The 51,982-nt window shown below is 37.7% G+C and overlaps 1 protein-coding gene across 1 annotated transcript; it reads left to right on the plus strand.

Moving 5' to 3' along the window:
- The first annotated feature begins 15,603 nt into the window (after nt 1-15,603).
- On the plus strand, nt 15,604-40,136 carry PKNOX1 (PBX/knotted 1 homeobox 1). The gene is made up of 10 exons (XM_010078272.1): nt 15,604-15,654; nt 18,334-18,461; nt 19,596-19,767; nt 30,891-31,061; nt 31,774-31,873; nt 32,918-33,015; nt 35,434-35,562; nt 36,566-36,642; nt 38,314-38,486; nt 39,432-40,136. The coding sequence occupies exons 1-10, from the start codon at nt 15,604-15,606 to the stop codon at nt 39,641-39,643; spliced, it is 1,311 nt and encodes a 436-aa protein (XP_010076574.1). The 3' UTR covers nt 39,644-40,136.
- Nucleotides 40,137-51,982: the final 11,846 nt, after the last annotated feature.

Here is a 51,982-nt window from a genome sequence, read left to right on the forward strand (position 1 = left end):
AATTTTTGATGTGACCTCATTGTCTCTTGGCTCGGTTACGAGTAGAGGATTCTTGACACCTAGACTGAGGCTTCCTGAGCGTTTACACAGCCGCAATTAGGAGTTGAAACTTGACATTGCCCAGAGGCCCTGCTTATGATGTGTGTAAACAATAATAAATCAAGTGCTGGTTTTATCCTGAAATATTGCTTCAGTTAGCCACATGTCCTGGGTCTCTGTGGAGTAGTCGATAGCTTTCCCTCGTTCCCACAACATGAGCTGTATGGGCAAGGGTTCATCAGTTAAGAATACAAGTAGTTAACATGTCTGTCTAGTACTTCTCTGCATAGCTTGTCACTGTCTTTTTTATTATTTCTCAAATAGTTTCTGTTCTAAATGGGAACATAAAATGTAATTTTAGAGAGACAATAACAGTTTTGGTTTTTTTTTAAATCCGCTGCTGCAGTTTGTGACCCCTTTTTGTCAGTTACATTTAAGTAAGTGACTAGGATGGTTTTGGGAGGGAGAATGAGACTCCAGATCTGGCTATCAGTTATGATAGCCTTATAAGTGAATTTTTATGCCATGCAATGAGTTACTCCTTTCTTGTTTTCTTTTTATTTTGGTCACATAGAGTTAAGAGCTGTCCAGGCAAGATTCATTTTTGTCCTGGCCCCTATGTGGAATATGATGTGTGCATTCCATTAAACATCACAGGAGAAGGAAGAATGGACAATATGTTCTGGTCTGTGGATGCTGGAAAACAGTTGAGCCAGCATCCTATGGAGGGTAGCAGGAGGGTGTAGATAATTTTCAGTGTATGCTAAATGTCTCATCTAATTTTTTTTTTAAATGGCTAAATAATTTTTTCTTAAGTCTTTATAAAAACGTGTGTATAATTCATAATCCCATTTGTAATCTTGTTCTAGAGCATACTCTGCAGAAAGTTTTGCCAGGGTAGATTGTTTGATTAGAGGAATTGTAGCAACTACAGCTTAAGAAATTTATGCACCTCACTATTCTCCGTACTGTGAATACACCTACAGGTTGTTCCCTTTCCTCTATGGGATATAAACTGTTTATGGTCTGCCTGTGCTGTGGGGTTACATCCCTTTAGTTATATGTGTGTAGTTAAAGTGATACAGCTTCTGCAGCTGGGTAAGCGCTGAAGTCTTGTTTAAGAAGTAGTCCTGGTTAGTCCCTGTTATCTCTTTTATGGATTATACTGAATAGGGAAACAAATTGTTGTGATTGTATCAGAAATCCTTCTAGGTATTTACAGACCTTGTCATTGCTAGAGTATCAAGCAACAGCAAATGCATTTTGAGTGCATTTTCTACATAGCTCTGTGAAATAAAATTGCAGAATTATTGTTTTCTGAGTCTGTGTGTAGCCATATATAGTCATTACGTTTAAGTTTTCCAGAACTCATGAGGAAAAAAAACGAAAGCATTTCACATTTATTCAGTCTGAAGAAACAGTTTCATGCTTCTTGGTATGACATTGTTCTTAATCTATCCAAAATAAGTAACAGATCTTTTTTTTTTTCATGTATATTCTGTCTTCAGTTTATTTTATGAAGTGTGTAGTGCATTTTTACTGTTGGCTGTTACTGCTTTATGTATTTTTTTGTCATCTTATGATTAAAGTATCTGCACGAAAACTTCAGTGCAGGGTTTCACTGTTTTCTTAACTTAAGCTTTGGTTAAGTGGTGAAAGGCATAGCTCCATTTACCTCATTTGCAGGGTAAGGATAGGTAGTGTATAGAGGCTATTGCACTGCACTGAGCCTTTGAAGACTGATACTGTTAATTCTCGTTGATCTCCTGAGTGATTTTGGGGCATGCATTTTTTTTTATCTGTGGCTTTATATCCTCTACATAAACTGAATACTAACACCTGTCTCATATCTGAATTGAGTCTTATTACCGTGTAGTTAAAGTGCTTTGCTGGACTGGAATTTGTCTTGTTACCATTTGCTATGTGCTAATAGGAAAACTGAAGAATTCTTCAAATTTTGTACATGTTGTTACGGTTGGTTAGAGTTTTACTTTGTAGTTGGAAATTTCACTTTGGCATGTAAAATGTTAGTCTAATACCACCTAATGTACAGCCTTTCTTTGTACTCTTTCATAATCTAGATATAATTTCAAAGATTCAGATTATCTTTTGAATATAAAAATAACATTTTAAAACTTGCAGTCTTCCATTAATGCAACTGAAAGGAGTTCAGAATGAGTGAAATATGTTTATTCTAAATATGCCAGTCTTGTAAAATGGATGTCTTCTAGAAGCTGTACTTTCTTTTTTCAGGATTCTGCTTTCCAGCTGTATTTTTCTCCTACCTTTCCCTGTACTGTAAATGCAGTGCTGTAATAAAGTCATAATAGTTCTGGTTGCTACCACAGCAAGTTTAGAAGTGTTTAGGAGCCATTCAGTTTCTTGGAAAAGAGTAACGCTTCTGCTGTTTTTAAGCGCTGAACTAACAGCCAAAGCTGAATGATCCATAGAACCACTACTGTGATAGTGGAACTGCTTGTTCTAATGGCTCTGTTAATGTCCTGAATGAACAGAGCTGTAGTCCAAGTTGTATTTGAGAATACTGGTCTGAGAGCCAAATGTTACCTCTGCAAAACTGGCACACATGTGAAAGCTCACAATAAAGCAAATTAATATTTTTATTTTGGTGTAACTAAGACTGAGTTATTGTGTGAAATTTAAAATTCCATAAATGTTACTTCTCTCTTGCAGCAGCTGGTTGCTTCAGTCTCACATATTGAAAGAGTTTGTAGGTTTACAAATTATAAGTCTCGGGAGGGTGGAGGGGGGCATATTTTGCCACAGCTCAGTGCTGTACAAAACATAAAAGAACCAACTGCTCTTCCAAGCAAGAGGATTCCAAGAGAAAGGAAAAAGGCTGCTGATAGAGTTCTTTCCTTTGCTTGCTTGCTGCCAGATGTTACCAAAGTATTTTACACGGACTATTACAGCTCTCCCTAAAGTAATTGAATGCTAAAGTATTTGTGTTTGTTAGCAGGTTCTTCACTTTGTTCAATAAGATGGTTTCATGTTGTAACTGTAGAACACGAGTATCATCAAATGGAACTAAGAGTGAGGTAGAAAATCAAATGACAACACCAAGAATCTGGAAATACCAGTCTTTGTTGTTAATGGAGCACTGGCATACTTTCATTAAGTTGGTAAAGGACAGTAACTTGTTTCTGCTGCCAGCAGCGTGGGGATTCCAAGTCATGTATATTACTGAAGGACAAAAAGGAAGTTGGTATTAGAAGTGAAATAAAACTTAAGTCTGCTTGTTGTCACATGCTTGCTTATCATCCTTCATGTGAACATGCATTTTTGTTTTTAATGTAGCAACTACTCCAGGCCATGATGCTCTTACTTCTTTCTACATATGTGTATAAAAGAGCTATTTGCTGTTAACAGGAAGGACATTTAAGTACTTAGATAAAAGGTGTTTTTTTGAAAATGGGAGCTAACTGACGGTGATAATCGTGTACTGTCCCTTAGCCTCCTATACCTATGAGTGTGTAACTGTCATCTTCTGCAGCTTTCAGTAAACTCAGGCAAAAAAAGTAAAATATGGTAGCTTACCGTTAGTGTACTAAAGAGGGATTTTTTTTTTTTTAAACCACCAAATTCCAATTTATATCTTATTTGTGAGCTTTTTGGAATTGCCTGTGTTTTTTCTTGAGGACAGAGGAAGCTAGGAAATGTGGCTATACTTCCTATCCTGCTTAGCTTTTTTCAAATTACATAGCAAGCAAAACAAAGGGAAAAGGATATTGTAATACTTACTACTGAAAAAATAAAGTCGAAGTCTTTTATATTCAAAGGAAGTGGAGGTGATTATAAAGCAGAAATTGGCGCTTTATATGTGTACAACATGCATAGACAATAGGGGAACAAAAAGTGTGTGTGGTATGTTTTATAACTAAAGAACTTCCAGGTCAGTTTATGATCACTTAATTTATATGTGTTCTAGCCCATTTGTGTGTGTTCTAGGCCATGATAGTAGCGATGTCAGGAGTGAGATTACCTGGTTATTTTTTTATTTTGAGGTGGTGTTTTAAGTAGTTTATATCTTAGTCATACTGAAATTTGCCATGATGAATCTGTTTGAGCAGGGTTGTTCCAGACACTTTAAGCTAAAATGACTCAGCCTTTTGAAAATGACTTCAAGAGAAAGTAAATATGTTCATTTAAGGGGGAGCAGGGGGGACAGGATGGGATGGGACAGGAATCCTTGTTTGCCCTACTTAAAAGCACATCAACCCTTGAGTTCTGGAATTTAGCATTGCAGAGGAGAGATGGGAAGAGAGCGTAAACATCCACATGGAGCGTATGGCTGTTCCTCGAGAAGCTTCAACGAATCATAAGCTCTTGAAAACTGGTTCATGCATGTTACTCAGCAAATGTTTAGTAACTAAACTATCTGAATATTCCATGTAACACAAACATCTTCCTGTCTGTTGGTCCTTGCATGTCAACTGACTGCAGTCATCATCTGGACCAGGTAGTTAAGCATGATGCATCCCACAGCAGTAGGTGATGGGTAAGTTTAATGCTAAATAGTCTTTATCTGTGCTTCTCCCTCAAGCCCAGAATATTTAGGAAGTAGTCATACCCATGGAGGGATGAAGATTGGTGTTCAGGGAGAGGTGGGGAATAGAGAAGGAAGCTTGGTGGAAATGCAGTAGGCCCAGGAACCTGAAAAGGTTGGTGCTAGCAAAATTGCAAATGGTCAGAAGTGGAGGGAACAAGAGAGGACAAGAGGTGAAAGAAAAGACAAGCTGTATGTTGCTGCGGAAGGAGCCATGGGGAAGGGTGGTACAAGGCTGAAGAGCACAAAGAACATGGATGGGAAAGTAAGGGAGCATGAAGAGCCTTGGCAGCAGGAGCAGAAGAGGCTAGGACACAGCACATCTTCCTTGCAAAAACTAGTTTAACTGATTCCTTCTGGTTCAACATTATCAAAGAGTTGTGGACAAAGTGGAGCAGAATTTTTATTTAATCACTGTTTTGAAAAGAAAACAACAGTTCATTTTAGGGCCTAAACTTAATAGCAGAATGAAGTTGTCCATGTTTGACCAAATGTTAGAGTCAAAAGAGGGAAGAAGTAAAAAGAAGTAAAAGTTACTGACCGATGGGAACCAGATTTGACAAGAGTTGCAGGACCAGGATGTTGTGTCACTTCAGTTTATTCAGATAGACAAAGTTGATGCCTGGATCATTGACAGGCTCGTTATTTCTGAAATCATGAAGGACATAAAAATTATATAACTGACAGTGGAACATCTTAATTTTGATGAAGTGTTTAAATGCCAAAAATGTGTAGAGGGGTTTTTCTTATGCATTCAACATCTTGGGTCCATTTTAAATGCATTTATTGGTTAGATAACACTCTTCATCCTTTAACTGTCCATCAGTAGCATTAGGAATTCAGCCTTTCATAGAAAGAGTCATTAGAAACTTTTATGGTTTTATAATAAAAATGTTGGAAAACTTATGTATGCTTACATAAACTGCTTGCTGACATTGTAAAGTATTCAACAGCAATAAAGGCATAGTGAGATTGGTGGTTATTCGGTGTCTTTTTTATGGAACTGTGAAGTATAAACACATAACAGGATAAATTTCAGTCATAGTTTATTGAGTACTGATACAAATCATTATTAAAATAGGATTTCCTGTTGCTTTGGTTTAATTAACCTGGGAAGGTATGATAGAACTACTGTCTCCAGAAGTAGAGATTCACTAAACGCTTGTGTGGATATTCCAAAGGCTTCAATGGCAAAGGAATAGAATTGTGTCTAGCACATATCCAAACCTGTTGTTCACCCGTGTGGGGAGTGCTGGGGAAATGTGGAGGGGGGGGTTCTGCCTTCCCCCCCCCCCCGATGTAATTGTGTTTGAAAAAGTAATTAAATATCATTAAGTAGGAAAGTTGTACCAGAATCAGTTCCAGCTGTGGAGCTGCTGATACACATCTTCTGGTATGTAAGTAAGGGGTTTTTGGTTGTCTTTCTAATGCAGTCCTATTACCACGATACCAGCAAGGCAGATACTGTAGTATCTTCTTGATTTTTGGGTCTAAAATGTTACAGTGATAACACATTGGGTAAATGCTGAGTGGGAGAAAATACTTCTCTGTCCTGTGGCAAGTAGATATGTGTGAGGAATCATGATGTGAATGCTAGGATTCACAGCAAGAACCGTAAAAAGTCCTTCAGTTTGCAGTGTTAAGAATATAGAAAAAAAATGTAAAGGAATCTTCACCTACTGTGTGAATATTGGGGATGACTGAGGGAGTGAGGGGAAGTATTTTAGCTCCCTCATACCCTAATCCCTCAAGAGTCTTAGAGCAATTAAAGAAGGGAGATTTCCTTTCCACCAGATTTTGTTTCCTTTTACCAAAATTTCTGTTTAGTGCCCTTAACTGCTTACTGTTGCTTTATGAAACTAGTAAAGCAAGGTCAAATTACAGTGTGAAATGGGTAGGAGAAACTGAGATGCTACAGGATGTTTCTTGGATTTGAGAATCTTAGAAGAATGAGGCTTTCATTTTGCAGAAGGTAGGAAAGCAACCTGAGCATTTCCTTCTGCAATGCCAAGAGATACCTGGAGGTAGGATACCTAGCATACTGGGATGACATTTTATGACTAGACTGGACAGGATTTTTCATCTTTCTCTTCCTTGTTGTTAGGGAGCGCTATGGTAAACTGGCGATTACATGAACTGTGAATGTGAACCATGATTATGCATGCTTCCCAAGAAATATGCTGGTTTAAACATGAAGGATGTATGCAGAATTAAGGAGCTGAAGTTCTTCAAAAGACCCAGATGCTATTAATTCTGCTTGTGGTGTGTGTGAAATTTATGGTATCTTATGCATCTTAACATCCATTTTATCAGTTACTGCGTACGCAATTTTAGCTTGTGAAGCAGGACATTTTTTGTAGTACTTTTTTTCATATTTGGTACCTGCAAATAGCAGAATTTCCAGAATTCATTTAAAATACCGAAAGCGGAGTTTGTAGAGAGAGTGAATCGATAAAGGAACACAAATCTTTTCGTGAGATAGTCTGTTGTTTGTCATGCAGTGTGACATTGTGTGGTGGTGCTTGGAAGATAGTCTGTGGTAAAAATACTTTGTATGGCTGGTTAAGTTCTGAAATGGGATAATATGAAAGCAGGATGCTATGAAAGATTAATGGGACAACAAAGCAGTATATATAATGTTGGAGAGGTCTTGCTGAATAAAGTCGGTGTTACATAGTACATATGTTCAGAATCACAGAATGCTAGAGATTGGAAGGGACCTCGAAAGATCACCTAGTCCAATCCCCCTGCCGGAGCAGGAACACCTAGATCAGATCACACAGGAACGCATCCAGGCGGGCTTTGAATGTCTCCAGAGAAGGAGACTCCACAACCTCTCTGGGCAGCCTGTTCCAGTGCTCTGTCACCCTCACCGTGAAGAAGTTTTTTCTCATACTCAAGTGGAACCTCCTATGTTCCAGCTTGAACCCACTGCTCCTTGTCCTATCACTAGATGTCACAGAGAAGAGCCTGGCTCCATCCTCCTGACACTCACCCTTTACATATTTATAAACATTGATTAGGTCACCCCTCAGTCTCCTCTTTTCCAGGCTAAAGAGACCCAGCTCCCTCAGCCTTTCCTCATGAGGGAGATGCTCCATTCCCTTCATCATCTTTGTGGCTCTGCGCTAGACTCAGAAAAAAAAAAAAAATCCTACAGGCCAAGAAAGATTGATGATAGCTTGTAGTGCTACCTATATATCTGAAGAAATTTAAGTTTAATGGTCGATTTTAATTTATTTTTAACTTTCATTTTCTTAAAGTATATTATGCATTCAGTATTTTTAATGTAATCTCGTATTCATCAAGTTTAATATATAAATAACTTTATTGCACCACCAAGCAATAAAAGGAAAAAAGTGATACAAAGTAAATCTCATTTTACTGTAGCAAAAATTGGTTTTGTGGCTTCTTAGGGCTTGTCTCCCAGGGAAATTGACAGCATAGCTGTTGTGTTAATAACTGTTTAGCTCTATCTGCATAGTACAGCTCCCTGAGGATGGTATTATATTCCTGAACAAAAACATAATCTTTCTAAAAGTATAATCTAAATAATGACTATATTTTGTAAGTACATAAGATAGAGGAAGTTAAAGCCACCTTGCAGCTGAATGAGGAGGACTCATTGAGCAGTTTTAATAAACTTGTGTGCATCAACTTCATGTTGATTTGTTTGTCTTAATTTTACTGAATGTCACTTTATAGGCAGGTTGATGGAGATAGATAACCACTGCAGCCAAGGTAGAATGAATCCCTGATGACACATTGTCATATACATACTCTATGTATTACTTCATTGTTATTACTACGATTTGAATCTATAAAAAGATAAATGTATCTTGATCTTCATGTCTGCTAGTATTTGTATATGTGAATGTATGCACAGGTCTTTGTTTCTTACTAGCTGACATGCAAAATGAGAGAATAACTGAACAGAGGGTTCTTCTATGCTTGAATGAACATATTTTACATTGTAGTAAAAACTTCAATCATGGTAACACTTTTTACATGAGAAAGCAAGTTGCCCTTGGTTTTTATTTCATAGTTAAGTATCTTCTTTATTATGATAACATGACTTTAAAGCTTTTCTGCAACAGGAGTAAAAGGAAAAAAACCAACTGTTTGGCAGTAACAACTCCAGGTTTAGGCTGCACAGTGCCTTGGTGTTGTCTCCATCCTTTAACAGGTGTATCTGCTCCCTGTTCTTTCCCTCACTGAGATGTGAGAGGACATAACGTGCAAGCTCAGACCTCTCTTGTTGTCTTGTCTGATATGTTTTAGGGTAGACTCTAGTCTTAACTGCTCTCAGGTATCTCTTGGAAGAAGGCAATATGACTGCAATGTCCTGTGGCTCTTTCTCAGCCAGACCTTTTCCTCTGCAGCATCTTTTACCTGGGACTGCATTTCTTCTCCTGGGCCTGCTACCTCTTTCTTTCTGCCCTCAGTATCTCATACACTGTCTAGAAACTTGCCTGTTTCCAGAGTTTCAGTGGAAGGCTTTGCAGGCAACATTGCTTTGCATGTTCTTCTTCATACATGAAATATTTTTGAGTGACCAGTTGTGGCAGCAGTGGTGCAATCGGTTCTTTACTGCAGTTGTTTCTGAATGAAGGGAGCAGCTTCTTCAGATTTGCTGTGGTGAAGTAGTCCTTCTTTATGTCTGAGCAGAGACAAGGAATAGATAGTCCCAAATTACCTGGCAGTGACCTACATTCAGAAGATGCATGAGTAGTGAGAAGTCTTCTGTTGGAAAATAGCCTAGTAAGTTGAGGAGGGTGAATATGAGTACCCAAATTATAGAAGATAAATAGTATGCAAAGAAGGAGGTAAGAGGATACGCTGTCTTCTCAGAATGGAATTAAGAAGTTACAAAAATGAGAGAAGCCCATTCTTTGGGGACATAGGTCTTTGGCAGGATAAAAGAAAGCGGTAAGAACTTGAATGTGTCATCTACCCCTTGAGGCTTCAAGACCAGGTATATCAGTTTGGATGAAAACTTCTTCTAGCTCAGTATTTAATTTCTAATAAATGACTGAAGTTTATACTGCCGTGTAACTCCTCAGAGTATCTTCTCTGTTCTTTCAGAGCTAGGTTTCATGAACCAGAGATGGCATCTATGTTTAGTGGCTCTTAGCATTTTGGTTTTCTGTGAACTAGTCTGAAAAACATTAATTCTACACTAGACGTGGATAAATTTTGGGTCTCAAATCATCTCACTTTCAAAAGTGTTGGAGTTGCTTCCATTCCAGCTGATCCCAGCTGGCAAAACTGGGAACACAGGAACTTTGTCTACCTGAGAAACAGAGAGAAGCTGACTCAAGATCTCTCTTGTGTTTTAGCCATCATAAAATTTCAGATAGCCTTTGTACAGTGTTAGCGTCTAGAACTTTGAGATAGTTTTGCGGTCTTTCTTTAATGCTTTTCAGCAGTAGTGTTTTCTAAATACATGTTCACAGTCTTTGCTCCTTTACTTTCACAATCATTACTACTCTTTAAAAGTGCCTTTAATATATAGAATCATAGAATGGCTAGGGTTGGAAAGGACCGTAAAGATCATCAAGTTCCAACCCCCCTCAAACAGATTCTCTTAAATTAAATATAATTAAAGTAATTTTAAGTGGTAATTTTTGGAAACCTTTTTAAAATTGCTGAATAGTCCTGTAGCAGAACTTGTCTTCACAGGACAGGTGATCCTAACAATGGCTTGTGCCCCTTCCTATAGTCTGTTAGTTTTTATCATGTAGATTACTTGATCATAGCCATCATTAGAATACGTTCCATGGTCAAATCAAAGCATGACTATGAAAGAGGTTTGATTTTAAAAAGTCTTTGACCTTTCTTGGTTTCATGCTTAATATTTACATGGAAGGACTTTATTTCAAACACTGATGAGTTGTTCCTATTTGCATTTTGTAGTTTTATTTTTGGGATGTGTCTTGTTTAGTCAAAGCAGACAGACACCAAGCCAGAGAGTAAAATATAAAGGTTGAAGAGCAAGCAAGTTATCAGTGCAAATGTAGCCTTTTGTTACAGGTGTCAGCAAAGACAAATTACTAAAAAAGTACAATTACAAAGACAATTACTAAAAAAGCAAAAAAAAAATTGCAAAACATGCAAAAAACCCCCTGTCAGTTTATTTAAACTTGTGAGGGAACCACAAAATAAACCAAAACATTTTCTTTAATCATGTTGTCTCAGAAAGCATGTTCTATGTTGTTGTCTCCTTCTGAGTATTTCTCTGTTGGTTTTTAGGTTTCTGTCCTCCACATTGCACATCAGTGGGATCACTGCTGGACAAAGATAAAGTCATCTTCAACCTATTGAATGAAAGTGGTGAGCGGCTTTCTCATGGCCGATATTTTATCTCCTTTAGAAAGCAGTGTGTCGCGAAAGCAAGTGTCATTATGTATTTTGATGGAAAGCGAAGCCAGTTCTAGATGCTTTTCATGTGTCAAACAGGCTTGCTGTTTTGATTTTTGTTCCTTTTTAACTTTGTACGTTAGTGTAAGGATATATGTTATAGAGTAAGTGCCAGGTCTAAAGTTAAATAAGAATGAACAAATAGCCATGCTGACTCTGCCAATCTTGCATTTCTTTCTGAAGGACTTCAAAGGAACATGTATAGGGGAAAATTAGAAGGAGCGATTACTCGTTAACAAGTCGGTTGGGTAGTTTCTTCACAACCCTAAGACAGTTAGTGGTTGGGTTATACCCTGAAGCATAACTATTTATATCTCTTACAAACATCTGTTGTAGCTTGTATATGTTAAAAATGATATTACTGAACTCCAACAGCTTACTTTCACCTTATGTTAACATTACTGGGTGGTCCCTTTGCTCCTAATTGTGAAGGAGTTAAGTAGAGCAAGTGAAGAGTGATGTATGTTAAGTGACCACTTTGTGTACATCTTTCAGCTCACATTTAATCTCTTCTCCTGAACACTCCTTAACTTGCACAAAGTCTCCATGTTTCTAATTATGATTATCCCTCTTAATTTAGCTTTCTTTCTACTCTACATTTTACCTTCTTATTTTTATTTAAGGCTTGAATTTTTTTCCTTTCACTTTGTTTTGCAGAATGGTTTTGCAAATTCTCTTTCACCACAGTTATCGATGGAGTTTCTGATTGCAGTTTTATGCATCAGCCTCCAGTTTACATGACTGTAAACATTTCCTTGGGTTTTCCTCACACTTTATTTTCAAAATAGATAGAATGAGAGTTAATTCTGTTCTGCATGAAGCAGACTGGCTGACTCTCTTAGCCTCAGGTTATTTTTGTTATTTGTAACTCTTTGAATATAACACAAATGCAGTTTTCCTTCTACTCTCATTTTCTTTAACAAATAATAACTGGCAGTTTTAAAGCTAAGTTGTCCAGAAGTCATGTGCTCTTAGGCTCACTTCAGATACCTTAGGCCATATAGTATTGGTTATAACTATGCTGGTTAAAGATGGTCCTGCTGTGAGTTGATAATTGCCACACATGAGCCAGAAATTACCACACTAATAGGTCAGCGAAGAGCAGGGGTTGTATGAGTGCACAGCAATGTGCTTCAAAGTCAGCTGGTTTACATCATACCCACCTTTAACAGCGGGTTGAACTAGCCTAGCTGACTTTATGTAAAAAGGATCAGAAATCATTCACGTGTTCTGTGAGCTCAGTCGTAGAGCTGTGGAAGTAATTAGCTCTGGCAGGGTGGCAGTGATAAACATCTGGGAGCGATACCAGCTTCGTCTAGTAACGTTTGCAGAATGAACATCTGCTTAGGCTGTGTATCTGCTAACTAGAACTGGATGCTGTCCTAAATTAGGTTATAAAAGCCAAATGTGTAAATACCTTTTCAGTTATTTTTCTTAAAGTTTAACATAGTTTGTTTCTTACCACTACTGGATAATGAGGAGATGTTTCTTGTAAGTGAACTAAGGTAACTCCTCAGTTAATTGCCTTAATTTAAGTGTGTGATTAGCTCAATTTGTTCTTCTTGATTTGCAGTAGTTGTCTTCACTAAATCTCATCAGTTGCTGTCTTGCCTAATAGCCTAATCTTCTTCTACTGTAATTATAAATCAGAGGGGAAGCTCTTACAGGGGAAAAAAGGGTATAGCCACATAGAATTCTTTCCAGCCATTCCTCTGGGAGAAAATAGGGCAAAAGGCCTTCTTGATGAAATAATCTATGGATCTAGCTCAAAGCTGTGCACTTCTTTCTTCCTTTGTGTGGCTTGAGGGATTTACAGATGTGGAATGTCTTTTCCTTATGGAAGTCTGGAAGGAAGGGTTGGTCCAGCTTGTCTGATTCTCCAGAACTTCTTGCCATGTCCTCTTGTCTTTACCAGTTTACATGTGTTATCTTTGTTGCTTCCCTCTCCATATTGTTCTTTGTGTCACTACTATGATCTCACATCCTTGCTAACTCTAAGACATTCTTCCTCTTTTACTTTTCCCTCTTATTTCCTCATTTATGACTAAGAACTTCATCTTTCTCCCACAGCCAAATGATTTATGTAACAGCATATTGTGAATAACTTCTTCAGCTTCTGAAACAATCACTAAATAGTGTTTGCTCTTTCTTTATTGATCTGTTCAACTGTTCTGTTTTTATTTGGAGGGTAGTCTGGTCTGTGTTTTGGATATCACAGTCAGAAATTAAACGTGTGCCTTTTGAGAAGGAAGAAAATCAGCATTTTGTATGTGTCCATTCACTCTATAAATAGAGTTGCCCTGGTTGTAAGTACCATTTTTGAAGGAAAACAAATGTTTAAACGTAAGGCAAATGCTTACAGGGCTGATGTTTTAGCATGTGTCCCCTTAAAGTATTTTGAAAGTTTTCTCACTTTGCTATTGTGGAAAATGCTGATTTAAGTTTAACACTAAAGGATTCATAACTGTAAATAAATTTTTTAAAATCTGAAGTACTTCTATCAGTGAGCGTATTTATGTTCCCTTTTTTTTTTATTTTGGTGGAGAAATCAGTAGTCTTTTTGGAGGCTCAAATAAAGAGATACTGATGTTCCGTGAAGACAGATAGGCAAACTGGAACCAGAAAATACTTTCATCAAAGCTATTAGAAAAACTTTAAATGCAGTCTTTACTCTTTTCCTCTGTAAATTGTATTCTTATGAAAAGCATACTTTGTATAGGCATTCCCAAACTGTAGCCTATCTTTTAGCTGGTATTCTACGAACTACCTAAGACGATATTTGCATGTTGTCTACAGACAGAAATTTGTTCAGCTCTGCAAGCAAATGACCCAATGCCAGAACCAAGATCTGCTCTGTCCACTCTTATTTGTGGTTCCCAAGATGCCTTTGTGTGCGTAAAATGGCATAGACTCCCAAAGAATAGCAGTTTTCATTTAAGCATGAGTGAGTGAAAGTCAAGTAACCTAGGTTGAAAAGGAAGTCATGCTTGTGTCATCCTGGTGAACTTCTCTGGTCTCTAAAGCAGTTAAAAAAAAATAAAAGAAATTACAGTAATGCTTAGGAATTGCACTTTTAATAGATCTTGATGCAAAGTAAAGTTTGAGGTTTATCCTGAGGAGTTAGGTTTGTCTCTGTGCCTGAAACTGTTAAGTAAACAAAGAAAGGAATCTTGACATTTGTCCTGTGTTTCTTAAACAAAACATTTACTTGAGACTGTTATAATCTGTAGGGGAAAATATCCAGAAATGTAAAAATTGTTCTTCAAAGTGGTCATATACTGTAGTAGTATGCAATGGTGAAGGAAAGATGTAAAAATAGTTGAAAAATTTGTTGTGATTGAACACATTACCAAAAAAGTTTTTGTTTCAAATCTTAAACTGGTGAAAATTCTAGTGCTTAGTTCTTTGATACTGACAGAAGTGGAAGAGAACAGATAATCTGGGATTAATACCTGGATGTAATCTTTTTCAAGACATGAGCTCTGTCTTTTTAAATATGAATATTTCTTATAGTAGCTAAGCACTGGACTCATGTCAGGGAAAACTGAGTTCTCTGGTAATATTTAATGGTAATAGCTTAATGAATTGTGTGATTTCAGTTGTAATGGCTGTTAATCTGACAAGAAAATGAAATGTAGTTAGTAATTTGAAGGACAAAGTATCTGATGGTGGTGCTATGCTAAATATATATATATATTTTTTTTAATTACTGAATGGCTACCTTTAAAAAAATGTTTAACTCATCTGGGCACAAAATTTCAACTAAGGCTTAGAGGGAGTAACATACGTAAATTTACTTGTGTTATAAATCCTATTAAAACTATTATTTCCCAAAGTATCATATGTCTGTGAAAATGAGACTTCTGAATTCCTAGGTCACTTTTGAAACTATAAAATCACATAGGCCCAATTGTTTAAAAGCTGTTAGATATTATTCTGTTCTTTTTTGAGCCTTGCATGACTTGAATGGTAGATTCCTGATGTCAGAAGTGATTTGAGACTTTTGTTTCTTAGAATAATTTCAGGCCCTAGCTTTAGAATATGGGATTCATACTCATAGGTCAATAGGGTGTTCCTTTTACGTTTAGTTCATTGGTTGTAGACTATTATTGTTTCAGTTACAATAATGCTCAGTGTGGTGTTAGCCTTTTCAAAACACAGAAGCATAAGTCTTTGCTCGTTTCTAGATTTTATGTATTACCTTAAAATAAGTTAGTTAAGTAGTGCAAAAATAAATGCTAAAGTTTGCTTCAGGTTTGTGAATGTAGAAGAATCACAGACTCTTATTAAAAATCTTACATTAAAATATAAAATGATACAATGAACTTTTTGCTGGTGAAACCTGTTACATTTGTCAGCTTTTTTTTTTTTTTTTTTTTTTTTTGACAAAATGCACATAACAATCATTGTCAATAAACTTGCTGGTTTTTTGGGCAGAGGTGTGCGTTAATCCTTATCTTTTTTCATCTTTTAGAACTGGATTCTAAGTGGTCACTTTTGTAACTGACTTTTTTTTTTTTTTTCCAAAGGATATTTGTTTATACTTACGATGATATGACATAATTAACATTTTATTAACCATGATGGCAACACAGACATTAAGTATAGACAACTATCAAGATGGACAACAGGTAGGTGTGTTTGTCTTTCTTTGTGAACTAAATACAGTTAGCAAGAGAAAAAAGGTAGTGACTTTTCCCTTAATGCCTGCTTTGGCATTGTTTAAGTTTCTGTTTGTGTTTGTAAAACAAGATCTTTAAAGTGATAAGATGCTATTCTTTAATACTTGGATTAAAGGTTTAGCTAATCTTTGCATGACTTTGCTTAACTTCTGCAAGAATGCTTAGATAGGGGGGTTTCTTCAGAATCTGCTCTTGATGATTTGTGTGCTTCCTAATTTTATGAAATCAAATGGACATCCTTAATATTTTGTGTCTGTGGTATTTTGGTGTTCTTATGTGTCTGCAGTTACAATAGATAGATGACATTTACGCAGTCATAGACTTGTTGGTCTTGAGCAAGTGAAGGATAAATTTATCTAGAATTACATGGTACTTTGACTACACTTAAGTTGATGCAATATGCAATATGCTGTTGAAAACTGGTAAAATACTTAAATTTCATGAGTTAGATTAGAATTGCGAGTTAGCTGGTTAATGGGCTTCCAGTATCTTGTTTGTGTTAGCAAGCAACTAGAATAATGAAACAGATATATCTGGTCATTATGTTTCTTTTTTGTACAAGGGGCTGTATATTGCAACGATTTGCATTGCTAAATTAAAATACTGTTAACTGAAGACAAGTCATGCTGGTGGCCTGTGCTCTGAAGACCCATTTTTACATTAGTATGTGTCAGCCCTAGGCACTAAATACAAGTACTTCTGTCAGCAGATGGCAACAGTGGTGAACAGTCAGAAGAAAAACAGCAACTTTTCCCATCTCTTATAAAAAAAGATGTTTATCTGAATGCAGTTTGGGATTATTGATTTTTATTGTTGTTTGCTGCTTCTATTGAAATTCTGATTTCTCCCTCTCCTCTGACCTATCTTATATCTTTTACTTTATTCCCCTAGCAAATACATGCCATACTGTGACTAGTTGATGAAAGTAATACACGTTTTTGTAAATAATGGATTGGGAAAGAGCATTTTTTTTTTCTATTTGTTTTGTATTTTAAGCTCTCAGTGACCAAGATAGGTAATGTAGGTGCCTGCTGCTTTTGTAGTTTGGAAATGGCCCACAGAAAATAGCTTGCAGTTTTAAGTGAGCTATTGCCTCCCTGTAGTGAGATAGAGCCCTAACTGAACATACTCTCTCCCTTCAAACTCTGCAGATGTGTGGCTCAACATTTATAATCACTTGTATGAGTCATCCCCTTTTATTTTGCTCCACATTCTTGTCATTAGCCAAGAAATGAGTCCATTAGTTGCTGCTTTTTTTTTTTCTTCAAGCACTCCAGCTTAAAAACCATCTATGCTCGCTGAGGAAGCTTTTTGCAAGACAAGCTGCTGTTGTGTAGGATACACTGACATTTTCTCGGTTTCTGATTTTGTTAGGCTTGGCCCCAATAGGTAATAAAGCACAAACATTTCAGTTCTCCCAGACTTCTTGTTGGGAATGGTATAAATTCATTTTGCTTAAGTTGTGTGGAGACAGACTAAATGCTACCTGAGTCGGGTTCTCTAATAGTTTCCGGAGGCCAGCTCTCCTCTCAGAGGTTTCCTGTGAGTGATGTGATACCTACTTCTCATGAGAAAAGAGGGCAGAGGATTGCATGCTGTAGACTTCCTTTCTGCAGGTGTCGATTCTGTCTGCCTGGTGATATCTAGACTAGAACAGTATCTGTCCTCTACTTGAGCTAGAACTTGTTAGGGTTAAAGTAGAAAAATAAAAATAAAAAAAAAAAGATTGCAGTGATTTCTTGTCTTTGTACAGATGTTCCCAGTGCTCAAAGGGGAGAAAACCAAGGAGTTTGGACTGGGGAGTGGGAACTATGACTTTCAGAGGTCAGGTTCCTTTAAGACCTTTTAGTCTGAAAGATACTTAGCTGGAGGTGATGGGAAAACTGCATGCAACACCTTCAAAGCACCTCAAAGGCATTACCAGCCACCTAGTGCAGTTTAGGAGATGCTGAGTAGAAGCTGTGGCTCTGTTTTTCCAGTGGTGGCAGATTGTGTAACTGTGTTAAATGGATTTGTAGGAGCAGGTAATACTGTTTTCTCAAGTAACTTGATATTCCTAAAATAATTAGTTTCTACAATATGTAAGTTTGAGTGGTAAAGGTCAGGGGAGGTTATGCTCCTGATAATTGAAAGGTTGGAGAAAGACAGAATATTTCAGTTCTTTGTAAGAAAATGTGCATTTTAATGGACAAGAAAAACTTTAGGACCTCTTTTCTTCAGTATCTTGATATAACATACAGTAAGAAATAAGAAAACTTTCCTTTCTGTTGTTTTCATCTTAAAGGCTTTCTATGCAGACATCCCGATACATTTTTTTGGTGCAATGTACTCTGGCACATTCCAAAAATAGTGACTAAAGAGACAAAATCCTTTAACATTTTATTAGTGTCTGTCATTCCCATTTTAAAGCCAAATGCTGAAACTTGAAGTGACCTTTACACTATCCATCAAAAAGTGTCAAGGATTAAAAGAGGGGGTTTGTTACTGCTTTAGCCTTTTGTGTAACTGCCAAGTCATACCAACCTTCTGGCAATTTAGTAGCCCTTTGCATTGCTATTTCCTTAGAAAACAGTACACTTATTTTATGCCAAGCATACAGATTTACTTATAACTTACTCTTTTCTACAGATGCAAGTAGTAACAGAGTTAAAAACCGAACAAGATCCCAACTGCTCTGAAACTGAGGCAGAAGGGGTGAGTCCTGCCCCTGTAGAATCTCAAACTCCAATGGATGCAGACAAGCAGGCCATTTACAGGTAGTAATAGACTCTGTTCTGTCTTTTGAAGGGTAAAGAGTAGAGGATTTTTTTTTTATTAAGTAGCTTAAAATCAGATGATCTCTTGGCTAACTATCGCAGTAGTTTGCAGGAAGGAATGAGATTAAATTAGCTTCACTGTCAGTCTTCAGCCAAGAAAAAAAACTTCCCTTTATTGTGGGATTCTTCAATTTCAGCATAGTTTTAAAGGATATTCTAAAGGTGGCTGCCTTTAAAGCACAAGTTAAATTTAGCAAGCTACTCAGGCTGTTGAACTATGGTCAGTGTTTGCTATTCTGTAGTTTTTACCTTTAATGTGAGATTTTATTTTTATTGTAATCAGATTGATCTTTCCTCCCTTTTCTTTAGGGATTAGTGATCTGTTGCCCAGTAATTAGCTCAAACTGGATTAAATGTTAATGTATAAACACACTAATTTGAGATTTTCCAGTGTTAAGTGCTGTGCTAAGCAGTATGCTCAGTTTTGCTGAGGTTAAGTGTTCTTTCACCTTAAGTGTTTTATAAAGATGTGATTATTACCAGTTTGCAGGTGGAAAAAAAAAAAGACCAAAAACCTGAAGCAGAAAGATGCATTAACTCATTTACAGGCTTGTGCTAACAAAATAATGTTCTGCTCTGAGCATGATTTCATAGGAGGCCTCTACAGCCTGGGTACTATTCTCAGTTATGTAAAGGTATTTGTGATGTATAAATAAGGCCTACACTGAAGAATAAATGGAATTTTATCAGATTTTATTTCATAATTTGAATCTGCATTCATCCTATTTGTAAATCCTAACCCTTATTTCTAATTATATTAATGTATCTCTTGCCACTCAATTACAGTGAATTAAATAGTATTATAACCTTTTAGTTTGTGATTGTTCTCTTATTTAAATATACATATTTTACTGCTTTACTTACCTCTAGAGTGTGTGGTAAATCAAAATGAAAAAAACCAAAACTTTCATTGTCTTTTCTATAGCCAGTGGTGTTATACACCGTCTCTTCCAAGACTTGTCTTTCTGTTTCTTACATAAGTGACTATTACCTTACATGAGCTAGATGTCTTACTTTTCAGTGGTGTACATATAAGTGAAAATACTTATTCACGTATTTTAACTTTCACTCTAGGCACCCGCTTTTTCCCTTGTTAGCACTATTATTTGAAAAATGTGAACAATCTACACAAGGCTCAGAAGGCACAACTTCTGCTAGTTTTGATGTAGATATTGAAAATTTTGTAAGGAAGCAGGAGAAAGAAGGAAAACCCTTTTTCTGTGAAGATCCAGAAACCGATAATTTGGTGAGTTTAAGATGTTTCTTTTATTTCTGAAACATTCATCACATTTGCGTCTTCTTCCTAATTTCTGTTCTCAACTTGTGCTTGTAGTTTCTCCTCATGTTTTTCTTCTTACAAGATATTCTTCTTTATGTTAACACTGAGAAACATTTTTTTAAAATTTCTTCTGACCCCTTTTTTCCCTGTAGACTAACATTGGGCCCTTCACAGTTGTTTCCCATTCTAAACTGGCTGAGGCCAATATCTTAGAGACAAACAGAAACATATGCTCGCCATAGCCAGGTTGACTCTGCAAATCAGTTTTAGATTGTCAAGTGTATAACATACATTTATCAAAAACATGTGATCGATGTAACTTTTTCTGGGTCTTTTTGTTGTGTTTTGTTGTTTGTTTGTTTGTTTTTAATCAGGGTTCATCTAGTTGATGTGGGAAAAGACCTGTTATAAGATGAACTTGGAAACTCTTTAGCATGTTCAAATCTTTTCTTGCATGCTACTTTCTCCTTTAGACTTTCTGAAAGTCCGTCCTGTGATGAAACTGTGGTTTTCCCAGTCCCTTAGTCTCCCTCTTGAATCACATCTCCAGAGAGCATCTCTCTTGGCATGCTACTTTCTAAACTGTTTACCTGCCTTCATGTCTTCAGAGTCATGTTGCAACTAGATTTTCTCATATTTAGGAGTGTTAGAATTATAGGGGTCAAGTGTTTTGTTTAATTTTTGAAAACCTGTTCCTGTAAGGGAACTGTGTAATAAAACAAGTCTTCATCCTTGAGTCTACCATATAGGAGAAAAGGCTACTTAAATTATTGAAGTTCACAAACAAAACTAAATTGATGGGAGGTTGTAAACAACAGAAATGGTAATGTTTTAAAGTTGATATCTAGAAAGATTTATGTGGGCAAATAAAGTTCTGTGTGGGAGACTAAGGTAGTGTACCCGGAGAAAACTCTTAAACAACACCAAGACATAAACAAGAAAAAAATCTGAGATGCAGTGAAGAGCATGTTAGGAGGGGCACAAAAAGGGGTCAATTTTGGCTGCTTTTGCAAGCAGCCTAAATAGTCATTTTTTATAACTTGATTTCCTTCCAAGCATGTTATGACCAATCATTAATGTACTTAAGTTTAAATTATGTATGAAAAATAAAGCTATAGGTGTGTCTATGTATAATTAGACCAGTGTGAGGCTAAAGAAGACAGCAGGCAGTATATTCTAGAGTGAGACAAGATTTTACAGCTCTAGCTAAAGAGGGATAAAAAGTTACCTTCTCAGCTACTTGTTACATGCTTTTAACTGAAGGTTACAGTGCCCAGGACTTAAATATCTTAATATATTGTATCAATTATCTTAGTCTATATAAATATAAAAATCATCTTAGATTAAATTTTCTTCTAAGATGGATCAAGTTAACATAATTCACTTTGCACTAGTCCACCTGCAAGAGTGCTTTCAAAAAGTTCTTTTAGGGCTTTGGCTGTGGAGCTGTTTGTCTTGCAGAAGCTTTTATTTTCAGTTTGGAAACTTTTGGAGGCTCAAATAAGGTTTTTAGTTTTGGGTTGTCTTCTAACACAGTGCCTTTCAGAATGATGGGAAAGCTGCTAAAGGAGGATACATAGTATGATACATAATGATACTCACACTATTAGTGTCAAGATTCTCAGTTTATTAATGGAGAACTGAAGAACAGGTGTTCGCCTCTTTGACCAAAGTTACAAATAGAACAGAATTGAACCCCCAGAATCTCAATATCGTAGTCATTAGATCTTTGTGGGCAAATTTTGATGCAGCTTACCTGAAAAATATTTATTGATACAGTGACTTATTTTTCAAAGTAGAAAGAAGCATTGACATACTTACTAAAACAGTTCCATGAACAAACCCTGTAGCAGAATGACTCTTGTCACTATAGGAATTAAAAATAGAATATGAAAGAAGAAAAAGAAAGGCAAGGGGAAATAAAAGAGAATTCTCTTCTATAGTTACTGCCCTAGTGTGAGCATGGGTGTTTTTTAATTATTTGTTTAGTTTGAAATCTGAGTGGTATAATACTACATTTTGTCTTACATTTGTAAACAGAAGTATGTACTTCAGAATGGTTATAATGAGATGGTCTGTCTGTGAAGAGTATGGCTGTTCCATTGGGGTGCAGAAATCCTTGTAGATTGAGGGCCATTGATACCATCATTTTAGATCTTTCTTGAACAGGAAAGCGCTCCGGCATATTTGAGAGGGGAAGGAGAAAGTGTATTGTCAGGATAGAAGGAGATAAGTACTTTAAAGAGCCATTAGTTTCTGAGGAAGACTAAATCCAGGCTAAAAACTGCAGTTCATCATGGATGCTAATTTGCATATCTACCAAATTTGGCAGGGCCTGTGGTTGTTAAAGAATGACTTGCACACAGAGTTCCTCAAATAACATACCAGTTTCAGGATCTTGTGGTTTGACTTGGGTATCTAGAAAGTTGACTACTAGGAATGCTTATAATTTTGGAATTGCTTCTTTCTTTATCCCTTTCACTCTGTATTATGTTTGGATTTTTGTTACTGCCATCAGTGACACCTCTGGAGTGCTGCTTGCACATCTGCTGTGAAGTTGAAGACAGCCATAAAATTTTCCATGGCTCTTTCTTCAAAGACTTTTTTGAATCTACTTGCCTCCGATACGTTACTCAAAAATGAGAGTTAGTTCTGTTCTGCATGAAGCAGGTCTGCTGTCTTGCTAAGCCTCAGGTTATTTTCTTCATTTGAAACTCTCTGAATTAAACACAAATATACTGTTTTCCCTTATGTCCCAATTTATTTTCAGAAGCACATCTGAAATCTAATAGTTGGAATGAGTAGTTCTGGCTCAGTGAATGAGGAAAGAGCAATGAATGTGGTTAAAATCTTAATTTTAGTAAAGCTGTTGACTTCGTCTCTTATAATGCTTTCATAGACAAACTGATAGAATATGGTCTAGATAAATGAGTGGTGAGATGAACTGAAAACTGGGTGAACTGCTAGGCTCGAAAGATTGCAGTCAGCAGCCTGAAGTCCAGTTGAAGGCTAGTCATAAGTGGTGTACTCCAGAGACTGATACTGGAACCAATACTGTTAAACATCTTCATTGATGACCTGGGTGATGGGACAGAGTGTGCCCTCTGCAAGTTTGCAGATGTTGCAAAACTGGGAGGAGTGGCTGATGGCCAGGTGGCTGTGCCACCATTCAGAAGTACTTTGTCACTTTTGGAGAAATAGGCAAATGGGAATCTCATGGAGTTTAACAAAGGGAAATGCCGAGTCCTGTACCTAGGGAGGAATAACCCCATGCACTGGTACCCTGTGGGGGCCAAACAGCTGAAAAGCAGCTTTATGGAAAAGGACTTGACAGCAATGCATCCTTGCAGCAAATAAATTCAGTATACTTGGTCTGCGTTAGGAAGAGCATTGTCAATGGGTCCAGGGACGTGATCCTTTCTCCCTGTTTGGCACTGGTGGGACATGTCAGGAGTGCTGGGTACAGTTCTGGGCTCCCCACTGCTAGACATAAACATACTGGAGTGAGTCCAGCAAAGGACCAAAAAGGTGATTAGGGGACTGAAGCACCTCTCATATGAAAAGAGGCTTGGCTAGCTGGTACTGTTTAGCCTGAAGCACTGAAGGCTTGGGGGGATATTATCAGTGTATCTAAATACCTAATGGGGGAAAAAAGTAGACAGACTGTCTGACTCTTTTCAGTGGTGCCCAGTGAAAGGGCAAGATGAAATGTAAATAAATTGAAACACAGGAAGTTCCATTGAAACATAAGAAAAACATTTTTACTGTAAGGGTGATTGAATACTGGAGCAGGTTGTCCAGAGGTTGTGGAGTCTCCGTCAGGGCATATGGCCCTGAGCAACCTGCCCAAGTTGACCTTGCTTTGAACAGGGAGGAGGTTGGATTTAAAAAATCTCCAGAGGTCCCTTCCAACCTCCACTATTCTGTGGCTTCTGTGAGCCTTCAAAGATTGGTTTCAGAAAGATCCTGCATGCCTTGGCCTGCTTCACGTGCTTTTGGTTGTAAACAAACGTTCTCTCAGATCTAGCTTACTGTGGTTGTAGATGGGCCTGCTGTGTTCAAGTAGTCCTTTCTGCCGATTGACTTGTCTGTGATTTTAGTGGTGACAAAGTCTCTTGGCTTAGGTTTGAGATGGATGAGGAAGTTATTTGTTTATGTCTTGTATTCCATGGCTGCTGAGGTCAGTACTATCTTAAACTGGAACGACATTGCAAAATCAAAAGTCTTTGGCGTTGAACTCCTGTTCTGTAGTCATATTGTTAGCTGTGACTTTCTATTACTAGATACCAGATGAAATCTGAGTGTGACTTGTACACTGCCTGTCCTGAAGGCTAGGGCCTCTCAACAGCTGACATTCTGACAGGCTGTTCATTTTGTCAGAGGCAATGAGTAGTAGAGCAGAAGAGTCTTGTCAAGTTGTGAAAAAACTAGTATGGTTTCCAGTCTCTTCTTCAGTTTGGAATATTGGTGCTTGCACAGAGAGGGCTGTAGCTAGGCAGTTTTTTCTTCCCTGTGTCACATAAATATCTTTATATAGATTAAAAAATCTCTCTTCCGTAGACGGGGATTCTAATACTGTGCACCTTTGTTATATCTTCTGTTCTTGCTGTCCCTCCCTTTTTAACTCCAGTGTTAAATCAGCCATTCCCTTGAAATGAGAAGCTAGTGAAGACTGATAATTAGAAGGAGCCAGAAGGGTGGAGCAAGTGAGCCAGACAACTGCTTGATTTCCACAGTGCTCTTATGTGACCCCAGCAGAGCTGAACAAATAAGGTGTAAAAGCTTGCTCAGTAGCAATCATTCAACTTGAAGCCAGAGCTAAACTGAGATGAATTGAACATTATAGTACTATAAAGAATGAAACTCAAGTCCTATCTGAAAAGAGTTGCAGACCTGTCTACAGAAAGGAAATTGGCCACTAATTCAGCTGTTTTAGTTTTTTTTTCCTTTTACTTCTTTTGGAAGTGGCATGTAGAACTCAAATACACTGCACAGTTTTTGTGACGGAGCTTAAACTAATGGCTCCAAAACAGCAGAATATCATTTTGGGCTCCATACTGCCAATAGGCTACTTGACTAGATAACAGAAATTGTGAAGGGTCACAGACACTGGCCTCTTACAATCCTGACAGTGTTTCACATTGTACAATAAGAATATTTTAAAGGAAATGTTTGGTTTTCACCCAGAGGACTACAGAATGTTAATCTGGACAGCACAGGCATTAGGTCAGTTTCACCAGAAAGGAAGTTCATTAAGAGCAGTGTGAGGTTGTTCTGACTTGAGTAGCTCTTGGTAAGCTATGGTACTACATTAGTAGTATAAAGGATTTCAGCACTGGGAAAGACAGGTAGCATCCACCTGAAACTTAATTTTAAGGATATCCATATACTGCTAAACCTGGCGTGTAAACCAAGTTTCAATTCTTTTTTGTTATTTAGATGGAGGGATTCCATTCTTTCTAGCTAGCCACTGCAACAGCATCAGTTGGTGATCTTGAAGCAGCATGGCAAAGAGTCATGGTCAACACAGAAATAATGTTACTAGGCCTTTTACTTTTGCAGTGTCTTTCCCAATTCTGACTTAGTCAGACACATTGTCAAGATAGGGTGTTTGCAGTGAAATAGATGAGAATACATCTATAAATATTGATGGCTTCTGGATCAGGTTAGAACTTTGGTATTAGGCTTCAGCATATTTAGAAGAGCAAGAATTTCTCAGAAGAGATTGTCAGAATTTGGGAAGAGGTGGAAAAAATGGCACTTTCTTGTGTAAGTTTTTTTTTTTCCCCTTGAATGAATTTTTAAGGTACTCTCTGAAATGACTTGGATGAAGTATATTTTTCATTTAATTTATCACTGTGTTTGTATTCTTTTTCTATATGTGCGTTCATGTAATAGAGTCAGCAATGGTTTGCTTTCAAAACCTGCAGCACTAAAAAAACCCACAAAACTGTTGTGGCTTTCCTGCAGTGTGAAGTTTCTGTTGTTGGAACTTACTTTGTCTGAGAGGTGTATAAGATGCCTCTCTTCCTTCCAAGAAAGAGCATATCACAGGAAAATGCAAAGTTCAATTCTGAGAGCTGTTGGAAAAAAAACAGAAGCTCCAGTGCTAGCTCCTAGACAGATTTTTATCAGGTTGCTCTTGAGATGTAGGAAGTCTTGACATTCTAGATATGTCTTTACTTTTAACACAGATTCATCTTCAGTCAGAAGAGGTAGTTGTCTTTGGACTGAAACTCTCCCAGGAGTTCTGGTCCATCCCTAATAAATACACAAAGAAAGTGGCTTTTCTGTGGTAGTTCCATGTTTGCTCTTCAGGAACTATTGGCCCCAGGCAGAATTTTGAAACTTTTCCCTTCCAACTTCACTGGCTCTGACCACGCAGGTTAGACTATTCAGAGAGGTAAAAGAGAGAGGTACAAGCTTATGATTTTTCGCAGCAAATATTTAGCTCATATAGATACACATGGTACAGCATATTATTGGAGCCAGAATTATCCTCTATCTTGGAATCTCTTCTATAGGTTTCTTCTGTTTTTCAGCAATTCTGTTCTCTTTTCTGATTCTCGGTCGCTCATCCTGTCTGTGTCTCCATTGATCTTCTCTGAACTTGATGTAAGTGCTGATTAGCTGCAAGAAGTGCTGCAGGCCTCCCCTTTTCAAATCCTAGTCCCTGTGGGAAGGAAGTGGAAGCTGTAGGTTGTGCTCATGTTTTACTTACTAGACTGGAATTGTGCTTTCTTTCACAGAAGTTTGACTTCCTCCATATCTTTTTCTATTGTTACTTTGCATCCACCTTAGTCCTTGTATCACGCATTGAAGTATGTTCAGCTATATACCCATGACATGAAGTAACATCTGTTGGAGCTCCTTATCCTTTGGCCCCTTATCCTTTGACATCTCTATCTCATTTTCACAGATAAAACAGATCTTGGAATGAAACCAATGAACCAACTTCTTTGTTCTCCATTAGTATCCTTTTGTGCTTAGGACTTAGATTCCTCCATATCTAAGAAGTTGTTTATCATGAGTGTTTGCAGATAATTTTTAGAGCTTTCACAGATTACATTAGGTTTTAAGACAGTCAGTACTTAACACTGTTGCTTATTGTTAACCCAGCCACTGCATAAACATCATGTTGCCTCAGGATGGTTCCTACCTCTTGTATAGCTTCTGTCTAGAGTAAACTCTTCTCATATATGGGGGGCTTCTTTAATTTCTCCACGTTCGTGGGACCATAGGATGATTCAGTTTGGTTTGCAACCTCAAGAGGTCTGTAGTGCAACCTCCTGCACAAAGTAGGGTCAGCTGCGAGGTCAGAGCGGGTTACTTATGGCTGTATCAAGTCTAGAAGCAATACAAAACAAGAGGTGTTAAATATGCTCTCACTTATGTATTTGAACAGGACACTGCCTATTTTGAAGACCCTCGAGTTTTTTCTTTTGTTTGGCATAAGGATTTTTGGTCAGTACCCTCTTCTCAAAGACTATCCTGTTGAAGTTTCACTTGTGTCAGGAAAAGTTGTAGTGGTGGTGAAGCCAGCTGATGTCATTTAAATATTCTTGACTGAAAAAGCCATACTTTTGTATTTCTGAAAAGTGTTCTTACTATTGTAATGTGCAGAACTGTCTCATAAACCTCTAGTCATACCTTTTCTAGCTATGTCTTTTAGCTGGGGCCTCAAAATAGGGGAGAGAGTTTATCAAATCAAAACAAATAAAAACAAAAAAAACCCACTCTCCCAGACTTTGTGTTCTTCTCCTGAAGACCTAAATCGCCCCAGAAGGATTTGCTCAGGAAGGTAGGTGAGCTGTGAATGTACATATTTTACTTGTTATCTTGCAAATGAGAAGTCATTTGAGTGAGAAGATTATTTGTCAGCATATGGAGATTCTTTCGTATATGCTGTCTACATATGTATTTTCTATAAGCTTATGTTATGTGCCCTGAAGTCCATAAAAGATTGTAGATAAATGTTTTAGATAAACACAGGTTAGATGGGGATTATGATTAAGGTAGTGCATAGGGTGTTCTGTGCCCTTTGCAACACATGCTTGCATGGCAGGACATAGGCACAATCTAAAGCATTTTTCAGGGCTAAAGATTTTTAATATACTATATATGTGAATATGGTCTGGATAGCAGTTTTAGCAAAAACTGGAAGATTTTCAGTAATGTTTCTTTCTCTGCTTAATAGTTTATTGTTATATTTACAACAGTTTTAACAAGATACATCTCTCATGGTTGCTTCCATCTTTGTGCATTTCTCTAAAATGGTGCTCTAGGTTTATTTCTACAGCTGAAGAGGCTGAATCAATTGAGTTATAAAAATTCATTGTTCTGTGGCATATTCTACTTAGTAGCACTAAATAACCAAAACATGGTTGTAGATTTTTAAGGTATGCCTTTTAAGAACATAGGGCTGAAGTATTACTGCTGCTATGATCTGTCTGGAAACATTTCTTGGTGTTTCCTTTGTTCAACATAGGTGATTTTTATCAGGAATTCTTGATTATTTTTTTTTTCCTGTTTCAAGGAAAAAGTGAACTTCTGCCAACAAATTTAAGTTTGGTCCATCCATGCTGCAAGAGAGCAGGAGCCATATGGCCACAATTAGTTCAGTTGTAAATGAGTAAATAAGTCCTGGTGACAGGCATGGCATATTTAGCAAGTTTTGTTTGCTGTCCTAACCACAGTAGTGCAGCTTCCTGTAAGAGTAATGTGACTGTGTGTGGCTCTGCAGAAACCTGGATAGTGTTACTAATTCTTGGTTTATGGTTAATTTTGACTTTAATTCAATGTTCACTTCATGTATCAACCATCAATTTGAAACTAAATCTAAGCTGAGGAAAGGACTTTTATTTTTCCTCTGAACAAATGCTGATAAATTAATAATACACCATGAGTAATGGTTTCACCAGAAAAAACCCCTCCTGACTGAGCAAAACTAATCACTAATGTGGTCAAATATTAAGTACCCAAAGGCATGTTTTTGTTACCTCAGCTTTAGCTGAATGCTTAAGTCATTCACTAATATACGTGCTCTGTTGGTCTGCCACACATGAAGAACTTTATAATTTAAGCTTTTTTTCTCACTGAAACTCTTTGGCTATTGCAGAACAATTGTTAATAATTCTGTAAGGAGCAGAATACCTTCAAACATAGATGACCTTTGTTTTGTTTTAAAATCTTGTTAATTTTGCATTGTTTAACTTGGTTGTGTTTAAAGGTACTTAAACACCGTTTAAACAGCAACCGCTGATGAGGGCTGTTTTAGAAGATTGCTGTTTTATATACCTCAGCGCTGGACCATTGCACTTATTATTTCAAAGGCTTTTGATGTCATAGGTCGTAAGAATTACCAAATTTTAATTTGGATCAACTGCCTCAAGTCTGCAGCTCAGATTTTTCTGCAGCTGTGCTTTTAGAGAAATGGGGTTTTTTTCCTTTTTAGCCCTGAGAAGGGATAAGATTTCTTTTTTTTTTTTTTTTTTTGTTATCACTTCAGATTTTTTCTTTTTGTTTATTTTAACATACAATTTTCTACACTGGGTGAGTGTCATACAACTGGAATACCTTCTACTGAAAAAAAAAAGGGAAAAGATTTGTCACAATGAAAGCTAAAGTCCTCATGGTGAAGAGGGGAGTACATGCAGAATTTTGCCTGCCTTGATCTCCTTCAGGTGATTTGAAGAAAGGCAACTTCATCTCCCGGTTGGCTTCTTTAGTTAGAAGTAACAAGTGACTTATTTAGTAAGCTGTCACTTCTGATCACTGGATTCAGTGGTCTGGCCAGGTAAATGACCCTTCATATAAGACAAATTTTTCCAAATAATGCTAAAATAAAGCTCTGCACTGTGTTTCTAAATTATAATCTATTCAGCTTCATAAAACTGAATGTTATTTTTCTTGGAGATCTAGCATGGCACATAAACGTTGGGGATGGCACACTGTGTAAAAAAAAAAAAAAAAAAAGTCGTTACAGTGCCAGTGTGTTATGTACATATTTGAATGTCCTGGATTTCCTACTGCTTCATGAAAATTTATACCATCTGGATTTGGTTTTAGATTTTGATCTTCTGCTGTAACCCTAACAATCACCTAAGCTATTTTTATCTAGTGTGTAATACCATTAGCTATCCAAACTTAACGAGTCTTTTTCTCACAGTAGGCATAATAATTCTCAGCATGTACGTATCTCCTGTACTTCAATTTTTGTTTAATCATGGATTTGTTATTTAGTGCTTTGTGTTTAATGGTTTATATTTCGGAAACAGTCTCCTCACCTGAAAGTTCTTACAAAGTTTTACCCCAGAGTTGTTAATCTTTGACATACAATTGCAGAGAAACTTCAAAGTTCTCGGACTGAAGAACTATTTCATTACTTTAAGCTTTGTTGAGCAATGTGACGCACTTTGGAACCTCTTTATTCTACTTTTATAGAAAAATAAAAGCCATTGTGTTTTTGTTATAGGTGAGATGGCAGGCCATTTTCTGTACCTTTCACCCTTCCTAGCATTTTGTGTGACAGATTTATGCTAAGCCACAGAAGGGTCTTCTCAGTGTATCTCAGATTCATCTGTATGCTTTCAGTTCTCTTGGGTCAGAGTGTAATGTGGAACTGAATCTGGTATTTCTGATATGTAGCTCGAAATGATGATTGCTTACTAAGCCTGTTCAACCATGCTCTCCAAAGAATACATGTGGATGGGATTACTGCCCTTCAGTTTGTCTTCTGTGGTATATGACCCAGAGTTGTATGATGAGGATAAAAGATCACATGGACACGCAGGCTCATTCTGCGCTCCGTGTACACCCTGACTATGCTCTGTCTTCTCAACGTGTGGCATGTGACAGAGACAAGGATTATATTTTTTGTCATGTTTTCTTTCTCCTGTATGGTAGTTTACTTGCGAGGTGGAAGTCCACAGGTTTTGTATGTAAGCATGTTCCTTTCACATTTCAGGCGTATAATGTTCAGAGCTAGAGAACTCTAGTCAGTACTTAGCAATTAGTAACTCTGCTCTAATTGAATGGTCTAAATTAACAGTTATTTTGTTTCAAATTTTTTTTTCCAATTCTCTCCCTAGATGGTAAAAGCAATCCAAGTTCTACGTATCCATCTGCTTGAGCTAGAAAAGGTTAATGAACTCTGCAAGGATTTCTGTAGTCGTTACATTGCCTGCCTGAAGACAAAAATGAACAGTGAAACTCTATTAAGTGGAGAGCCTGGAAGTCCATATTCACCTGTGCAATCTCAGGTATGTTTCAAATACAGTTAAGTGTATTTTTGCTTAGATTTCCCTAGGAAGTTTTAACTACCCTTCTGTTGCTATTAGTTTGCAAACAGTTTCTGGAGTTTCTTTCACTTTCTCAAAATTTGTAGAAAGAGATGTATTTTTTTTGTGCACACCTGTGAGCCTCTGCCTTGTGGACAAATTTGTTGAAATGTGGCAGAACAGGAGTATAATTTTTTTTTGTCTGTCTTCCTTTTATGATTTTTCCCTCAGTTCAACAAACAGATGCTCAGAATAAAACATATTGGGCATATTGAATACTTCATAGATTACTTTGAAATTGAAAGAATTAAGGTAATAACTAAAATCCTAAAGCTTTGATGCTTGCAATAAAAGGATCAGGGGTCCATTTCATCTGTCCTTTTTCCCTTGTGCTTTTGGAAAATGCTTTTCTTAGTATTTTTATACCTAGAATAATTTCTCACCTAAAATTTCTCAAGATAGTTTTATGTCTTTTCTAAGAGTTGCTTTCATGAGGGTTTTCAAATGTAATGGTTGGTGATAATGAGAAAGTTAACGTAGGTAATGATGAACTTCTAATGAAGTCTTTCTCTTTGAAGTTAATCCTGTGATTAAACTCCAAATGTATTTTTAGAGTCAAAATTACACAAGCATGCTTTATATCCTTAAAAAAAAAAAAAAAAGCAGCAAGCAACTAATTGTTTTATTTTTCTAGCAAATTCCAAGTGCCATTGCAGGCACACTCAGTCCCCAAGGGATTATGGTGCCAGCATCAGCATTGCAGCAGGGAAATGTAACTATGGCAACAGTAGCAGGTATGTCAAAGTAAAGAAAAACTGGCACCTTGGTCTTCATTTTGGTTTATTTTATAATTGTTACAAAAAATAAACAAATAGTTTTTAAAATGTGATTTAACTCTAATACCTGAAAAGTTGTTATAATACAGTTGTGTCTTACTGTTTTCGGAATGTTTGTTTAATTTATATGTGTACCAAGTATGCGTATGTGAGTGGAGGTTACATATGTGTAATATTAAGAGATCTTTCTGTGCACTGCTACTTTTGTTAAAAGACATTTCAGAGACTGCGGTAGTTTACTCTCCCTTTTTTTTTCTTTTTCTTCAAAGAAAGAATTCTGTTTGACAAAAACATGTATTACCTAAAATATTGCACTTGCTATAGTTTGGAACTACACCTACAAGTCTGTGAAATCCTTGATGTCCAAGTTGTTCTGCTACTGTGTGGAGATTACATTTGGACTGAAATGTTTTGTCTTGCTTCTAAGCAGGGTTTTAAAACAAGCAAACAGAAAAAAAACTTGTTGGCTACAAATACAGAAGAGCAATGCAGTCTGCTCCTACAGCATATACTTGCAGAGAGGTTGCCCTGAGATGCAGTATGTGCTTGGTGGCTTTGGTGTCCAGGATCCCCTATGTGTTCCCCAAGATTCTGTCACCTTAGTTGACTTGAACATCTAGGTGTCACCCAGCTGACTCCTCTAGCCCGTCAACACACATAGGTGGGGTTTGATGTTGTGACCCTTGTTGGCTGAAGAGTTAGCTCAGTTAAAACAAAACAGTAAACTATTTTATACCCTGATAGTCTTGGCATTTTCCTTTGAAAATAGATTTAGAATGCCTAAAATACAGGGAAGTATAATCAAATTTCATACAAATTTTTGTGGATGGAAAATTTTAATGTAGCAAAGAGCACATCTTACATGCTTACTAGAAAAGAATAGTTAATATATTATCAAAACTGTTGTATTGTCTGCAGTGCTGATGTGTTTGTGTGTTTAAAGAGAATAATATTTGATGGGCTTTTACTTACCTATAATCTTTGTTGCTGTTTTGTTTTAAGGGGGGACAGTCTATCAGCCAGTTACTGTGGTCACTCCACAAGGTCAAGTGGTGACACAGGCACTGTCACCTGGGACTATTCGGATCCAGAACTCTCAGGTTCGTTTTATGGCTTCACATAATAGTAATTCTGGGTTGAAATGAACCTTGCTGTTTTTAAGAATTTTTGTTTAAATTTGACATGCTGCCAGAATGAGTTCTGTGTACACACACATAGTAACTAACGTAAAATTAATGCAAGCAATGTTGTAGGAGTTACAAGTTGCATAACATGGCATAAGGTCCCAGACAGATCTCCCTTACCACAACAGGTCCTCGTAGTTCCTACCTGTTAAATACTTTTTTTACTGATGGCAGAAAAGTGTAGGTACATGGATTTAAAAACAAACAAAACCAAAACAACAACCCACATCCAAACCCAACAAACAAACAAAAAAGCCCCACCAAACCAAAACACATTCTGAATTAAATAGACATTTTTCAATGATTAAAACTTTTATAATTTTGAACTAGGTTTATGGCTGGATAGGCTTACTATATTGCATTATGGTGCCACGCTGCTGTTGTCAGAAATTTGACTTTTTATCATGATGGCAACCACTAGTACCGTGAAACTGTATTTCACAGTTTATGCATGTTGAGAAGCATTTTGCTGTAAAACCTTCAAAATACTCAGGTGAAGCTATGGGAGATCCTCACATTGGGCTTATTATATCAAACCATAAAAGATAAAGGTCAGCACTCTTTTTTGGGGTGGCTCTTAAGAGTTGGATCTGGAGAGCTCAAAGAAACAACTAAGGAAAGGGAACTGTGAAAACTAGACCATCTTCAGTTGTGGAAAACCTTGCTAGCTTTCTCTTGGAGCAGGAAGTGGTAAATCAAATCTTCCAGGAATCCAGAGTCAGTTAAAAATGTGAATGAAGAGCTACCATCTCCACAGCATAAAATCTCTTGGTAATTGCTGACTCACTGTCTTCTCTTCTTCCTTCTTCTGACCTTCCAACAGAAAAGTATGCTTAGAGTATTTTTGTCTTCTGTTTATTGTCAGTAGCATATACATTCTTGACTATATTCTTCCCTAGAATGCATGCACATTCTTGACTATATTCTTCCCTGGAATGCATGCAGTTCTGTCCTCAGATACCTTTCAGAAAGACATGTAAAATTACTCTTCTAGGCTGAAGAGTTTTTGAAGAAAAATGCTTTTTATACCTCTGAAAAAAGTAAAATACTGAGTGGAAAATAATGCCTATAGCCTATAAACAAAAAGAGGACTTGTCTTTATCTGTGGCTACTCTTGATGTTAGTAGGAATCTCCAAACCCACCTATACGTAGGTTTGGAACTGTGTTCCTTTTCAACCATAGGAAATCCTTCTTCAAATTCCTCTCTTTCAGTGTTTCAAAATGCTGGTAGAGTGAGGTAGGGGAAGAATAGTAGGGGAGAGCTATTGAAAGTTCATTATAAAGCCTCCATATACAAGCAGATTATTTAGAATGTAGATCATTATTTTGGAAATAAAAGTATGCTCCAAATATATATTTGTTGTAATTTGATACGTTAAACCTCGTTTAAAACCTGTTTCATACAGGACATAGACATAATGAGTGGCTTGAAGAAGTCGCTCCAAATTGTCTGAAAAACCTGTTTTAGAATTATTTCAGTTGTAATTGACTGAGATATAATCTCATATGCAATTTATATGCTGTTTCTTCTTATCTCTGTGTAAGCATTTAAGTGTTCCCTCATTTTCAGATAACTGATGTGCAAATGATTTGGTGTATCCGTAGGAAGCGACAAAGAAAGCAAAAGTGAGAAAGAAATATTAACCTTTAGGAAAATAATGTGTTGTAAGGTGAATTAAGGGTTTTACCATATATATCTTCTTGCTCTTTGAGAATTTAGATGCATTTGTTTCACAGTGTGTTTTAACATCTTTGTTTGCAACTCTAGCATAATAATTAATTTTACTTGAAGTCCTTTGTTTAAGTCTTAAATCAGTACTATTTTACAACTTCCATAGTTGTTTATGTGTGTCCACAGTGAGTATATTCAGCATTGTATTTTTCAATTGCTTTTTCATATGTGCAAATGACTACATAGGGTGACGAGGCAATCAGATCCCTAGGGTAGTTTAGATTAGTACAGAGGATCATTAACCTGACGTGAACTATACAGGTGGATTTTATTCTAAATTATAGTAAATCAACATTTGGATATTGTCACAAGATTACGTACACAGCCTGATAGCAGCTGTAATTCTTACAACAGAAATTACATGAAATGTGAAAACTACAGAAATCTGATACAGCATTTTCCGTGGATAAAGATATTTTGGAATGCTATTGTAGGAGAGCTGCTGTTGTCTTCCATAGCAAATAAAGTAGCTTTTTTTAATCAGCATGCCTCAAGCCTAATTTCTTTTAATTCATTCTATAAATGACTTATTCATACATTGATACAGAATACTGCTATTACTATGTTAACTGCCTTATTTCTTCTAAAATTATATGTGCAGCTTCAGTTGCAATTAAACCAAGATCTAGGCATCTTGCATCAAGATGATGGCTCATCAAAAAATAAAAGAGGAGTTCTTCCCAAGCACGCTACAAATGTGATGAGATCTTGGCTTTTTCAGCATATAGGGGTAAGGACTGAACATGATCAGGAGTCACAGGTTTTTGTGTAACTCTTTTATGTGGTCTCTTATGATTTTGCTTCATAAAGAAGGTGAATTTATTCTGTTGTCATTTTCGCTTTTCCCTGAAGTCATTTGGAGTAGTTCCACAGCCTAATGTGGGTAGATTTTATTATTATTTTAATAAATATGTTACATTTGTACTTCATGATCTCAATAAATATTGTTAAAAGGGATCTTTCTTTATTTTATTGTGTTGAGAACTTAATGCTCTTCACACCCTAGTTTGTGGCACAAGGAAAAATAGTTCAGTCTGTGTTCTGTGGGTTTTTTTTGTAGAAGAGAATTTAAAATTTTCTGGCTTTATCTCCTTTCCAACAATCATTCTAATGTGTGCTAAGTGTTTTACTGTCTACTTGTGCTTTCAATAGAATGTCTTTGCTTTACATAAATACTTATCCTGAAAGGATAAATGGATCTCAAGTTATATCACAATGTTTAGTTGATTTATATTTTGTCTTTTAGAACTATTTTACAACAGACAAATGATACAGGGAATCTGCACGTATGCTTCTTATGTTATGTACACTCTCTTCATCCCTTCGGTTCAGAGTAGCTTTATTTAACTAGAAAATGCTTGTTAATACTCTCATATGACATTGCCCTTAGACAGCATAGCTAATCAGATCTTATCACATGCTGTGTTGGCTAGGGATCACGCTGTTTAATAAAGACTGTCAGCCATGAGCAGCTTTTTCTTCTGAATTACACATCAGCAGTTTAATGGTATCATATACACTTTGAAGGATAAAATGAATTTTGCGTAGTAAAGCACTCTTTGTTAAATGATTTTTATCTATAAAAGTTTGTGAGGTTTCTAAAGTTTGGTTTTTAATGAGTCAGATGGTCTTAACCTAGCAGCTTTAATCATTTGTAATAAAGGAGTCCTTATTTTTGATGAGGAGATGAAACAAGCTTATGCCTTTTTGGTTTGTTCTTTTGTCCTGTTTAGCATCCATATCCAACAGAGGATGAGAAGAAGCAGATTGCAGCACAAACAAATCTGACACTACTCCAGGTTAACAACTGGTAAGAGCAAAAACTTACCTAAGGTCTGTCATTATCTCCACATGCTTACAAAACAGAGAAATAGTTAAGAGTATGACTTGGACATCTGGAGTTCCACTTACTGTGGAACTTACTGCTCTGATACATAAGCATAGTATTTTTATAGTAAGGTATAATAATACTTGTGCCATTTAAATTATATAAGGACTCCAGAAAACTTTGCAATATTGAGGAATTACATTCTGTTCTATTGCTGAAAGAGATGGAAGGACTTTCATGTCTCCTGCAAGTAAAGAAATAGAAGTTTAAAGGTGTTTAGTGACCTAAAGCTCTGAAAAGTGTTCTCTGGTAACCATGGTTGCAAATATTTAAGAATTTAGTGTCAACAGATATTCATTCTGCTCTTGTATCAAGGGATGTTATCCTCTGAGCAGTGATCACAGAATCACAGAATCACACAGAATCACAGAATGTTAGAGATTGGAAGGGACCTCGAAAGATCATCTAGTCCAATCCCCCTGCCAGAGCAGGACACCTAGAATAGAGAGTGTCAGTACCTCAAGTACTCTCGTTGATGGTTCAACACATTTTAGTGTGCCTTATCTTCACTAGAGGTTTAAGATAATACAGAAGAGAGCAGCGCGGGTGCCAACATGCATCCTATTCTGCTTGTTGTATTGGTTCCCAAAATTATGGCAGCTAAATCCGACAGGGATCCTCCTCAGTTTTCAAAGATGACACTGGCTGCATGGCTGCAGAGGGATCCAGTGGGGAAATACTCAAGACAGTAGCAGCACACTGCTTCCAAAAGTGGAACAGTGTTACTATGCCTGTGTAACACGGTAGTAATGGAGCTCTATGGTACTGGGATCCAACTAATGTCTCTGAAAAGCATTACACCATGTGGACCTGCCAGCTGAATCTTACTTCCTTCAATTGCAGGTAAAGATGGGTCCTGGATGTGTTTTGTCAGATTTAGCAAGGGGTGCTATCCTTAGTCACAGCTCCTTGCCACAGCTAGCTATGTTGAAATTGTTCCAGTTAACTCCTGGTAGCTAAGTGAGACATGGTTTAAGTATTTTATTTTTCACTAGCAGAAAGGGGAAGGGCAGCAATTAGCATGCTAATACAAAGAAGTAAAAATCAGGGAAGAAAAAGGAATGGGGAAAGATCTGAAAAATGTGTTTGCTATTTTCTCCTGGATCAGGAACCAGACCTTGGAAAGCCAGGGAGCCTATAAAATAAGTAATGCAGGAGCTTAAGGAAGTAAATGAAACCAGACCAAACAAACTAGGTTAGGCAGGGGCTAGATTTTAGGTGAACCCTAATGAGAGGAGTATCAGCTTTCTGAGCTGTGCTGTCAGCAAGTTTTGTGGTGCTTAGTTTTTTTAATAAGATCTTGAAATGTACATCTGTCATACTGTCTGGAGAATTTCCCTTTCTGAGGTGGGGGAAAAAATGCTGCTAGCAGCAAAATGATAGAGGTACTTTCTTAGCTAGTTCGCCAAAATCAAAGGATGCCAGTGTTCTAGAAGAAGTTTTACACGTTAAAAAGAATGTCAAGCCAAGTTGGCAGGGAGAAGATTTTTCTATTCATAATTTATTTTTCCTGCTGCATACTTTGTGAATCTGAGTGAGAGATAATTTACAGCTAGCTGGTCATAAGTACTTCTTGCCTTTGATTGTGTTTAGGTTTATCAATGCTAGAAGGCGAATTCTTCAGCCGATGCTGGATTCCAGTTGTTCTGAAACTCCAAAAACAAAGAAGAAAACAGCTCAGAACCGACCAGTTCAGAGGTTCTGGCCCGACTCCATTGCCTCAGGAGTTGCTCAGCAGCAATCTAATGAGCTAACAATGTCAGATGGTAAGGAGGGCTGGCTAAACCACAGATAGTAAAGTTAATTCCTCTGTAACAGGGACAGGAAGGGTTTGATGCCTTTGGGGAGAAGGGAACTGCTTGATATTTCAGTATAAATGTGGATTTAATCTGGAAAAACGTAACAGAAATGTGTCAATTTTTCCCTCTTTAAAAATTTTCTGTGTTTTGGGGGAGTATTCTATTGGAATTTATGTTGTGAGGCTGTTGCTTTTGTTTCAAAAGTTATGAAACAACAGAACAAAGGTTAGATGTGCAAGTAAGTTCAGAAGCATTGTTTGATTAGCAGTGTTAGACTGCAATTTCAGTTTCGTGATTCCTCATCTTGTTCACATTCCTTTCACTATTGCTAGAGGGACTGAGCATCTGCAATTCTATATATGTCTCATGTGTTTCAAGTTGGACATTGAGAAGCAGAGAAATGTAATAAAGCCTCCAAAGACTTTGACTGAAGTCACTTCCTTAGCATCAGATCAAACAAATAGACTCGATTTAAGAAAGATAAATAACTACTTTAATCTCAGGACCATCCTTTTTGTCCTGCTGCCTTATTCCTTTCCAGTTTGTAGCAGCTTTTCCCTCAGCCTCCGCTGGATCTGGCAACACCTTTATCCATTTAAGTGACCTTGAATCTCTATGAACACTCCCATTTTTCTGCAATTAATTAAGGTGGAATACTTCGCAGAAGTGGTCTTGTGATTACTTGACTGGAGAATTGCTGTAATGGGTGTCTGTAACACAGCTAAGTTTAAGATTCCTGGCCAACTTAATTCTGACATTTCCTGATATTTAAGTGTTTGCAACCTATATAGCTTTTATTTCCATTTGTTTTCTTCCTGTTGCTTAGAAACAAACTGTGCTATATATAAATATGTATTACTTAAAATTAGAAACCAAGAAAGATGCTAAAGTACTATGATTGTGCTTCTCCAGGTGCTGTTGTTACAATTACAGCTCCAGTCAACATGAATGTAGACAGTCTCCAGTCTCTGTCATCCGATGGTGCTACTTTGGCTGTTCAGCAAGTTATGATGGCAGGGCAAAGTGAGGATGAGTCTGTGGACAGCGGTGAAGATGATGGAGGAGATCTCTCAACAACAAATATCAGTGGGCTGGTCTTGGATAACAGCGATTCTCTGCAGTAGGAAGCAAGAGCGTCTGACAAAGTGTTTAGGAAAAAGAATGAACTGACTGATTGACTGTTTTTATAGTTTGCACAGCAAACATTTTACACAGGTTTTATTTCTAATATGTTTTATATGTAGATATAGAAGGGTGCACTTTTTGTATTTCATAGTAAGCTTAAAGAGTGTTTTTGCAGGTGCAGCAACTTCTTTCAAATGTGTTTTTTCATTTCTTTTCCTCATCTCAGAAAATTATATCTAGTAATATAAAGAACCACATAAGCACCCCTTTGTTCTTTGAATTGGAAGTGCTGCAATTTCTAAAGAATAATGCCGTTTCAGTTAGTGCTGTTATTTAACACAGCTCTTGATGGGCAGGTAATGTAAATTTAAAGCATGTGACACTAGTGTGTGGAACTTGATCATTAAGTTAGATGCATATATTTGAAAGATGCTTCTGCACCTTAAAAACTGCTAGTCTGAGGTGGACAGCAACACACATAAAAAGAAAAAGTTGATGTGTGATTCAGTAGCGAATGTATGGCAATTTAAATGAGTTTAGTTTCTCTCATAGTCTGTGAGCCTGTTTATCATTTGCTATAAAAACTCCTATTTTTACCTTGCTGGGGTTATTGGATAAAAAATATTTTTATAAATTCACTAGGAATTGGGATGACGACTGTATTAAGCAGGAGGGGAGGAAAAAAAAAAGAGTTTCTGGAGGGGAAAAATAAATGTTTAGTATTCCTATTTGGAAGGTCTGAAAACTGACCAATTTAATAAACAAGCCTTATGCTAGCACTCTGATTCTCAGCTCTCCCACAGTGTTATACTATATTTGATAATAGCATAAGAAGGGCCCCCTGTTTGATGGAATTTTGATATTGTCAAACATTGATTTATATTATGTGTAAACTAATATTCAAATGACATTAACTCTGTATCTAGACTTGTATCTGAAGATATTTGCTAAATGAATATTCAGGTAAGTAAATTCAAATACCCACAAGTTTTCCAGTTATTAGAGAAACTTAACAGTTTATAGTCTGTACAACTGAATCTGAATAATGAAAAATTGCCTACTATACAGTTACCAATTCTGCTATCAGTCTGCTATTTTATTGCATTTGAAATATTTTCCCCTAATACAAAAACAAATATAACTTATGAATTTATATACAGTTTCTTCAAATCTGACGGTTACTACCAGAATATACAGCAGGCTTTGTTAGAGTAGAAAATCCTTTTGTGTCATTTAGAAACTAAGAGCTAGTGATGAAAACGTTGTTTTTTTTCTGGTAACAGTTAATTTCTTTTTTCCCAAAGTTTGGAGTCTGTGTCTGTCTATCCATTAACACTTAGTTTTGGATCTTTTTGTTTCCCGTTGTTAAGTACAAATAACAGACTCCAAGAGTCTTATGGTATGATCAACATCCTCTTTTCCTCCTGTCCATTTGTCACAGAGTTGGGTTAGATTGAAGCCAGAACTTCCTTCTGATTTAGACCAAATCTAGTTGCATTTCTAACGTGACAGGGAAAAAGATGTTAGCTTTTAGAATCTTTAGACATTGTATTTGAACAAAGCCCTTTGACAGATGCAGATATTTAATGGATTTATTTTCTGCTTCACAAAATACTCAGGCCTGTGCTTAGGTCCCATGGATTGCAGTAGGATTAACGCATGCACTTTTTATCACGCTTAAAGGGTTGGAAGCTGGTCTTTAAACATTGTCTTCCAAGGCAAGTATAAATTGGTATGAAGAACTTCATAAAGAAATGTCAGTAGCATTGGCATACATACATGGAGAATAATAGTAGTTTTCAATGGCTAGTAGCTATTTTGAAAAAATTGCTGTTTGGATTTACTCAGCACAAGTGATGTTTCTGCTATGGCTTTTGCTGAGTCCTGGCTGAGGATCTTGCTTCTTATTTCAAATGCTGTAATGATCTACTCCAGCTGGAGTGGTAATTTCTAAAGAATTTGTTTTCTTCTAACTTCTCTGCTTTGCCACTAATGTGCCATGTTTGTTAAAAAGCATAGTAAATTAATAATGAAAGATTTGATTAGGAAGGCTTTGATATAGTGTAACTATCTCAAAAGCTATTGTCAAATCCAGTTTGACACCAGAACATTTATAAAGACAGATATCATGTGCAAATCATGCTCCTTTGGAAACATCCTACAAAGGATACCTGAGATGACGAGAATCGAGAAACAGATTCTGTATTTTTCTTATTAGTTGTTTTTTGATTTAACTCCATAAGGGCTTAATTGCCTCTACAGTTTCCGTTATATAGTAAGTTATATTCGTTGGTTTGTTTGGCATTTTTATTCACCTACCCATGTTCATATTTAATAGTGCATTAATCCTTGTACTTCTAGCACATAGGCAGATGAGTAGTCTGCTCCTCAGTGTGTACAGGCTGACGGACAAATACGTGCTTTTCCAAATCAACAACCTATGCTGGAGGAACAGGCCATTTCTCGCTATCTCCTTTCCCTCCCTGACCAGTTCGTGCTGCCTCAGGTCTACCAGCAGAGCTTTCCCCAGCCTGCTTCAAGGCAGTCTAGGAAGCAGCTCAGCTGGCAGATCTGTCGGGGTGCCAAGTAGCCAGCAGTGAAGGGAAGGATAAACCCAAATGGGCAGAACTTCTGTGGTTTGGAGATAATGTGGCAATGGGCATTTGCCCACACTTCAACGCTATGAGAACAGATCTTAATAAGAGAGAGGGTATTAAAACAATCTAATATCTATACAGCAGGCTGGAAGAGGGTTTAGGAATATGTAGTTTATATGTCACTTGGAACTCAATTGGAAACATCCAGGCATGAGGGTTTGCAAACTTCTGAAGGTTTATTTTTCAGAAAGTAACGATTATCTAGTTAGCCTTTTTATCCCTGACCCCCAGCTTACGTACAGTAGAATTTTTATTCTTCTGAAACATTTGCGACCTTGTCTTCAGCTAGTTCCTCAGTACCTGGAGAGTAAAGTTGACAGAATTTACTGTGAAGGTGGGAATATGGAATAGTTTTACTGTCAAATTAGAAACATAAAAACATAGGGATGCGAATTCCTAAAACTGAATGTAATTCAGTTACCTATGTAATCAAAGGTATTGCTTAACATAGGGAACTCAAACTTTTGCTTTTAATTGTGAGAATTCTGTAGTGGGTGCGAACTGCACAGAAGTGCTTGTTCTTTTCACTATTTAAAAAAAAGTAGTGTCCTTCCCTTTTTGCTGTGTAAGAAAGATTGCTGGTTTAAGCAAAGCATCACTGTTCAGGAAAGGTACATGTTTACATTAGTGAAAAAGTCTTTATAGGGGACCTAACCATGTACAATCCCCTCCCTCCCCCCCCCCCAAAAAAAAACCCTGAATTAAAGTCATATTAATATACGATAGAAGTAATTTGTTTTTAAAATCAGCGTAATTCTGCAGTTATGATTATTGAAACTTCTAAATTTTATCAACGTAATCTAGATGATTAACCTACAACAGGTTTCTCAGTCCAGTTTTTCCAAGATTTCTGTAATACGCAAGGCAATTTCCTCTTGTTCGTTCAACTTCAGAAACATTGCATTTTAGTAAATCAACTCCAGATTGATCAGAATATATTTTTAAATGACTGTTCCATAGAAATAATCATGTTGGAAAACATTTAGAATTGACAGGCATGTCTCTGGCTCTGCAGAGAGTTTCTAGATATTGGGTCAAAGTAGGGTACTGCTGACCTCAGGGAAACTCCGGAAGGCTGCATGTCAGGCTGCATTTACTTGCAAGAGAATTGGTTCCTTGTTCTGGTCCCTGAACACTATTAGGAAGCTTTTGAGAGCACTCCAACTTTATCTTGCCTGCATACCCAGGTTTTCTTCCAGTGGAAACCAGGATATGGACAAAGGGCTTAGAAGGGCAGGAATTCATGTTGACCTGGTGTGCACCACACATCATTTTGAGGTTCAAAATATGGCGAGGAGGCAGACCTGCACTGAGGAATTTGAGTTCTCAGTTCCTGTGGTTTAAAAGTAGCTTCAGGTTTATGGATAGTCTAATGGAGTAGGGCCACAAAGACTTAATGCATAAATAATGTATCGGTTTGCTTCTGGAAGAATTATAAGTCAGTTCAGCTTCCTGACTTTATGAACTTGACAGCCCAAAGGGTGAAAAAAAACCTTTCCAAGGAATGATGGTTGCATAAAACCATTAGATTGTAGCACTTCAAACAAACAAACCAAAACACCCTGGTATTTTGAAAAACTGGAACACATGCATTTAATTGTAATTAAAGTTGATTCAAAACTTATTTTCTGAAGCTGAGTGTCTTGGGAGAAAACAGTGAATAAGTATTAGTCTATGCAAGACATAAATGTCAGAAATGTGTAAATTACCCATTTTTAGGTGCTGTATTGTTACTGTCTTTCTGACTTCTGTTACTTTGAGTCTTTTAAACCTTTCAGCCTTATATTCAGCTGAGGTTTTAGAGTTTTGAAATTCTGTCGGAAATGTAGCTAACCTTCATTCCCGCATGAAAATCTCACATGTTAAACAATTAAGTGAAGTGTTTTGGTTTCCTAATAATAAATTCAAACTCTCGCCACCTCCTAAAACCAGAATATATCCATGAAAATGCAGGTTTAATTGTAGTGTACAAATGATCAAATCATCAGCCTTGTGCTGAATACAATTGCTCTTTACTGTTTAGTGTAGCTGAATAGTAAAGCAGGTTGGTTTTGCCAAACAAACTCGGTGTGGATTCCTCCCCTCGCCCCTGCCTGTGGCTTGCTAAGCTCCTTCCAGTAGGTTTCAGGCTGTTTAATTTTTAAGTCCTAAAGTAACTTGATCACCCAGTGTAAAATGTAGTGAAATTGGCACTAATGTGCTTTTACGTGATTGCCCAAATCATGTTATTTGTTCATTCTTGTCACCTGGAGATATAAAATCTCTTCTGTGACTTAGTTCTTTAGGACCTGCTGAGTGATCACAGCTGTTTTTGCCAGAGAAAAGCAAGGTGTGAGAAAGCAGTGAAATGCCTTACCAACCTTGTAGACTACTATAAAGACACTTAACTTCATGTTAATAGAATCCAGTGATTTCGGGTCATGACAGAAGTGGCCCATAAATCTTTCCGTGGGTTAGCAACATGTGATCTATATAATAGACAATCTTTAAAATATGAGCCCTGTAACTTTTTTTTTTTCCTTGGTTGTTAAGGGATTTTAAAGTAACTGATCTATCAAAGGATAAAATTAAAAATTATATATCCTTCATGGATTATTTATTTTTACACTACTGTTCTCTCTGAACTGAAAAAGCACATTTTTAAAGCAAAGCATTTGCATTACTTTAACAGTATTGTTTGGCTGAAAAACAAATACATTTTCAAGAAATCTTGAGCCTACTTTCAAACTAGTTAGCCAGTTCTTGGCCAGGGACAATCCTTGGCCTTGTCATTTGTTTTGGTTTTCTTGTTTATGCAAATGAAGAAAATGTTTACTACTTCTTACCAGTATTGAGATTTTTATTACGCTTTTGTAATGCAGGAGCAGCTTTGATGAAAGAACAAACTAGCAGGTAAATAGTCCATAATGTGTGTGACTTTGGGTTTTTCTTGTTGTTGTTTCAAAATCGTTAATTAAAACAGCATGGACATCAAACTTTCAGTCATGGTTCCAAGCCTATATGGTAGCGACCAGCAGCCTTTTTGTTACAAGATAGTGATTCCTCTCTAGCAAGAAACTCCAACTCATTTCATGCAATGTGTATGAGTCTTACTCAGCAAAGATGAAGACAGACATGGGTGCTCTGAAGGTAAGATGTACTTCTGCTTAGCACTGAAGCATTATTTGTTCCTGCTCTCACTTCCCAGCATCTGGCATGGTGACATCCAAGTGTGATCCCCAGATAGTCCAGCCCTGCGCCCAGTAAGCCTGGATGAAGGGGTCCTGAGTGTGACTGTGCTGGCTGGAGCTGGTGCAGCCTCGCGGTGCCGTGCCAAGTTTCTACAGCTTTTTGCTTACTCCAGAACATGTCCCCAAAGATTTTAAATCATACTTCATTTTTAAAGGGTTAATCTGTGATTAACTGAGTAGCATGTGTTCTAGACACAGGAGTATTTGATAATTTCTTTGTCTGACATTGAAAGAGTGCCTGAGAGTAACTCCTGGTGATATCATTGGAAACAGTTTTAACTCCGCTTCTGCCAGGGAGCAATTTTTTCCTTAGTCTGAAGAGAATAAAACAAACAAACAAACAAACAAAAACTGTGAAGCAGATTATTTCACCTGAATTATGTCCAGTATAGTGTATTCCTAGTCTGTTGGTTTCAAAGTCTCCTGAAAGACGAATCCCCTTTTTCAATAAAGTGTTACAGGAATTAGAAGCATAGTCCTAAATAACTGATGAGCCTGTTTGCTTTTGTGGAGCACCTCTTAACAAAACAGTAATCCTTCAGTATGCAATTTAGGGCTGTTTCTAAATAACCCTCTTTGTAGAAAACCAGAGCAATATCCTCAATGCTGAAATGAGGGAGAATAAACTCCACACACAGTGTGAAAAGAGGATTCTGCAAAAAGTAACAGATAAGACTGGGACACATACTAGGTACTGTATTATTTATTTAAAATTCATATTTAAATTTATGTAAATTCAGAGTGTGCATGATATGCAGCATTAAGCCTGTGGTGTATTTAAAAAACAAAATGAAATTACAAACCACCATTTAGATACCTGAAAGCAATGTGACCTTTGTAGATCAGGTTTGGTTTTTCTTCCTGATGCAACTAAGATGTGATCTAGAGTTTATGAAGTAACCAGGGAAAAACTCCTATGGATATTTATCATCTCTGTTGATCTTTGCACTTTTATGTCACTGCTAGCACAAGTCAGAAGATTAGGCCCATGGACCTATTCCTGACCCTTATTCGTAGTTGATCACTGAATCCTAAATACAGACTGATGTAATAGAATTTAATTTAGTGACAATTTTTGTTAAGATACAAGCATTTTTAAACTTAGATTTTTAATAGTCGTGAAAAATATGCACATCATACTTAAGAAGCTAGTGGTTGACTTATACGCCATTTTTGCTGTGCCCCCCACTGCAACCTTTCACTGTGAGCTACAAACCGCAGAGACCCTCCTTGATGTTTTGATGTTCATCAGATTCTGTTCACTGTGCATTTCTGCGTAGCTCAGTATATAACCTTGTTTGATCTTTCAGAGTTAGACCCCTTACTTTCAGCAGAGGCTAGCACACAGGAAAGAGAAGGGGGCTTAATTACGTGTGTGATTACCGAAGCAAAATCAATTGCTGCACAGGTCCTGATTTTTTCTAAGATACTTGGGAGTATGTGTGGCTCCATGGGTGAGATACAAATTAAGGCCAGGAGGAAGAGAGAGAGAGAGAGCGCGAGCGCACGTATTTCTGTTACTGGTGTCTCACTGTATTTTTATATAGGAACAAGAGGGTGGGGGTTTTTGTTTGTTCGTTTGATACACAAAAGGACTATTTTGCACAGCTGATTCTGATTAACTTTCTTAACTCAGTACTGTAGCTGGACTGAGACCTGAAAGCTCTAGAAAATTAAGAAGCATCATCAAACGAAACTTGGATATTTTGAGGAACTGGGTTGGCATTTGTTAGATAATACCTGTGCTGCTTTTTCAGCTTTTCAGAAGCTGGGGGAAACACTACTCCTGACTCACTTGTAAACATGGTGACATTTTAAGCAGTTACAGAAATAATAATTTTTTTCCAAGATTCTTCATTCTGCTTTCGAACAAGTGTTTTTGTATTCCTGCTCTTTTTTTTTTTCCTCCCCCCTTCCTTTCTTTGGAAGCTGGCAACAATTAATCCTTAATTACATGCCCTAGACTTTTTCTGTGTCTCTTGGGCTTTCCAACTGTGAATAGTGTTGAATAATGACTCTGCAAATCATTCCAAGATTCAAAGCCAGCTTTGCTGGAAAAAGCCCAACAATTTTACAGACCTAAGTTGTGGATGCTGGTATGAATGCAATATTGGAATGATAACTAAAAATAAGATGTCCTTAGCATAGATGCGCAACATTAAAGCTGAATCACTTTAGGCCTAAAACAATTTGTATGTTATCTTCCCAAACGAATGTGTGTGTCATTTTTGTCATGTACATGCTTTTTTACAATGTTTGTGTTTGTTCCAGTAAAAGGTCTTTGGCATAGAAATGCATATTTTAGTACTCTGCATTACAAAATATGCACGTTTTAGGGAAACATGCAAAACCCCTCCCTCTTAAATAATGCAAATCCTTAATTTAAAGAAATTACACTTAGTAAATGGTCAGTAAAATCACTTTGTTTTAAATTTCAGAAGCAAAATATGTACTGCATGAAGAGTATGCATATATTCAGTTTGCCCTGAAACTCCTGACCAGTAAATCCCTCTTCTTGTGCAGCCCCTTGCTTGCTGTTCTGTAATTTTGACTAAGATTACCCAAGTGTCAGCTCCTCTGCTCTTCCCGGAAGACATCTGTTTCAAATGCCAAATCTACATTTTTGGTCCCCCCTGCCCACCCACACAGAAGAAGGAGAGGCTGTTAATTGTATCGCAGAGAACATCTAACTATCGGGACTTCTCTTACTACCATGAAATAATTATTTCCAGTTTCTTCTAAAATATTTCCATTATTTTTCACTGTGATATTGAACCAAAGGCATAGGGGAAGAAGTTGCATTTAAAAAATCTGCTCCTGCTCAGTGTTCTTGTGTAGGTAAACTTTTACTTTTTTTTTTTTTTTTTTTTTTTTTTCTTTTTTTTTTTTTTTTTTTTTTAATATTAGCCCCATGATATTTGTGTGTGTGAGTTTAGTTCTTGTCTTTGTGCTATTTGCTGGTTAGTATGTTGCACCGCTGCCATGCCAGCAGGCATGTCAAGGGAACTGCATACACCCAAGATTTCCTGTAAGGAACACATTCAAACAAGTGTCAAATTTTACCTCTCTCCCTGCCCCCAAATTTCAAATAAAAGGTATTTTTAGGGGGGTGTAGTCAGTCTATAAGCAACACTGAGGGGGAAGGTTTAGTTAAATTAGGGCATCCTCTTGAAAACCTCTGTCACATTGTTCTCATCAGAAATCATGAGTGCAGAACCTGCCCCAGCATCAGGATTTCTGATAATTTAGGAGTGTAATACCTAGACAAAGGGACAGCCAGCCGTCCTCCTAAAGCCAGGCTTTTCAGCTGCAGGCAGGGGGAAGGGAGCAGCAGGGATGCTAAAGGTGCTTGGTGAACCACCCAGAAGGAATTAATTTCTCCTAGGGTGCCAGGAAAGGAGAAGGATTTGGATGAACAATTTAACTCGTGGCACTGGGTATATTTGTGCTAAAAGGACACCACCTAATGGGCTTTCACTCTAATATTTTACTGTAATATTTTACAGCCTCATGGGGCAGGACCTGTTAAAAGGACTGATTTCCAGAACATGGTTCCATTTAAATCAATGATTAAATCATTAATACAGTGAAGAAAGGCCCTGGCAGTTCTACAAATAAGCAGCTGTAATGATCTTTTACAGAGTGATGGGACACTGAAGAAAACAAACAACCCCCAGACTTGATTGTGCTATATGTAAAATGAGTCCTCTTTTGGAGTTGCAAATTTCAAGTTTTGACTCAATTATTAGGGCTAGTTATGGATGCAGAAGAATTTGTATGCTGCTTTGCACTTAAGAAACAGGCATGACTCCTTACCTGCAAACATGTGCCTGGCTGTGATGCAAAACTATAGTGATCATGTGAATGAGTAGCCACAAAACTATGCCATTGTCCAGACCGTGGGGAAAATCTGACCTGGAAAAATATAAACAGCAATACCAGCACTACTGCATCTAAAATGTAGACAAGCACACAGGTGATTAATATTGAGAATCCAGGACAACACCCATGCAAATAAAGTGTGCTAAAACCCAAGACATTAAACTTAATAAGTTCAGACAACTGAACAGTGCATCATCTTTGAACGGGGTTTTTTCTTTTCTCCTTGTGTTGGTGCAGCTGTTCATGCAAAAAGTAACATAATGTGGCTGCTTATTTCAGTGTTGTGAAATGTAGATGGAAATCCTGTGAGACTTCCACGCAGAGGCTAGAGATGCAAACTGTCCTCAAATTGGAGATGGTGACACAGCGAAGAAACTGTTCCCCACCTCCAAGGGGCGGCTTGCAAAGGAGCCGGAGGGGGCTTTTTGCACAGCTATTTGAAGAATAACTCCTTGTTCCCCTGCTGGCTCTGCTTAATGAACATTCACACAAACCCAGCCTTATTCAGGGATTTGCGTCTGTCGGTTATTCTTTCCTGTTCAAAGGTTATCAGTCATGCAAGGGGGGGAAGCGGTGTGACAGATAAGATGTGTGACAAAGAATAAACAGCCTCAGCCGACCACCACCCTCCCCAGGCGACGAGGAGTCTGCCCACATCACTCGTGACTCCCTCCCAACAATCACTGCACTTGCAAAACCCATCACTGCGCTTCCAAGCCCATCCTGATTTCCTTGAACACTTGGCAAACATGAATGATAGGTAACCCCCAAGCATATACAGGGTGTGAATTCATTCACCTATTTGTAAATACCTGGACAGTGTGTAATTAAAACCTGTAATGGGAGGAATTTCTTGCGCTGCTGGCTTCCACAGCAGCACGGGATATCTGATGTCTGGTCTGTAAGGTGACAGGGAGCTTTAACCTTATTAAAAACAAAGAGATTTTTTCAACCAACTACAGAGGAGCAGAGGGGGAAGGGACGCTGGGTAAAACCCCCTTCCCCATGACAGAACTGTCAGTGAGGTGCGTGAGGCTGGGGGCTCGGCTTGTGCCAGAGCTGGGGAGCCCCCGCAGCCGGCTGGACCCAGAGCAGGTGCAGGCACCCTCGCTGCTCGGGGAGGGCAATTGCTGCCTGCTCCCCGTGGCTCAGCTGCAATAAAATCTGTGGTGCACGAGGTGTGCGTTCACCATCACTCAATGTTAGCTTATGCCTGGAGCCACCATCTACCTTTCCTAACACCACCTACCTCAGAAAACCAGGGGAAAGTAAGAAGTGTTGTTTCCCAACCTTTTTAGTTGTCGCAAGTGACAAGTTTCTCAACTCTGAACTGCGAAGCAAGCGCTGCAGAAATTGCTGACTGCCTGAAGACGTCTCGACTTGGTGCCTCCTGCAGTTTCCCACGTCGAGCGGGAGTGTGCGGTGGCTGTTGTGAGGCCATGCCACGTCTCAGTTTGCAGCAAGCGCTCTTCCTCACCCAGAACAGCCCTCAGGTTTACTGAGGTTTGTAAATCACATGGGCAGGAGGTAAAACTGCCAAGCGCTTCAGCTCTGTGGGGCGGGTGATAGCTCCAAGGGCTGTCCCATCGGTCGGGACAGGACAGGGAGCTTGCCAGGTGCAGGTTGGGTGCCTGGGGGGAACATTTTCCCTATTAAAGGTGTCCTTCTGCTCCTCTCCTGCTCCCTTGCTTCCCCATCCCCACAGCAGCCTGTGCAGGACCGGAGCAAGGCAGCATCCCAGCTGCCCCAGCTCCACACAAAAAGACGTCCCCTTATGTCTCCAGCACGTCCCCTTCACGTGCTCTCAAACTGCCCAGTGTGAGGCCCCAAACCAGTACAACAGAGTTAGTCCTCAAGAGCCCTTTAGCCTTGGGAAAGCTCCGTGCTGGGGGTCCCAGCCCATTACCAGCCGAGGGCCGTGTGGAGGGGGACAGTACAGCCATGCAAGTGCCCTTATTCCCCAGGCCCAGCTTTGATGTGTAGCGGTTTTTTGGATGCTCTCCCATCTCTGGACAAGCCTTACCAGAGCCCAGGGCAGTGTCAGACTCTGACAGCCCCCATTGACGAGGACCCTCATTTCATCTTGAAAAGCAAATTTGCCTGTTTTCTCCAAATATTTTCTAGCCCTTCACCTCGATCTCACCTGGGTTTTTTGCAGTTGACCAGCATCAGAGCACTAGAGAGGAATATGGAAAGAACCCAGGGGGCACGTTTAATATTTCCAGGTATACCCGGGGCCAAGGTGGCTGGAGAGAGGCTTCTCTGGCCTAAGTAACATCAGCAAACACATGAGGAAAGTATATGCATGCTTATCAGTAAAGTTTTCAAAAGTTTATTGGTAAAACTCATTTTATTCAATGCCTTGAAGGAACACAATTAACAGTTGTTAACTTCTCAGCCTGAGGCAGCTGTGCTTTTTATTACAGTCTCCCTATAAATATGTGTGTATATATTTATATATGTCAAAGCATTCAGAAGACGCAGCTCTGCCATATGCTATGTCTCCAGCAGTGGTAAGGGGAGAGCACGAGTGAGGAGGATGCAGGCACTGACATGCAATTTGGGGTAT

Source organism: Pterocles gutturalis, unplaced genomic scaffold (assembly GCF_000699245.1).
Source record: "Pterocles gutturalis isolate BGI_N339 unplaced genomic scaffold, ASM69924v1 scaffold42128, whole genome shotgun sequence".
NCBI classification, from domain to species: Eukaryota; Metazoa; Chordata; class Aves; order Pterocliformes; family Pteroclidae; genus Pterocles; species Pterocles gutturalis.

Bases quoted from the DNA above. Each gene is read 5' to 3' on its own strand.
- PKNOX1 (XM_010078272.1), top strand. From the start codon at position 15,604: ATGATGGCAACACAGACATTAAGTATAGACAACTATCAAGATGGACAA. The intron at 15,655-18,333 runs GTAGGTGTGTTT...TCTTTTCTACAG, and splicing joins ACTATCAAGATGGACAACAG to ATGCAAGTAGTAACAGAGTT. The intron at 33,016-35,433 runs GTTCGTTTTATG...TTATATGTGCAG, and splicing joins TTCGGATCCAGAACTCTCAG to CTTCAGTTGCAATTAAACCA.